The 60,948-nt window shown below is 39.5% G+C and overlaps 7 protein-coding genes across 7 annotated transcripts; all 7 read left to right on the plus strand.

Annotated features, from left to right (window-relative positions):
• Positions 1–7,210: 7,210 nt before the first annotated feature.
• Positions 7,211–15,737, plus strand: LOC106093225 (uncharacterized). The gene is given in 3 exon segments (XM_059367385.1): positions 7,211–7,271; positions 13,205–13,315; positions 13,354–15,737. Coding segments are annotated over 3 exon segments (2,556 nt in total).
• A 13,262-nt stretch (positions 15,738–28,999) lies between these two features.
• Positions 29,000–29,921, plus strand: LOC106093226 (protein SDA1 homolog). Its single transcript, XM_013260247.1, has 2 exons — positions 29,000–29,054; positions 29,134–29,921. The coding sequence occupies exons 1-2, from the start codon at positions 29,000–29,002 to the stop codon at positions 29,919–29,921; spliced, it is 843 nt and encodes a 280-aa protein (XP_013115701.1).
• Positions 29,922–40,221: 10,300 nt separating this feature from the next.
• On the plus strand, positions 40,222–41,373 carry LOC106092904 (uncharacterized). The gene is made up of 3 exons (XM_059367386.1): positions 40,222–40,288; positions 40,352–40,530; positions 40,741–41,373. The coding sequence occupies exons 1-3, from the start codon at positions 40,222–40,224 to the stop codon at positions 41,371–41,373; spliced, it is 879 nt and encodes a 292-aa protein (XP_059223369.1).
• A 1,298-nt stretch (positions 41,374–42,671) lies between these two features.
• Positions 42,672–43,815, plus strand: LOC106092903 (uncharacterized protein DDB_G0284459-like). The gene is made up of 3 exons (XM_059367387.1): positions 42,672–42,738; positions 42,809–43,073; positions 43,170–43,815. Exons 1-3 carry the CDS (start codon positions 42,672–42,674, stop codon positions 43,813–43,815), a joined length of 978 nt encoding a protein of 325 aa, XP_059223370.1.
• A 5,831-nt stretch (positions 43,816–49,646) lies between these two features.
• LOC131997091 (peptidyl-prolyl cis-trans isomerase G-like) lies at positions 49,647–50,746 on the plus strand. Its single transcript, XM_059367388.1, has 4 exons — positions 49,647–49,710; positions 49,773–49,800; positions 49,896–50,070; positions 50,114–50,746. The coding sequence occupies exons 1-4, from the start codon at positions 49,647–49,649 to the stop codon at positions 50,744–50,746; spliced, it is 900 nt and encodes a 299-aa protein (XP_059223371.1).
• A 1,050-nt stretch (positions 50,747–51,796) lies between these two features.
• On the plus strand, positions 51,797–52,885 carry LOC131997092 (merozoite surface protein CMZ-8-like). The gene is made up of 2 exons (XM_059367389.1): positions 51,797–51,860; positions 51,921–52,885. The coding sequence occupies exons 1-2, from the start codon at positions 51,797–51,799 to the stop codon at positions 52,883–52,885; spliced, it is 1,029 nt and encodes a 342-aa protein (XP_059223372.1).
• A 6,491-nt stretch (positions 52,886–59,376) lies between these two features.
• Positions 59,377–60,430, plus strand: LOC131997093 (protein enabled-like). The gene is made up of 2 exons (XM_059367390.1): positions 59,377–59,440; positions 59,520–60,430. Exons 1-2 carry the CDS (start codon positions 59,377–59,379, stop codon positions 60,428–60,430), a joined length of 975 nt encoding a protein of 324 aa, XP_059223373.1.
• The last annotated feature ends 518 nt before the right edge of the window (positions 60,431–60,948 follow it).

A 60,948-nucleotide genomic window follows, 5' to 3' on the forward strand; every position in this document is an offset into this window, starting at 1 on the left:
ACATATCCCCTGATTATGCGTTTTTCATACCATGTCTTTTGAAGTTTTGGCTAACTCCAGAGGCAAAGTAAGAAACATGCTAAACGTATTAACTCGTCAAAAGGTTGGCTTGAATATTGTACACATAAATGCGCAGAGCTTATAGAATAAAATGGATGAACTTTCTCATACTTTCGTTATTACAACAATTGACATCATATGTGTATCTGAGACCTAGTTCCATCCTGAAATAAATGACTCCATTCACACAATTCCCGGTTACAAAATTCTAAGAGCAAATCGGCATTCACACGGTGGAGGTGTTGCCATCTACATAACGAGTCATTTAAACTGTATGCCAATACTTAAATCGCTGCCTGAAAGCAATATAGATCATATACTGGTTGAGGTATCCACACCTAGTAACACTAAAGTTATATTAGTTTGTGTTTATCGTCTACGCAATAATGTTGAATATACTGATATGTTAGAGAACATAAAACCTGTTTCTTTGAACTGCAATGATATTGTCATTACTGGTGAGTTCAATAGTAATATCCTGGTTGAAAATACTCTTACAAATTCCATGGAATCACATAGACTCCCTTTGACTAACACAACTGTTCCTACACATTTTACAAGCACATCTTCAAGTCTTCTCGATCTGTTTTTCGTGAGTCAAAAGTCTAAGGTATTGTTATATGATCAGTTATCTGCTTCTGGATTTTCTCAACGCGATTTAATTCTTTTAACATATGACTGCAATGTTAAAAAACTAAATCAAACAATCGACACTTTTCTGAAATACATTGGACTTTATTTATCAACTACCGACGGTCGATGAACAATTAACATAAAAATCAATATATAACTGTTGTATTCCTAGAAAATCAATAAAAATAAAATACTGCCAACCTCCTTGGTTCAATGAAACCATCAAAAACCTGATTGATAAAAGAAATGCTGCATATAAACGTTGGAAACGTTTTAAAACTCCCTTCTTACATAGTCAATTCAAATCTGCCAGGAAGACTGCTTCAAAATAAATCAAACAAATCACAGCAAAAGCGACCTATCTTCAACATAAATTTCAAACTGCTGTAAACACCAAATGCAAATGGAGGGAAATTTGTAACGTTGGAATCGGAGATAGAGCTGAATATCTAAACAATTCGCATGTTGACTTGAATGAGCTTAACGAACGTTTCGTTAATATTGGAACTGTGGAACCAATTTCGGACATATATGAACAGCTATGCACTTTATCCCTTGAGAATCAATTTACTTTCCGCTGTGTAGATGGGAATGAGGTTTTCGAAAGCATTAGATGAAATTGATCCAAGCTTTCTGAGGCTATTACCACCTGACTTAATACCCTACATAACTTACATTTTCAACTTTATATTGACTGAATCGATTTTGCCTATTCCTAAAGCAAATAGAGAGTACTTCCCCATAGCTTTGCTGCCTTTCTTGACTAAAGCTTTAGAACGCACTATGTCTGATCAACTAAGTAATTTTCTAACTGAGAATGACTCACTATCTGACAGACAATCTAGATACCGGATGAAAAGAAGCTGCTGCCCCGCTCTGTTAGGTGTTAGTGAAAACCTTCGCCAAAACATGGATGACAAAATGGTGTAGTTCTTATTTCTTTTGGACCACAGTAAAGCATCATCATATTCTGATATTAAAACGCCAAAAACTGTTTAATTTTTCTCATATCGCATGTAAACTTATGTTATCATATATGTCACAAAGAGCACAAGCGGTAGTAACTGAAAGTCGTTGTTCCAGTCTACCTGAACTATCCAAATGCGTTCCCCAAGGATCCATTCTTGGCCCTCTACTGTTCTCCATTTATATAAATGATCTTCCGGATATTCTAGCTAACTGTAAAACACATATGTATGCTGATGATCTGCAGCTATATATTGGTACAAAAATAATCGATATTCAAAAATGTGTAACTGATTTGAACTATGATTTGAATCAAGTTTATAACTGGGCAAAAAATAATAAACTTTGCATAAGCCCAACAAAGTCGAAACTATGTACTCATAATTCATAGACGTAAACTAACTATCATGGATAATTTAATTGTACATCTTAATAACACACTTCAATACCACGAGTTGAAACTGCTTGTAACATAAGTTTAACTTTTAACTGCAATTTAACCCGGACTAATCACATCAGTAAAACTCTTGGGTGGGTAGTCCGCCTCTCTACACCATTTCAAATTCGCATGCTGCTTGTAAAATCATATCTGATTCCTACTCTCCTATATGACTGCGAAGTTTTCTACAACTGTGATTTTGAAGATAATCGCAGACTTACTGTTGCCTTCAATGACATTAACAGATACATCTTTAATAGAAAACGTCATGATAGTATTTCAAAATTTGCGGTACAGGTTTTTAAGGTATCCTTTAAAAATTATCTAAATATTAGAATTCTGTTTCACAAAATAATCCAAACGAAAGAACCTGGTTATCTCTTCGCTCATCTAAAATTTGCACGATCTAATAGAGGACTGATAAAATATACCACCGAGAATAAACTGAGTGAACTCAGAGAGACAATTCTTCATTGCTACAATACGTCTCTCGAACAACCTTCCTTCGAACATTCAACGCATAAGCAATTTTACAACTTTCAGAAAAGAGCTTTTCTCAACTTTCCAATAATGTTAATAATTAATTTTTTTTTTATTTTTAAATATTATATTATTGTATTATTTATATTTTAAATCTATTTTTTTTTTAATTTTAATATTTTTAATTAGAATATATAATACTTTAATTTTTATAATTGTTTTGTAAACTAGACTTAATTACTGTCTACACATCTATGAAACCAACACTGTCTTATACAAGAGCATATCTTGTTGTGTTGGTATCACAAATAAAATAAATCGTAAATCGTATTCTTGGAATAGAAAGCATTGAATATGATCTCGAGCTGGAAGATGTTCGAAAAACCATGAAATTAAATATTTAATATTATTTATTAGCTGTTGTCCGGCAATTTCTTTTCAGTAATCAATTAAATCCTTCAATTTCTGGTGATTTTCATTCCCATGGTCATTAGCTCGACTCACTCCCCCCTTGGGAGAAATAACGTAAATAAATAATATTATTGTTATTGACTAATTCACATTTTATAACATTTTCCTTTGATTTGCCAAATGACTTGGCACAATTTCAATAATCAATATTTAGAAATTTAGCAAAATTCCTATTTAGTAAATTGCGGAATTTTTCTTGGTAACAAACGCCGACTAATACGGCAAATTTGAATAATTAATGATAAATTCACTCAAAAGAAATGGTTTTGATAAATTTTTGCACATTTGGTTTCGTAGCTGTCGGCAAAGGTTCATGAATAATTTTCGCTGAGCTTGTTGTTGGTGGACATTAAGCTAACAGGAAATAAGATAATACTACAACAACTGGGTGTTAGAAAGCAGCCAAGACAGAACTTGCCAATAATGTCTCGCTATAAATTGACCTTTTGCCAGACACACTTTCTAGCCAATCAACTGATGTAGCGAACGCTCGGGGTCACATTTTGTTCGTATTCATGTGAAAAATATGACAAACTTTCACCTTAGGCCCTTATTAAGCTGGCAAAGGAGCAGATGTTTCCTAGAGTCTGTTGCCCTAAACGGATCTTTTCCTCTTAGTCTCTTAATTTGCTTCATTGAGAGTATTGTCTTTCTTATTTAATTTGCATTTGTTCTCTCACTTTGTTTATTTTTTCCATTATCAAATCTTTAACAGATGGGAAAAGATGAAAGGTTTTGTATTTTCTTTAGATAAAGAGACCAAAATGAACCCTACACTGGAAGAAATTTGTGATATTGAAATGAAAATCGATAACTTAACAAAATATTAGACCTTTTACTAAGGTATCAAGGCCTAAAATAACCCATGTATACTATTAAACTTCTCAATAGGTCATGTCTGGAGAGATGTTCTTATGAGAGCTATATCAGGTTATGAACCGAAATGGAGCTTTTTGATGTTAGAGGTCATTATGCAGACCATAGGTCACATTTTCAACCAGATCGGAAATAGACAAATAAAGGTGGTTCTAAAGGAAATCTAAAGAAAATGCCCTTACTTGACCACGGTATCGGTCACCACTTTTAAAATACATACAAAAAAATTATTAAATTATCATTACTCTACTACTTCTCTTAGGTATGCTTTTAAGCAGCTTCATACCATTTAAGTCACCCAAACCTGATGGAATATTTCCCCCGTTACAACAAAAGGAGGCGGACTATCTGGAGCCCCATCGGCCTGCATTTTCATAGAGTGCCTAGTTGTTGCATATACTCCGAAAGCCCGGCAGGAGGCAAGGGTAGTATTTTTTCCCAAGCCCCGGCAAGGCAAGTTCGAAGCGACACCAAAAACCTACAGGCCAATACGTCCTTCCTATTCAAAACCATGGAACGCATTGTGGATGACATGGTAAGAGTAGGACATCCAGCGAACTGTTTAAATACAAACAGCATGCCTATGTCAAGAAAAGGTCGATGAAGACTGCCCTGCACGCAGTTTTGTATAAAATAAAAGAATCCTTCGATGCCAAGACGAACACACTGGCGGTATGCATTGACATTGAGGGGCCTTTAATGTGCGGACCGACACACTAATCCAATCCTTACTACTCACTAACTGAGTAGGGGTTTGAAACTGTTTGCTACGCAAACCATGTTTTAATACTTCTAAGGGGTAAAGATTCGAACCAGCTATACAGAAGGGCCGAAAGGGTCCTGCAGGTGTCATACGACTGAACTAGACCTAAGCGTTTTAATGTTAACCCAGAAAAGATCGAAATCCACTTGTTCACGAGGAAGACAAAGATGTGCAAATTTAACGCACCACGTTTCCTCAATGGAACGATTTGGATATCAGACAATGTCAAATACTTAGGAGTGATCTTGAATAGAAAACTGAATTGAAAGTGTCATATTCAGGAGCGTAGCAAGAAGGCTCAACATCTGTGAGCCTTCTCGGTACTCTCTATTTCGAGCCTCCGTCCCGTCTACATAGGAGAGAACAGAGAAGGCTCACAGATGTTGAGCCTTCTTGGTACTCTTCTATGTAGATGGGCCGGAGGCTCGAAATATGGCCTGAATCCAAGCAAAGTCCGCTGTATCTGCAGGAGCGTGATTATTGTAGAAGGAGAAATAGTGTAACGTTAAAATAATACAACAGGTTCAGAGGAAATTATGTCTTGGGGCGGAGTGTTGAGGACCAAACTCACTAGGACACTGGAGAATATTTTAGAAATCCGACCCATAGACATACAGATAAAGTGTGAGGCAGCCACGAAACTTAAAGCGATGGTAGAATGGATAGAGGAGAGGAGCAGGTCATACCATGGCGGTATAAACGAGGCGACAATAGGAAACTTGAAATAAGTGCTGCAAGCGGCACAATCTTGGATTGACATAACCCTAGTAGTGGCATCTGGTAGATCATGTTACACGGGTAGATCAAAGCTAGAGGACAGAGTGGGCCTGGGGGTCTACATTGAGAACCCAGGGACTGATATCTATTTTAGACTGCCTGACCATAATACGGTCCTGCCGGCGGACAGTAAAATGGCCATAAGGGCAATAACAACCAGGGCGGTAATGTCAGTGTAAAAGAGAGATTAACGTCTTCTCTGAGAATGACACGATCCGCATCGTTTGGGTGCCAGTCCACAGCGGAGTAAGAAGGGCAGCCGATTTGGCCATAAGACTGCCGTCAACAAACTTGGTTAACCCGTCAACAAACTTGGTTAACCCGAGTCAAGAGCGTGGGCTACAACCGCACTGGGGAACAGCGAAATGGTTGCCAGGACGATGAAAAAACGGTGCTATTACTGAAAGAAAGCAAGCAGGACTTAACGGGATATATAGGACTACGAGCTCACTTATGCAAAATCGGTGCCGCAAGTGATAGCCTGTGTAGGGCATGTGGTGAAGATGAGGAAACTTTAGAGCATGTCCTATGTCATTGACCGGCTTTCGCGGCTAACATGTTTATTGGGCGATATCAATACATGGATGCTATATCTTATTCTGAACGGATGAATAAGAAAATAATCCATACCAAATTTCGGGAAAATCCGTGCCAAATTGTATTGTATTATAGTCATAAGAAAGTACTATGTGCTATATTTCGCAAGGATAGTTTAAAAATGTACTTCATCGCAGAAAAATTTACCACATGTACAGAATTCGACAGAATTCCATACATGTAGACATCCATGTCGAAAGATGCCTTTATCTCACGGTATGTCACATAACAATCTTCCATTAAAAGTTCAAGCATGGCTTCAAAAATCTCCAGTACAACAGCCGTTTTACGGCAATATTCTCGGAATTCGTCTTTGAGCGAGCGTCGGTCACGATTGAATTCGTTAAACCAGTTTTGCACAGTGCTATAGGATAGTGCTTCACCGTCATGCAAAGATTTAAGTTCATCAATGCACTCTTGTAGTGATAATCCACGACGAAAGTTGTGAAAAATGATTGTACGAAAATGTTCTCGAAGCACTGTATGATAGTCGTACGTCAAAACTTTCGGTGTACGATTATGCTAGAAAATGTCAAAAAATTCGGTTCTGCATTTTAACATTCTGCAATTTAACACTTTTACTGTACAACATTTTGCAAATGTCGTAGCGTTCCATATCCTTTAGAGAACTGCCAAAACTTCATGCTGCTTTAAAGGATGCATTAATTTTTGTGAATACCGCTGTTAAGTTTTTTACATATAGAACATAGGACGCGGAAAAAATAAGCATTTTCAAACATTCAAATCAGCTGCTTTACGCGTGAAGTCTAGTGGAATTTAGACGTTCACGAATTTATATCATATTTAGTGTACGCCATGGTATGGTGTAACAAATGCAAAATTTTTGCACTCTCTATTGGCAACACCACTTCACACGAACACTATATCCGGTGGTGGGGTTACATTTTCTTGGTCAAACGAACATCAAATTACGATTTCAGTACGAAAAATGCTATACTTTTTTGGGCATTAGAAACCATCATAAGTTTTGTCTAGGCCAGAAACATAGATATCAGCCCTCGTAATAAATTAAAATTTGATTTGTATTTCTTTCAATCTCAACAGATTTCGTCTCTAGGGTCAAAAAACTTCCTGTAGCAAATTTGAAGCTGATCCGATGAAAATTGCGTTCTGTGCTTGGTGTAAAAATGAATATGGACAGGCTGATGGAAATGGTTGAATCAAATCAGCAAGTCATTATAATTAAAGGTAAGTCTGTCCTCTCTCTTTCTCAGCGTTCCAAACAAATGCACAAAGTTATAATGCCCTCTACTACAATGGTAGTGTAGGGTAAAAATACAACAAGTAAAAGCATACTAAGTTCGAATCTTATATACCCTCCACCTTAGATCGCATTTGCCGAGTTCTTTTCCCGATATCTCTTTTTAGGCAAACAAACGATTAAAGAAAAGAATTGCTATAATATTGGAGCTAGTTTAAGTTATGGTCCGATTCGGACCATAATTGATTTAAATGTTGGACGCGATAGTAGAAGTAATTGCGTAAAATTTCAGCCAATTTGAGTAAGAATTGCGGTTTATATGGAAGCTGTATCAGGCTATAGATCAATTTGGACCCTATTTGACATATATGTTGAAGGTCATGTTGCACAAAATTTTAGCCAAATGGGATAATTATTACGCCCTCTGGAGGCTCAAGAAGTCAAAATCCCAGATCGGTTTAATTAAATAAATAAGATTTGAACCATATTTGACACAGTTGTTAGAAGTCACAACAAACACGTCATGCCAAATTTCAGCCAAAACGGATTAGAATTGCGTCCTTTAGTGGATCAGGCAGTCAAGATCCAAGATCGGTTTATATGACAGCTATATCAGGTTATGGACAAATTTAAACCATACTTAACACAGTTGTTGGAAGTCATAACAAAACACCTCATGCTAAATTTGAGCCAAATCGGATAAGAATTGCGCCATCTAGCGGCTCAAGACGTCAAGACCCAAGATCGGTTTATATGACACCTATATCAGGCTATGGACCGATTTAAAGCATACGTGGCATAGTTGTTGGAAGACATAACTTAACACGTCGTGCCAAATCGAATAGGAATTGCGCACTTTAGACGCTCAAGAAGTCAAGATCCCCAGATAGGTTTGTATGACAGCTATATCAGGTTATGGACCGATTTCAAACATAGTCAGCATAGTTGTTGGAAGTCATAATAAAAAACCTCATGCTAAATTTCAGCCGAATCGGATAAGAATTGTGCCCTCTAGCGGCTGAAGAAGTCAAGACCCCAGAACGGTTTACATGGCAGCTATATCAAAACGTGGACCGATATGGCCCATTTATAATCCCAACCGACCTACACTAAAAAGAAATATTTGTGCAAAATTTCAAGCGGCTAGCTTTACTCCTTCGAAAGTTAGCGTGCTTTCGGCACAGACATGGACGGACATGGCTAGATCGACTTAAAATGTCATGACAATCAAGAATATATATACTTTATGGGGTCTAAGACGAATATTTCGAGGAGTTACAAACAGAATGACGAAATTAGTATACCCTCCATCTTATGGTGGAGGGTATAAAAAGAAATATCTGAAAATTATATAAAGAAATAAGTAGGAACGTGATAAGTTCGGACAGGCTGAATCTTATGTGCCCTCCACCATAGATTAATTAAGTTTTTTGCACGATTCATCTTAATAAGCCGATGGGCAATAAATAGACAAGAATTGTTTGCTGTAATGCCAAATCGAGAAATACACTCCAAAAAGAGTAAGCCTAAACTAAAGAAAAATTAACTAAATTATGTTAAAATTTTACATGATTTGGCGCCAAAGATTTTTTTCTCCCCATCAGTTTACTGAAATCATTATTTTAGGTATATTCAGATTAAATCACAAATATAGTTAAAATCTACAAAATGTTGGAACATCTATATTTTAGGTAAGATTAAAGGACACCGAAATTCAATGTATGCAAAAAATGCAGTCTTACGCTTTAAAAATAACGAATTTTATTATTATTATTTTTATATATTTATATTTTTATTTTATATATGGTTTATAAAAACACAAACCGTTGAGATGAATGCTAGATCGGTATAAAAAGTAGTATAGCGAATGTTATACTTACTTATGAATATCCATTTTGTATCACCTATAAACGTTGCTGTTGTTCATGGTAGCTTCATCATATGCTACAGCAGTGATGGCCAAATTGAATGAGAGTGTGAGTGTATGTGATAGAAACTAAAAGTGCACAGCAAAAAATTCTCTATTCAGCATTCGCCGACCAAACGGACAGCGACCTGTAAACACATAAGCGGCTTGTGTTTTTATACCCACCACCGAAGGATGGGGGTATATTCATTTTGTCATTCCGTTTGCAGCACATCGAAATATCCATTTCCGACCCTATAAAGTATATATATAGTCTTGATCAGCGCAAAAATCTAAGACGATCTAGACATGTCCGTCCGTCTGTCTGTTGAAATCACGCTACAGTCTTCAAAAATAGAGATATTGTGCTGAAATTTTGCACAGAGTCTTTTTTTGTCCATAAGCAGGTTAAGTTCGAAGATGGGCTATATCGGACTATATCTTGATATAGCCCCCATAAAGACCGATCCGCCGATTTAGGGTATTTGGCCCCTAAAAGCCACAAATATTATTCGATTTTGCTGAAATTTGGGACAGTCACTTGTGCTAAGCCCTTCGACATCCTTCGTTAATTTCGTCCAGATCGGTTCAGATTTGGATATAGCTGCCATATAGACCGATCCTCCGATTTAGTGTCGTAGGCCCATAAAAGCCACATTTATTATCCGATTTTGCTGAAATTTGGGACAGTGAGTTATGTTAGGCTCTTCAACATCCTTCGTCAATTTGGCCCAGATCGGTCTAGATGAGGATATAGCTGCAATATAGACTGATCTCTCGATTTAAGGTTTTTTGCCCATAAAAGGCGCATTTATTATCCGATGTCGCAGAAATTTGTGACAGTGAGTTATATTTGGCCCTTCGATATCCTCCTTCAATTTGGCTCAGATTGGTCCAGATCTGGATATAGCTGTCATATAGACCGATCCTCCGATTTAAGGTCTTAGACCCATAAAAGCGCCTTTTTGTCCGATGTCGCCGAAATTTGGGACATTGAGTTAGGTTAAACCCCTTGACATAGTTCTGCATTATGGCACAGGTCGGTCAAGTTTTGGATATAGCTGCCATATAGACCGATCTCTCGGTTATATATTTCGGGGCCAGAAAAAGCGCAGTGAGTTGTGTTGGGCCCTTCGACATCCTTTTTCAATTTCACTCAGATCGATCAAGATTTGGATATAGCTGCCATATAGACCGATATCTCAATTTAAAATCTTGGCCCCAAAAAAGACGCATTTATAATCCGATTTAACTGAAATTTGACACATTGACTTATGTTAGGCTTTTCGACATCCATGTTGTATATGGTTCAGATCGGTTTATTTTTAGATATAGCTACTTAATAGTCCAATATTTTGTTATATATAATTGAACAATGACTTGTACTTATTAGTATTTGGTCCAAATCGGAACATATTTCGATATAGCTACTATGTGGCATAAGGTATGCATTTTTCACCGGATTTTGACGAAAGGTGGTTTACATATATACCCGATATGGTGGGTATCCAAAGTTCGGCCCGGCCGAACTTAACACATTTTTACTTGTTTCTTATTATGCGTAAGTATATAAAGTCAAGTTTCTAGCGCGCGCTCTCCTTCAATCCCCACCAAACGGAGGTATTACCCGATAATAACAATATAGGGCATAAATTCGAGAACAGGGGTCCAAATCCTACAAATAATAAATGAAAATGAAAAAAATACGTTTTGATGCGGTTGCACAATCTTAACTTTGTACTGCATGCAACCGAAAGGTATTGGTAAGTTTTGTGTGCCAACAATTTGGGGTATATATGAAGACATTATACACCCATGAGATCTAGAAGTTTCAATTATAAATGTAAGTAAATTTTTTTCTGCGTTTTATATAAGATTCAGCAGAGTGTGCTAGTTTAACTGAATTCACCTTTTAAAAATCGAAACAGATTTCCACAACGATATATTGTTTTTTCCACTAATATTTCCTGCTTTTTATACCCTCAACCATAGAATGGGGCATACTAATTTCGTCATTCTGTTTCAAACACCTCGAAATATTCGTCTAAGACCCCATAAAGTATATATATTCTTCATCGTCATGACATATTAGGTCGATCTAGCCATGTCCGCCCATCCGTCTGTCAAAAGCTCACTAACTTTCAAAGGAGTAAAGCTAAGCTGTTTAGATTTTGCACAAATACTTTGCCAATACATTTCTTGAGCTTCTGAAAGGCGTAATTCCTCTCCGATTTGGCTGAAATTTTGCACATATCATTTTGGTATCACACCCAACAACTGTACCACGTATGGTCTATATCAGTCCATAACCTAATATAGCTGCCATATAAACCGATCTTGATTTTTGAATTGTTGAACTTCTAGAGAGCGCAATTCTTATTTGGTTTGGCTGAAATTTTGCACATATCAAATTAGAATGACTTTCAATAACTGCTCCAAGTATGGTCTAAATCTGTTTATAAACTGATATAGCTCCCATATAACCGTTCTTGGGTCTTGACTTCTAGGGCTTCTAAAGGGCGCAATTCTTATCCAAATTGGAAAAAATTTTGCACATGTTGTTTCAGTATGACTTCCAACAACTGTGCCAAGTAACAGTTAATTACCTGATATAGCTGCCCAAGATCGGATTATTTGGCAGCTATGTTAAGTTATGGGCTGATTTAGACCATGTTAGATGTCATACCGAATATGTGCAAAATTTCAGCCAAATCAGTTAAGAATTACGCCCTTTAGAGGAGAATTGCGCAATTCTTATCCAATTCGGCTGAAATTTTGCATAAGTCGTTCTGGTATGACTTCTAACATCTGTGCTAAGTATGGTCCAAATCGGTTCATAACCTGATATAGTTGAAAACCGATCTCCCAATTTGACTTTCTGAGCCTCTCGAGATGCATGACTTTCTGAGCCTCTCGATAATGATATGCCAAATGCAAATTTTGCCCACTAAGGAACAGGGGCAAACTTCTCAATTAGTATACATCCAGCCTATGGGAACTGGAATATCCTTCAATTTAGTTCATTTTAGTCGAATTTTTATCAGTGCATATAGCTTCGAGTGAGATTCTGCATCAGAAATTATTTATTCGGTAAAAATGATTTTTAAGTATTTTCTAGGACTTATGGCCCATGGAGATGAGATTTTCGAATAAAATAGACAATAGAAAGACATTAAAATATGATGATGGGCCACCCATAAACTAATACGAAAAATCTACGGTCTTGTTGTCTACCCAACTAACCCTAAATATACCAAATACATCTCTTTCCTTTCAATTGTAACACTAAGCAAAAACTATTCTCTATTGCCTTTAATTTAAATTTCGTTTCCCTATAATTTCTTGAAAAAGGCAGACTCCTTCTCTGACACGAGACTTTTTCTAATGAGTTCAAGTTTTTGGGGCCAACTACAAATTGACACCTTGCCCAACAAGAAAAAAATTTAATTACCCTTCAAAGCTTAAAAGAGCGGAAATGATATCTCCCAAAAAAAAACAGCAACACCTCTTCCATGAATTAATTCTTTTACTCCGTTCTTGAGTTTTATTTGGAGCTTTCACTTTTTTTCTAAGTGTACGCCTGCCCACTAAGAATATATTACCAAGTGTGATGTGTGACTTTCAGTCTATTAGCAGAGTCACTGCTGACCCGTAAGTAACACGCACAACGCACATCTGTACCGGCGTCTATCCACCACCGGCAGCAGCACAACAAAGAAGAGGCGAAAAAAGTGTGGTTCGCGTGCAGCTACAAAACCTACCGCAAAATAAAAAGCATCGGTTTAGCGCGGTGCTCGAACAGTCTAAATCTTGTTTCGCATGTCAAAACAAGTGTCAGTGTATAGTGTGTGTGAACGGAATTGAATATAAAATCGGGGTGACAACTCCTAAACGCAACTTGGGATAGAAAATAATGTCCATACTGCCCTCGTATTAGAGAGAATTCAAAGTCAATCGAACGAACAAAAGACAAAAAAATAATGAAAAAACCTTTTAACCTTTGCACCTGGACAGTGGTGGCGGCGCTAGTGTTATTCTGCGGAGTTGCCGTGCATGCCGCCGAAGAGTCATCCCCCGATGTGGAGGAGACAACGGAGTCTCCCATTGCCGATATGGCTTTGGTAGGTAAGTAGCTCGAGGAAAAGGAGTTGCCCAATTTTAAGATATTACCTAAAGGGCTTCAAATTCTATTGCAGAACCACCGGTGATGAATGCCAACGCTGAAGCTGCAGTAGAGGCAAGCAAACAAGAAGTGCCACTGATGCCAGAGACTATCCAGCCCCATACAATTGCCGATTTTGTTATACACCCTTTGATTGCCTTGAAAGCTAGGGTTCCCGAGGAGCCCATTGGTGAGGGTAAACAAGCTGCCAGTTCCACTACTCCTGCCCCTTGGCAGATCTTTGGCTTCAATCCTGCCCAGAGTTTGGGCTCCTCGGTTTCCTCCTTGGCCGGCACCGTTTCCGGCTGGCTGGGCAATCGCATTCAATTGCCAAGTCTGATTGAGACGCCGGTAGCTGAGTCATCAACTACCACCACAACTACAACCATTCGACCAGATGTGGTTGTCAGGGTGCAACACAGACCTTCGACCAGGAAACCTCTAATTCAGATCAACGACGAAAGCAGACCCCATCGTTTCGGCAATAACTTCTATGATTCCGAGGAGTATGACGATGATTACGATGACGATTATTTCGAACGCGATGATTTCGATGATGAGGATGATGACCACAGTGATGAAGAAGATGACGATGATCACCGCAATGGAGGTAATGACGAAAGCCGAGAAGATGAAGATGATGAGGAAGATAATGAGCTGGAAGACGAGGATCGACCGGTACGCAAGCGCAGGCCCAATAGGAGGACGAGTAGCAGCAGCAGCAGCTCAAGTTCTAGCAGCAGCAATAACAACAAGAACAAGAAGAAGGCCAACCAAAAGAAGAAGGCATCCAACAACAAGAAACGTAATGAGAAACGCAAGCGACCCCAAGACAGTGAAGAGGAGATCGAAAATGACGATGACAAGAGTGAGGAGGAAGCTGAGTATGACGAGGACGATAACAGCCAAGAATTCTTCTACAACAACAATCATGGATCCACCAAACGTTCGCAGAATCAACAGGGTTTCATTCAATTGGGTCAACAGAATCTCATCAATCAAATTCGCCAACTGACCAGAGGCCAGACGCCCGCTGAAATTGGTGCTGTGATGCGTCGAGGATCATCAACGTCCTCTGGCAGCAAGCGTCGTACGCCAGCCACATTGATTATCAATCGCAATGGCCAAACAGTCTACATGGCTCCCGAACTACTGGAAGCTACCCATGGGGCGGGCAACAAGATTGTTGCACCCATGTACACTACCTCTAGCGTACCTGCCAAGAAGAAGCCCTCCAAAGGCTATCCCCAACCACCCCTAACGGTGCCCCTGAGAAGAAAGGGTCAACCCACCCAATACATTACCATACCATGGAGCCAGTTGGGCATTTCTTCTCCCAGCCAGCTAGTCTCTGTATCAGAGGGTATCCAAACCCAACCTTTGATACTCAACATTCCACAAAGTGCCTTGGAAAGCATGCAAATCTCGAACAAACCCAAAAGACCTCAACAAGCACAACTTCTCACCCCAGATGCGGTGCCTCTACTGGCCGAAGCCTCACTCATGGATGTCTTCAAGCCACCACAAATTCCTCCAGCCCGCACTCCTTCGGGAACAAGAGCTTCCGTTAAAATGACCGCAGCCGTGACTCCAGTGATCATCACCACCACCAAGTCCAAGCAACGCATACGCCCCGGTACCATTGTGGAGAAGGCTCCCGACATGGACGCCATGGGAAATGCTCAAATGGAGATGGAGGAAAGCGCCAGTGAAAGTGAAAACCAATTCATAATGGTGGGCGAAGATGGCGAACCAGGTTTGGGACGTCAGGTCTATCCTGTGTTTGGCGAAAGTCGCCACGTTCAGGCGGGGTTCAATCCCTATTACCATCTCTTCCAGAACCGACCTTTGAGAAGAGGCCGTGAATTGCAGGAAAATGGAGAGCCCATGGCCGAAGGCGAAATGATGGATGGCGCTGCCATGCAATCCGAAACCATGGCAGACAGTCCTATGATAATGATCTCTAGCAGTGAGCCAGCAGTGCAGGAATTGCCTGTGATGCAAAGCCAAGAGTCTGCCATGGAGGGTGCTGTAATGCCAACGCAAGAGACAAAAACTGAACCAGCCATGGAAGCTGCAGTCATGCCGGCTGAACCAGTCATGCTAAATGTAGTCAAGAATGCTGAACCAGCCATGGAAGCTTCAGTGGTGCAAGCAGAACCAGCCATGGAAGCTTCAGTGATGCAGGCTGAATCGGCGATGGTCCAAAGCCACGAACCAGCTAAGGAAATGACCCTCACTGAGGAAGCAGCCAAAGAAATGCCCCTGGTAAAGTCTGGTGACCACACCATCCCAGTTCAAGTGATAAGTTCTGAATCCGAAATGGCTAAAAGTCCTGAAACCATAGCCTCCGAGATCAAACCACAAGAAACCAAAATCGAATAGAAATTCAATTTAAGAGCTAATAATTGTTTATTTTAAGTCGAACTACATTAAGATGCAATAGAAAAACAAATACTTGACCAGAGAAAAAGTATTAAAAAGAATAACCGAAAAAAAAATTACAAAAAAAAAACTTTTTGTTTCAGTAAATAGAGGGAAGTCACTGATAAGGGTATTTTGGAAGTGGGTTTTGTTTGTAGAAAAATCTGATTTTCATCTTGGATGGTTTCTGACAATTTTTTTAAAAGGGGATTTACTAAAAAAAATATTTGACAAATTTTGCAGATCCATTTCTGTGTCTAGGATATCTAGAAACTTTCTCTTTCTCCATGTAGGAAGAGTGCACCTTCTGTTGGTCCACAAGAATTTGCAAGACATTCCAATATATTACGAAACTTGCCTTGGGGCTCTGCACCATTGATAGTACCATTGACCTCTCAACGACGAATTTCTCTTTGCAACTACTACAGTGACCCTCTTGTGAACTTTCACATACGAAAAATCACCAGAGAGGAGAAAAGCCATTAACTATCATAATCTATAGATGATCGCCTGATTAATTCAACTAATCGCTGTTGGGAGATTTCTAGCAAAAAAAAAAAAAACATTGCCACAAACACAAATTCAATATGGCAAAAAATATTCAAAATAATTTGTTAGCCAAAGCCACTAAAAAGATGAAGAAATCCAAAATGGCTAAGAAAAAAAAAACAACAATAAAATATGCAACTAAGTTTGACTAAATTGCCTTTTAGCCGAACCCCTTATTAAGGCCCTGTCCAAACTACGGTTCACACCATTCATCTCTTAGCCATTCTAAGCTGAGTCCAAGAGACCAGGAGAATTTGTTGTTGCGGTCACAACGGTGAATTTTTAATTATTTAAATTAGGTTGAAAACAAACCGCTGATTAATGATGAGCTTCGCATCGATGGGATGGACGGACGGACGGACGTACATACGCACTCACCTAGCTGTCTACCTGCCAACCTACCTGTCGACATATGAACCTATCATGAATCTGGTGTGTTGGGTAAATATTTGCGATAGAAAATTAAAGAATGTTGACCCGTGCAGTGACACCGAAAGAGAAATATGAAAGAAAACACAACAACAACAACGGCAGCAAAAACAAAAATCAACTGCGAAAAGCGGCATCTCGCTTAAAATATTCATAGCCAAATATCTTTTGGCCAAAATAAAAAACCATCAAAAATATATGTGTCAGTATGTATGGCCATTATTTAAGAGAACAAACAACAACAGCAACAACAAAAATTGAAAAACCGTTTTTAGCCTAAAGTCTTGTAAGAGTGATTTGTAATTGTTACTTACCTTCAAGCCATATGAATTTACATTCACAACTTTTGAAGGGGATAAACGAACGAACTCCCAGCAGATATTTACACAAATTAATGCTTGGCCTATAACAGCTAACGCAGAAACCTGAGATGGAATCCTGTTGAGCCTAACATTTGCCATGGTTATGGCATTAATTAACCTGCACCGTTTCTTTGACAGCCGATATTGATGTTAGCCAAAACTTTCTTTAATTTTCCAAAAACTTATGAATGGGAAATCTTATACTCGTATTCGAATGATTGATGTGATAAATCTTTGTCTGGCTTTGTTGGCCTAACAACTCAAAAAGCCTTTACTCATGCGCAGAAACAGAACGTATTCATCAACGAATTTAGCGGCACATGCCATCACAACAAGTTGTAATTAAGTTCTAATTACACCATGTTGATCTATTTTTAATTAATTTTTGATATGTCTGTGGTCAACAAAATTTAATTCCTATTGGCCATATACTAAAAGTGAGATTTTCCCATAAACATTCTATTAAGGAACAGGGGGCAAACTTTTGACATATCAATGAGAGCTGTCCAATTCAAGTTGAAGGCTCAATGATAAGGGACCTGCTTTTTTTTAGACGATTACGAACGACCTGTCGCAGGACGACACCTCTTTGGAGAGAGAAGTTTTAACATGGATTCTATGCATGGTACAGTACCTCGTAATTGTCGCCAGTTTTAGGGGCGAAAACCAACTCTTTTCTCTTTTTTTATATCAACCACCTACACAGACAATATTAAAAATCCTTCTCAATCACGAAATAAGTTGATCCAACTAATTTTTATACCCTCCACCATAAGATGGTGGGTATACTAATTTCGTCATTCTGTTTGTAACTACTCGAAATTTTCGTCTGAGACCCCATAAAGTATATATATTCTTGATCGTCGCGACATTTTATGTCGATCTAGCCATGTCCGTCCGTCTGTCCGTCCGTCCGTCCGTCCGTCTGTCTGTCGAAAGCACGCTAACTTCCGAAGGAGTAAAGCTAGCCGCTTGAAATTTTGCCCAAATACTTCTTATTAGTGTAGGTCGGTTGGTATTGTAAATGGGCCATATCGGTCCATGTTTTGATATAGCTGCCATATAAACCGATCTTGGGTCTTGACTTCTTGAGCCTCTAGAGTGCGCAATTCTTATCCGATCAGAATGAAATTTTGGCACGACGTGTTTTGTTATGATATCCAACAACTGTGCCAAGTATGGTTCAAATCGGTCCATGTTTTGATATAGCCGCTATATAAAACGATCTTGGGTCTTGACTTCTTGACCCTCTAGAGTGCGCAATTCTTATCCGATTGGAATGGAACTTTGCACGACGTGTTTTGTTATGATATTCAACAACTGTGCCAAGTATGGTTCAAATCGACCGATAACCTAATATAGCTGCCATATAAACCGATCTTGGGTCTTGACTTCTTGAGCCTCTAGAGTGCGCAATGCTTATCCGATTGGAATGAAATTTTGCACGACGTGTTTTGTTATGATATCCAACATCTGAGCCAAGTATGATTCAAATCGGTCCATAACCTGATATAGCTGACATATTAACCGATCTGGGATCTTGACTTCTTGAGCCTCTAGAGGTCGCAATTATTATCCGATTTGTCTGAAATTATGTACTACGGATCTTCTCATGACCATCAACAAACGTGTTCCTTATGATCTGAATCGGTCTATAGCCCGATACAGCTCCCATATAAATCGATCTCTCTATTTTACTTCTTGAGCCCCCAAAGGGTGCAATTCTTATTCGAATTGGCTGACATTTTACATAGGTCTCCAACATGTAATAATATAATAATAGCAGAGCAAATCTTTCCTTTTATCCTTTTTTACCTAAGAAGAGATGCCGGGAGAAGAACTCGGCAAATGCGATCCATGGTGGAGGGTATGTAAGATTCGGCCCGGCCGAACTTAGCACGCTTTTACTTGTTTTAATTGAAACTGCTTCTATAGCGAAAACGATAACATAATCATCCGTTTTTAAAAAAATTTTCGATTAAAAAAAAACATATTCAATTAAAACAAGTAAAAGCGTGCTAAGTTCGGCCGGGCCGAATCTTACATACCCTCCACCATGGATCGCATTTGCCGAGTTCTTCTCCCGGCATCTCTTCTTAGGTAAAAAAGGATAAAAGAAAAGATTTGCTCTGCTATTATTATATTATTACATGTTGGAGACCTATGTAAAATGTCAGCCAATTCGAATAAGAATTGCGCTCTTTGGGGGCTCAAGAAGTAAAATAGAGAGATCGATTTATATGGGAGCTGTATCGGGCTATAGACCGATTCAGATCATAAAGAACACGTTTGTTGATGGTCATGAGAAGATCCGTAGTACATAATTTCAGACAAATCGGATAATAATTGCGACCTCTAGAGGCTCAAGAAGTCAAGATCCCAGATCGGTTAATATGTCAGCTATATCAGGTTATTGACCGATTTGAATCATACTTGGCACAGATGTTGGATATCATAACAAAACACGTCGTGCAAAATTTCATTCCAATCGGATAAGCATTCCGCACTTTAGAGGCTCAAGAAGTCAAGACCCAAGATCGGTTTATATGGCAGCTATATCAGGTTATGGACCGATTTCAACCATACTTGGCACAGTTGTTGGGTATCATAACAAAACATGTCGTGCGAAATTCCATTCCAATCGGATAAGAATTGCGCCCTCTAGAGGCTCAAGAAGTCAAGACCCCAGATCGGTTTATATGGCAGCTATATCAGGTTATAGACCGATTTGAACCATACTTGGCACAGTTGTTGTATATCATAACAAAACACGTCGTGCAAAATTTCATTTCTATCGGATAAGAATTGCGCACTCTAGAGGCTCAAGAAGTCAAGACCCAAGATCGGTTTATATGGCAGCTATATCAAAACATGGACCGATATGGCCCATTTACAATACCAACCGACCTACACAAATAAGAAGTATTTGGGCAAAATTTCAAGCGGCTAGCTTTACTCCTTCGGAAGTTAGCGTGCTTTCGACAGACAGACGGACGGACGGACATGGCTAGATCGACATAAAATGTCGCGACGATCAAGAATATATATACTTTATGGGGTCTCAGACGAAAATTTCGAGTAGTTACAAACAGAATGACGAAATTAGTATACCCCCCATCTTATGGTGGAGGGTATAAAAATGATTGAAGTTTTGAATTAATTTTTTTATTCATCGAATTAAAAAGAATTGATTGAAATTTTCAATTAATATTTTTAATTGCACCGATTATAAAATGATTGACATTTTTTTATGAAAACCACAAAAATTTCCATCATAATCGCGATAAAAAAAATTTCAAGCGCAATTAAAAAATTAATTGAATCAAATAATTTGTAAATTGAAAATGACAAATATTTTAATCACGACCGCAAATAAAAACAAGTAAAAGCGTGCCAAGTTCGGCCGGGCCGAATCTTGTATACCCTCCTCCATGGATCGCATTTGTCGAGTTCTTTCCCGGTATATCTTATTAGACAAACAAAGGATAAAAGAAAAGAATTGCTATGCTAATGGATTTGAATATTGGGGACCACAATAGAAGTCTTTGAGTAAAAATTCTGTCAAATCGAATATTAATTGGGCCTTTTAGGGGCTCAAGAAGAAAAATAGGGAGATCGGTTTATAGGGCAGCTGTATCAGGCTAAAGACTGATTCAGACCATATTTGACACCTATGTTGAAGATCATGCCGTTGTACAAAATTTAAACCAAATCGGCTAATAATTACGCCCTCTTGAGGCTCAGGATGTCAAGATTCCAGATCGATTTGAATGGCATCTATATCAGGCTATGGACCGATTTGAACCATATTTGGCACAGTTGTTTGAAGTCATAACAAAACACCTCACCCAAAATTTCAGCCAAATCGGATAGGAATTACGCTCTCTAGCGGGTCAAGAAGTCAAAACCCAAGATCGGTTTATATGGCATGGACATATGCCAAGTACGGTCCGAATCGGTCTATAACCCGATTTAGCTTTCATAAACTGATCTTCCAATTTGACTTCTTCAGTTTTTGCAAGCCACAATTTTTGTCCGATTTGCCTCAAATTGAGCATGTAGTGTTTTGTTATGACTTTTGAAAACTGTGTTAAGTACGGTCAAAATCGGTCTACAACCTGATATAGCCACCGCTTGAAATTTTTCAAGAGGTGTTTTGTTACGACTTCCACCAAAGACGATCCAAATTAGTCTATAACCTGATATAGCTCCCATGTAAACCGGTCTATCGATCATGCTTGTTCGGTTCGTAGAAGCTTTAATTTTTGCTGGTTTGACAAAAGTTTGGTATGTAGAAAAAAAATTATGCCATTTGTTGTAAACATTTTTAGCAGAATCTATGGTGGTGGGTTCCCAAAATACGGCGCGGCCGAACTTAGTTGAGTTGGGATTGTAAATGGGCTATATCGGTCCACGTTTTGATATAGCTGCCATATAAATCGATCTGGGATCTTGACTTCTTGAACCTCTAAAGGTCACAATTATTATCCGATTTAGCTGAAATTTTGCATGAGGTGTTTTGTTATGACTTTCAACAATTGTGCTAAGAATAGTTCAAATCGATCCATAACCTGATATAGCTACCATATAAACCGATCTTGGATCTTGACTTCTTGAGCCACGAGAGGGCGCAATTATTATCCGATTTATTTGAAATTTTGTACAACGGCTTCTTTCATGACCTTTAATATACGTGTCGAAAATGGCTTGAATCGGTTTATAGCCTAATGCAGCTCCCCTATAAACCGATCTCCCTCTTTTACTTCTTCAGCCCCTAAAGTTCGCAATTCTTACTAGATTTGGCTGAAATTTTACCCAATGGCTGCTACTATGGTCTCCAATATTCAGTTCAATTGTGGTCCGAAATGAGCCATAACTTGATATTGTTCCAATAACATAGTAATTACTTTCTTTTATCCTTTGTTTGCCTTAAAAGAGATACCGTGGCAAGAGCTCGACAAATGCGATCCATGGTGGAGGGTATATAAGATTCAGCCCGTCCAAACTTAGCACGGTTTTACTTGTTATACCTTACACCACCACTGTGGTACAGGGTATTATAGATTTGTGCATTTGTTTGCAGCGCTAAGAAGGAGAAGAGCTAGACCCATTTATAAGTATACCGATCACTTTCTGATTCGATTTAGCCATGTCTGTCTGTCCGTCTGTGAGTCCATGTATTCTTGTAGTCAAATTGCAGGTCGTATTTGTTGTCCGATCATCTCGAAATTTTGCACATATCACTTTTTTGGCTCAAGGACGAACGCTGTTGATTTTAGTAAAAATCGGTTCACATTTAGATATAGCTTCCATATATATATATATCGCCCGATTTGCAATTAAATGGCCGAAGAAGCTACAATTTTCAACCGATCTGCACAAAATTTGGCACGGATTGTTTTGTAACTGATCTTAACATATCTGCAAAATTTCATCGGACCATATTTGGATATAGCTGCTATATAGACCGATTTTCCGATAAACTGTCAAATGCCCATAAAAACTATATTTTTCATCCGATTTTGCTGAAATTTGAAACAGTGTGTAATTTAAGGCTTCTCGACATCTGACCCAAATATGGTTCAGGTCGAACTATTGGGTTGCCCAAAAAGTAGTTGCGGATTTTTCATGTAGTCGGCAATGACAAATTTTTTCACAGGTTGTGACTCTGTAATTGCATTCTTTCTTCTGTCAGTTATCAGCTGTTACTTTTAGCTTGCTTTAGAAAAAAAGTGTAAAAAAAAGTATATTTGAATAAAGTTCATTCTAAGTTTTATTAAAAATGCATTAACTTTCTTTTAAAAAATCCGCAATTACTTTTTGGGCAACCCAATATATTTTGCTATAGCTACCATATAGACCGATCTCCCGATAAAGGGTCTGAAGCCCATTAAAGCTTTATTTTTTATCCGATTTTGCTGAAATAATGGACAAATCGGACTATATTTAGATATAGCTGTCAAATAGACCGATCTGCCGATAAAGGGTCTGAAGCCCATAAAAGATTTATTATTTATCCGATTTCGCTGAAATTTTAAACTGTGAGTAGGTTAATACCTCCCAACGTCCGACCTAAATATGGTTCGGACTATATTTTTAAGATAGCTGCCAAATAGACAGATCTGCCGATAAGGGGACTGAAGCCCATAAAAGCCTTATTTTTTACCCGATTTCTCTGAAATTTAAAACAGTGAGTTTTTCTGAGCCTCACGATATCCGACTGGATATATCTGCCAAAAAGACCAATAATATGTTCTACAAAATTAGATGCTTAAGTTATCCAATTTTCACCGGATTGTGACAATATGGGGTTTATATATATACCCGAGCTGGTGGGTATCCAAAGTTCGGCCCGGCCGAACTTAATACATTTTTACTTGTTTTTTGTTTAAAATATGTAAATTGGAGGATCCCATGAATTAGAACAAGTAAAAGCGTGCTAAGTTCGGCCGGGCCGAATCTTATATACCCTCCACCATGGATAGCATTTGTCGAGTTCTTTTCCCGGCATCTCTTCTTGAGCGAAAAAGGATATAAGAAAAGATTTGATCTGCTATTAGAGCGATATCAAGATATGGTCCGGTTTGGACAACAATTAAATTATATGTTGGAGACCTGTGTAAAATGTCAGCCAATTCGAATAAGTATTGCGTCTTTTGGGGGCTCAAGAAGTAAAATAGAGAGATCGATTTATATGGGAGCAGTATCGGGCTATAGACCGATTCAGACCATAATAAACACGTATGTTGATGATCATGAGAGAATGCGTCGTACAAAATTTCAGGCAAATCGGATAATAATTGCGACCTCTAGAGGCTCAAGAAGTCAAGTCCCCAGATCTGTTTATATGACAGCTATATCAGGTTATTAACCGATTTGAACCATAGTTGGCACAAATGTTGGGTATCATTCTTCTTATTAGTGTAGGTCGGTTGGTATTGTAAATGGGCCATATCGGTCCATGTTTTAATAAAGCTGCCATATAAAACGATCTTGGGTCTTGACTTCTTGAGCCTCTAGAGTGCGCAATTCTTATCCGATTGGAATTAAATTTTGAACGACGTGTTTTGTTATGACATCCAACAACTGTGCCGAGTATGGTTCAAATTGGTCTATAACCTGATATAGCTGCCATATAAACCGATCTTGGGTCTTGACTTCTTGAGCCTTTACAGTGCGCAATTCTTATCCGATTGGAATGAAATTTTGCACGACGTGTTTTGTTATGATATCCAACAACTATGCCAAGCATGGTTCAAATCGGCTCATAACCTGATATAGCTGCCATATAAATCGATCTGGGGTCTTGACTTCTTGAGCCTCTAGAGGGCGCAATTCTCACCCGATTTGACTGAAATTTTGCACGTGGTGTTTTTGTAGCACTTTCAACAGCTGTATGGTTCAAATCTAGGTATGGTTCAAATCGGTTTATAACCTGATATAGCTGTCATATAAACCGATCTTGGGTCTGGACTTCTTCAGCTTTTAGAGGGCATAATTTCTATCCGATTTGGCTGTAAATTTGCACGTGGTGTTTTGGTGTTACTTCCAACCACTGTGATAAGAACGGTTAAAATCGGTCAATAACGTGGTATAGCTGCCATATAAACCGATCTTGGATCTTGACTTCTTGAGCGCAATTCTTATCCGATTTGGCTGAAATTTCATGAGGTTTTTTGTTATGACTTCCAATAACTGTGCGAAGTTTGGCGGAAATCGGTATATAACCTGATACTGCCGCCTACATAAACCGATCTGGGATCTTGACTTCTTGAGCCTCTAGAGGGCGCAATTCTCATCCGATTTGGAAGAAATTTTGTACAACGGCTTCTCTCATGACCTTCAATATACATGTGAAGTATGGTCTAAATCGATCTATGGCTTGATACAGCTCCCATATAAACTGATCTTCCGATTTTGCCCCTACAAGGTGCAATTCTTATCCGAATGACCTGAAATGTTACACAATGACTTCTACAATGTTCAGCATTCAATTCAATTATGGTCCGAATCGGACTATAACATGATATAGCTCCAATAGCATAACAGTTCTTATTCAATATTCTTTGTTTGCCTAAAAAGAGATACCGCGCATAGAATTCGACAAATGCGATCCATGGAGGAGGGTATATAAGATTCGGCCCGGCCGAACTGAGCACGCTCTTACTTGTTTTATCTTTGATTAAATAAAAACACACTGCGCTTATTTCGTTTACAGTTCAGAAATAAAACCTACCTTAAACTTTGGGCATGTATAACAGATTTGGTTTGCTACATTTTATAATTTTCCATAAAACAAATACTAGGGGCTATCTTATGGTTTGAAAACGCCTAAATATACAAATTTCGTATTAAACATTTACGCCTCATTTGGTAGCAAAAATTCGAGCGAAACGAGACTGATCTAACCGTATTTGGCCGGAATGCAAAATAGGCCATCGAAGATGCTCAGCCTTATTAACATTTGTATTGGCTACCGAAAAGCGACCTAAAAACTAGAATAAAACTTTCGACTTCAAACAACCAAAGTCAGATGATATTAAGGCGTATTCAAATTTTATTTCGAGAAGACCTAGATATTAAACTGAAAGAGATTAATCCATTGACCATCACAATTTGGTTAATAAAAAGAACACATTAAAAGATATTCACTCTACAATACCCTGAGAGATCTGATAGATATAAATTTCTATTTCTTTTATATACCCAAGTGATTTTCGAGTATAAACTAATGTTCTTGATAGAAATGTTTAAATAAATGTATTTTTTAATTGTTTTTATATGTCTTGTTTTTTCCTTTACTATGCCTAGTGGTTATTTGCAAAGAAATTATTTCTCTTAATTACTGACAGCTATGAAACAGCTTCATTTTTTTGCTCCTTCTTTGATATGAATCAATGACCGCATAGAATGACTTTTGCTTCTGCATAACTTATTGTCATTATCAATAAAACTATAAATATTATTTTAATTTTACACTTGAGGCCAAATTTCTTATTGGATTCGGTTTGAATGCCAACAATTGCTCCAAGCCTATAAGAAAAGGTTCGAACTCGACAAGAAAAGTCTTGCCTCTTTTTTTCATCGCCCATCAGCCATGGGCTAAGCCTTAACCAAAGAATGTAACCAAGAATCACATCATATTTAAAATAAGGTTAAAGACCTTTTCATCTCTTTTGAACTGTTCTATGCGCAGACGCATACTGCTTGACCGCTGCCTCTGGCGATTTGGCAATTATGTCAAGTATAACAGAACATATGAGTATTAGGGAACACTTGGCTAAAAAGAGGCACCAAAGAAAAGTCAACGATTGACTTCCATATCAAATTCATAATCGACATCACGGGAGCCCATACGATGATCGTATGATCAGCATGGTATAACAATGCTCCACGTTTGCAGGTAGTCAAAAGTCGGGCTGTCAAATCAACTACACCTATATTATAAGTATTATTTGGGTGATATCCCTTTTCTAAATCTGTGACGATATTGAAGTGGTGAGTTTGAACTTTCGATTAATCTTTCGATATGCATTTATTTGAGAGGTTCCAGACAAGTAAAAACGTGCCAAATTTATCCGAGCCGAATCTTGGGTACCCTCCACCATGTATTCTGCTAAAAATTTTGACATAGTTAATATCTCAATTAGTTACAAGAAATCAAATAAGGTAATGATTAACTCTTCTTGGTGCCTTGAGGAATCAAACGGGAGACCGATTTTGTGAGGGCTATATCTATTGATAGATTTATCTAGGCTACATTTTATATGATATGTGAGCATAAGTAAACTCCACCTGTCACATGTATTCTAGAGACTCAGCGTCTAGAGATTCACAATTCTAATTCTTGAAATTGGTTTTTATACACCGAAAAAAATAAAAATCGGTTTCACTCACAAAATTAATTGAATCAATTAATTTTTTAATTGCAACATCTTCAACCACGAAAATTATAATATAAATCACAGTTTTTGAAAAAGGTGATTGAAAAAATTTTCAATTAAAACACTTGCATATTCAAATATAAAAATGATTGAAAATTTTTGAAATTTACAATTAATTTTTTTATTGATCCAATTAAAAAAATGATTGAAAATTTTTGATATTTTCAATTAATTATTTAAATGATCCAATTAAAAAATTATTGAATTGTTCAAAATATCCAATTAATTTTTTAATTGAATCAATTAAAAATTTAATTGAAAATATTCAAATGTTATATTAAAACTTTTGCGAAAAGCAGGCTGTATAGGGCACTCCCTCGATTTCGATGAAACATGGAACACGAATTTTAAGTTTATGTTTGGGTCTATGATCACTACTTAGAAACAAAAAACCTCCGGGGGTTTTAATTTTATAAATTCAGCTGCATTTAATAAATTGCCGAACAATTTGAGTGACAAAACGAAAAAGCTTTGTGGTCTTGACTATAATTGTTAAATTGAACAAGTAAAAGTGAGCTAAGTTCGGCCGGGCCTAATCTTATATACCCTCCACCATGGACCGAATTTATCGAGTTCTTGCCACGATATCTCTTTTTAGGCAAACAAAGGATAAAAGAAAAGAATTCTTATGTTATTGGAACAATATCAAGTAAAGGTTCATTTCGGACCATAATTGAACTGAATATTGGAGACCATAGTAGAAGTCATTGTGTAAAATTTCGGCCAAATCTGGTAAGAATTGTGAAAGAGTAAAATAGGGAGATGGGTTTATATAGGGGCTGCATTAGGCTATAAACCGATTCATACCATATTCGACACGTATGTTAAAGGTCATAAGAGAAGCCGTTGCACAAAATTTCAGCCAAATCGGTTTAAGAATTCAAGACCCCAGATCGGTTTATATGACAGCTATATCAGGTTATGGACCGATTTCAACCATACTTAGCACACTTGTTGGAAGTCATAATAACACACCTCATGCAAAATTTCAACCAAATCAGATAAGAATTATGCCCTCTAGCGGCTCAAGAATCAAGATCCAAGATCGGTTTATATGGCAGCTATACCAAAACGTGGACCGATATAGCCCATTTACAATTCCAATTGACCTAAGACTAATAAGAAGTATTTGTGCAAAATTTCAAGCGGCTAGCTTTACTCCTTCGAAAGTTAGCGTGCTTTCGACAGACAGACGGACGGACGGACGGACATGGCTAGTTCCAATTAAAATGTCATGACGATCAAGAATATACTTTATGGGGTCTTAGACGAATATTTCGAGGAGTTACAAACAGAATGACGAAATTAGTATACCCTCATCCTATGGTGGAGGGTGTAAAAAGTGCAAAAAAAAAACATCTTTTGGTATGAAAATAAGAACAAAATTTCTCCCGTGAAACAAACATTTCAGCGACTATTCCGAAAGCGGAATAGAATACCAACCCTTAGCTGCGAAACCCGGGGAATGATATAGGAAATGCTCCAACGTTTCATCATCTTCTCCACATGCCATACATATGCTATCACTTGGCGCACGGATTTTGAAAGTTCAAGCAGCCCCCATTTAATATCTCTGCTAATTCGCGTTTTTCCCAGTGCTCATCATTATCAATCGTGCCTCGTACATTTCACTCAACAAATGCAAACGAAATCCACCAACCAAATCGAGATGAAAAGAAAGTCAAGTGTAAAGATTCACGCTCATTAGATATTCGCCCGTTAGCATGTTCTAAGCTGAGCGCTAGAAAAGCCAGCGGTTTGGCTTTTGTTATCATCAGCGAATTCTTATAAAAACCGACAATAGTTCTAATCGTTCATTCAGAAGATATTCGCTTACAATTAGAGAAGAGCCACACAGACAGGGGAGCAGATTGCGTAGAAATATTTCGAGAAATAAGGACTTGTGTCGCATTGAATAGAAGAGAAGAAGACAAAGAAAATGAAACTAAGTTTAATTCTGCTGCTGGTCTCAGGACTGGCCATAGCATTGGCAGGTGCGTAATGAGCAAATGAACTTTTGAGGTGGCTTCAATTCACAACTCAACTCTTCTTTTTATTATTATTTATGCTTAGATCCCGCTAGGCCTCAAAGGGGTATGATACATCAGATTAACGCTGGTGTAGCGGGACCCAATCCATATATTTTCTTGACCGTGCCCCGAGGTCGTTCGCAATCGTTGGTGCAAGGTTTCGAGGTCATTGACAGTGACAACAACAATGACGATGATGATGCCGACGATGAAGAGCCACTTAACCTGAAACAAAGGAATTCCAAACATACCATCAATGATGAGCTAGACCATGACGAAGAAGAAGACATGGACATGGCTAACAGCATGGAGGAGCAAATGGACGAAAATGAGGACGAGGATGCAGATGATATGACAGTCGATGTCATGAAGGACTTCGCTATGAGCGATAAATCCAAGAAGAACCAAAGACTAACATCGTCGGTGAAGAATGCCAAGACCACTCCCATGATGGTGTCCCGGGAAACTGCAGGAGCCATCATGGTGCCCGATGAAATCATCGAAATCGAAGGTCAAAGCGTGATCGATGAAAAGACCGGCAAACCTGCCCTACTGCTCCCACGCTCCGTTCTAGACTCTATTCCCGATGGCAGTGTGGTGGCTCTCATGGAGCGTCCTGATGAAGGGCGGTCCTCCGAAGAGGAGCGTGCGAATCGTGTGGTAGTGCGCCGTCGTCGCAAGGGCTCCCGTCGCAATGTGAAACGCCGCCGTGGTAATGGCCGTCGTCGCAGACGCGGCAACAGGCGTCGCCCCAACAAGCGCGTTCGCGTTATGCGCGTTGGAGGAAATCGTCGTCGTGGCAATCGCCGCCGCGTCGGTTACCAAGGTTAAAGGGGTCTAGTGGGGAAAAACTCCCCACAGCTCCTTGGATTTCTCTAGTATTACTTAGTTCTTAGTCCTTTCTAGTTCTATGTCGCTCATATCTTGCTTGTGACCCCCACCCCCCCCCCTGCAAACGCTCTTTTGGCCAATACGCATAAGCTTACGCAATAACAAAGATATATTAAAAACCAAAACAAATACAAAAACAAGCTGTGTTGATGAATATTTTCGATTCCGCTTCATTGCTGGACATAGTTGAGGAGAAAGTTCGCTGAGGTCAGGCCGCACAGTTTGAGGTTACCAATCATTAACTAGGGCTAGCCACGCGGTGAGTCGCGCTAATCGCAACTTTCTTCTGCAGAATTTTGCCATATTTTTGGAAGTTATATTGGCTTTCGATTCATTCACTCATTTCGCCAAATGATTTTTCCCCAATCGGTTTCATAATCTGCAGATGAGTCTTTTTTTTCGCAAAATTTGGCATTTTTTCCAGAATTGGCTGAGTTATGTTAATGATGGTGGCATTGATTACATGAGAGGCCATATAAACACCATCGTCGCTAGTTTCCAGCGCATTTGGTAAGCGTTGATGTCAAGTGTGTATGGTGGAGTTGTATCACCACAGTCAGTCAGAATTAGCATTTTTTTGAATTTCATTTGTGGCTAAAATGAAATTAATGTGGCTTTTGGTTGTGGCCCTATGCGGCCTGCTAGCAATGGCGCCCTCAGCTGACGCAGGTGAATTTCCATATTTTAAAAAACACTGTTTTATTGATTGTTATTGACCCATAACTTTACAACCACCCCCCACCCTAAGAGAGTGCACTTGATGGCAACATTGAAATTAAAGAGGATCATGCCCTTGAATCAAAACTTCTGAAAGAAGTCGATTCTAAGGATGATGCCATGGCAGAGGTAGAAGATGAGCAGGATAATCAAGCTAAAGTGAAATCGGATATGGAAATGGAAATAACCGAAAAAGACATAGCAGCCCTTAATGATCCGGGCATGGTAAGCTTTTAAAATAAAATTCGTTGGGCCCAACAAAATCTGTATTTCTTTTTCTCATACGCAAGCAACGTCTGGCCCGCTATCTCAGATCTTACCATAACCGAAATTTGCAACGCAGCAATAACAACCACATTCAAGAGTTCAGTGACGAGGATGACGATGAACCGCCTCCCCAAGAACGTGCGGTGCGTCGAAGAATACGCATTCGTCGTCGAAATACCAAAAACAAAATCAAGAATGTCAGCACTGAGGATGTGAAACGCCGAAAGTCTTCACGCCGCAAGCCCAGCAGAAAGAGCACCATAAATCGTCAAAAGAATCAGAAATTTAGATCAAGGAAATCCAAAAGGAATCGCCGCAATCGTTATGGCAGCATGAAGGGAAAGAGACGCCGCCATGGGGTAAGATCTGGCCATAGAAGACGCAATTCCAATAGAAGAAGGCGCGTCAAGGGCACACGAAAGCCCCAACCTGAAGCTGTTGAGGAGCCTGTGGCTGCCGACACTGATAAGGAGAAAGAACCCAGCGCCAATCCTTGAGTTCGAGTTCGGAAAACTCTAATTAGTTTTTAGTTATTTATTCATTTAGTTTTTTAATTATTTATTAAAAACACAATCTTATGAAAACTGCTGAATTTTTTCTTTAGAGTTTCAAAATGAATATGAATGATCCGATGGGCAGAATGTTTTATGGGACACCAGCTCTTATAATTAATTTTCGGTTCAGATTTAGATATAGCTCCCATATATATATTTCATCCGATATGACATTTTAAGCTCTAGTATCCATAATTTTGGTTCGTTCTTTACAAAATTTTGAACAGGACGGTCTATTTAATGTTCCAACATGTGTGCATAATTTTATCAAAATAGATTCAGTTTTAGATAAAGCTCCCATATATATCTTTCATCCGATATGACGTTTTTAGGCTCTAGTAGCCATAATTTTGATGCGATCTTTACAAAATTTTGCATAAGACGTTGTCCAACATGTGTGCATAATTTTATCAAAATCGGTTCAGTTTTAGATATACCACAAACAAGTTATGCCTTTTTAGAATTCAAAATCTATGAAAACCCGATTTTCTCTACATTAACCGTTATAAAATCATTTTGTTAAATGACCTAACAAACAAAACCGTTTTCCATGGACTCGGGCAAAACTGAATTGGTACATGAAAACCCCTGAATAGTTTTGGCGTGCTATCACAGTATATTTATTCAAAAACCTAACAAGTATAAAGATATTAAGTTCGGCCAGGTCATTTTGGGGGCTATACCCAAAAATCTTCTTATATATAAAAATCAATTTGTGATTGTTTGTAGGTTTGTTTGTTTGTTCTTAGAGACTCAGAAACGGCTGAACCGATTTTCTTCAAATTTTCACATTTTTTCCATATTTGAAGGGGGGGCGGACCCTACCCTTACCCTAATTTTCAGAATCGCCAGATCTCGGAGATGGGTAGTGCGATTTAAGCGAAATTTTGTGTGCTCTCTTACAGCACCCTAAAAATAAAAATTTGGTATCATAATTTGGGATGGGGTACCTAGTAGGGCCGCCCCACCCTAAAATCTACCAAACATATATTTAGACCAATCACGACAATATGGGACTCAAATGAAAGGTATTTGGGATAAGAAAACGTATCTGATATTCAATTGTCGAACCAAGTGCTAGGGGGACCACCCCCAACCCCCAAAACACCCCTAAATCGGGCATATTTACCAACCATGGCAATATGGGACTTAAATTAAAGGTATTTGCGGGTAGAATACCAATCTAATATCCAAATTTGGGACCACGTTTCTGGGGGTACACCCCAAAACACCCACCAAACAGAACTTATATACTGGTCATGGGAATATGGGGCTTAAATAAAAGGAATTTGAGTGAATAGGGGACCAAGTGTTTGGGGGGCCGTCTCTCCTCAAAAACATTCCCCAAAGCGGACATATTTAAGACCATAGCAATATGAGGCTCAAATGAAAGGCCTTTGGGAGTAAAGCACGAATCTGATATCAATATTTGGGAAAAGTGTCTATGCGGCCACCCCACCAACACAACACCACCCAAATAGGAAGTATTGGCTGACTCTTGCAATATGAAGCTCAAATAAGAGGGTTTTTTAGAGAAGAATACCAATCCGATATATATTTTCAAGGCCAACTCACTGAGTGGCCGCCCATCCCCCAAAACACCCCCAAGCCGATCAAGTTTGCCGACTATGGAAATATGGGGTCAAATTAAAGGTATTTGGGAGGAGACCACGTATCTGATATCAACATTAGGGTCCAAATGTCTAGGGGACATCCCACCACCATAATAACCCCCAAGTAGGACGTATTTGCTCACCAAGATAATTTGGGTCTTAAAGAGATTGGAACTAAATACTTATAGTTTCTAGAGCCAATACCTCAAACCGGAAATATTTGCTGATATTTGCAATAAGGAGTTTAAATGAGATTAGAAAACGAATTTGATATCCAATTTTGAGGCCAATGGCAATATGGGGTTCAAATAAATGATATATAGATATATGAGAAAAGAGCACGTTGCTGATATATATTTTTCGGGCTTAGTGTTTGGGGGACCACCCCAAACACTAAAACATCCCTAAGTCGGGCATATTTACTGACCATGTCAATGTGGAGCTTAAATGAAAGGTATTGGGGTGTAGAGCAAGAATTGATACCCACTTTCGATACCCCACTGACCATCGCAATATGGGGCTCAAATAAAGGTATTTGGGAGTAGAATGCGAATTTGATATCCAAATGAAGGACAATGTATTTAGGACATCGCATTTTCCCCAAAACACCCTCCAAAGGGTAAAAATTTTTCGACCATGCCAATATGTGGCTCACATAGAGACCAATAGAGATCATATGGGATTCAGATAAAGGCACTTATATTGTTAAACTGTTAGTCAAGCGATATTATATTTTCGTAGCACGGTATTTCACTAAAAGCTCTGTAATTGTCAAAAATCAATATTCAAAAGAAAATTTTGCTCCATATAAAGTTAAAGAAGGCGCAGCGATGCGGGCCGGGTTCAACTAGTCCTATATAAACCACAATCAACACGGACTATATAAACCATAATCGACTCGAAGGCCTGAACACAGCTCACTGTGTTATACGTCATACTTCATATACTGCAGATGCGTCGTTTATTTACCTGAGAGTTTAAATTGGGAGATCTGTCTATGTAGGGGCTATATTAAGATATAGACCGTTTAAAGCCATATTCGGCACGGATTTCATAAACATAAATCATTTTGTCATATTTCAGTTACATCGGATAATAAATGCAGCTTTTATGAGCCTAAGCCGTCAATCGGAAGATCGGTCTATATGAGGCTATAGTAACTTTTGGACTATGTTCAGGATGTCGGAGATTTTAACACAAATCATTATACCAAATTTAAGTAAATAATAAATGCGGCTTTTATGAGTCTATGACCTTAAATAGGGAGATCGGCGCTATATTAATATGCATGCTGATCTGAACCAAATTCAAACTTGAATAAAAACCTGAATACGTGAAAAGTTTCCGATCAATATCTACGTTTTTAAAGACTGTAGCGTGATTTCAACAGATAGACGGACGAACATACGGAAAGGCATAGCTTGATCATTTTGGATTTTTAAGAGAACCAAGAATATATAACCTTTATAGGGACGGAAATGAATATTCAAAGTATGGTTCGAATCGGTTCATATCCTGGTATAGCTGCCATATAAACAGATCTGGGGTCTTGACTTCTTGAGCCTCTACAGGGAGCAATTCCTATCCAATTTTGCTGAAATTTTACATGACGTGTTTTGTTATGACTTCCAACAACTATATTAAAAATGGTTCAAATCGGTCCATAACCTGACATAGCTGATATATAAACTGATCTGGGGTCTTAATTTTTGCAGGAGGTGTTTTGTTATGACTTTCAATAACTGTGCTAAGAATAGTTCAAATCGGTCCAAAACTTAATAAAGCTGCCATATAAACCGATATGGGATATTGACTTCTTTAGCCTCTAAAGTGCGCAAGTATTATGCGATTTGGCTGAAACTTTGTACAGCTTCTCTTATGACCTTTAACAAACGTGTCGAATATGATATGAATCGGCTTGTAGCCTAATACAGCTACCATATAAACCGATCTCCCTATTTTACTTCTTCAGTCCCTAAAGTGCGCAATTCTTACTAGATATTCAATTCAATTAGGGTCCGAAATGAACCATAACTTGATATTGTTTCAATGACATAGCAATTCTTTTCTTTTATGCTTTGTTTGCCTAAAAAGAAATACCGTGGAAAGAGCTCGACAAATGCGATCCATGGTGGAGGGTATATAAGATTCGGGCAGGCCGAACTTAGCACGCTTTTACTTGTTTTGTTTCCTTGATGTTTTTACGAATTGCATGTCTCTGTTTGTGTAACATTTTTTTTAATTATTGAACAGGTAAATGTTATGTCAAAATTCTTAATAATTATGATTTATGGTATACTTGTTACACGTGCGATTTGAATATGTCCCAAACTTATTGACACGTAGGTTGCATATTTACACATCCGATTTCAATAGGAAATTACTTCCGAAATCATGCTCTTACTTGTTGTATTTTATATGGAGAACATCATGCAGTGGTACAAATATAGCAAGGATTTGGATAGAGGAATAGCTTTTTGTTTAGACCTCCCATTCGCGAATGGGTCAAATCTATTACTTAATTATTATATCGAAGTACTATTCCATTTGAAGGGTTTTTAGAGGGTATGCGATCCCAAGACTTAGCGACAAATTTTAATATCGAATTTTATTTATAGATAAAAGTTTAATTGGACGAACGGAAGGACGGACGGACAGACATGGCTAGATCGACTTAAAATGACATGATGACCAAGAATATATACACTTTATGGGGTATCAGACGCATATTTTAAGACGTTACAAACAGAATGGCGAAATTAGTATACCCCCATCCTATGGTGGAGGGTATAAAAATGAATTTGTTTTTTGTTAGTTTATTTGTTTGTGTGTGTTCCGTATAGACTCAAAAACAGCAGAACCGATTTTCTTGAAATTTTTACTGATGGTGCATAATGATCCCGTGGTGAAAAAAAGGTAGACCCTCCCCCTTACCCTAATTTCAAAAATGCCAGATCTCGCAGATGGATGATGCGATTTAAGCGAAATTTTGTGTGTTCTCTTACAATAAACCAAAACAAAAATTTGGTATCCAAATTTCGGATGGAGTGCCTGGGGGTCCACCCCTCGCCTAAAAACATACCAAATATGTATGTTAACAAATAACTACAATATGAAACTGAAATGAAGGGTATTTAAGATTAGAAAACCTATATGATATCGAATTGTCGGATCATTTGTTTGGGGGACCACCCTAGTCCCCAAAACACCCCTATATCGGACATATATACCGACAATGCCAACATGCGAGTAGAATACGAATCTGATATCCAAATCTGGGACCAAGTGTATGGGAGGCCGTCCCTCCCCAAAAACACCCCCAAAGAGGACAAATTTACGACCATAGAAATATGGGGCTCAAATGAAAGTCTTTGAACGCAAAGCACGAATATGATATCAATATTCATGAAAAAAGTGTGTTTGGAACCATCCCTCCCCCATAACACCACCCAAGTAAGACGTATTTACTGAGCATTACAATATCGAGCTCAAATAAGATGTATTTTAGAGTAGAAGACGAATCTGAATCCCGATCCCCAAAGCACCCCAAAACCGGACATATTTACCGACTATTGCAATATAGGGCTCAAATGAAAGGTATTTGGGATTAGTGCACGATATTCATACCCTGAGGACCTTCCCACTCCCAAAATCCCCATGAGAATAACGGGCTCAAATAAAGTCTTTGACGAGTGGAGCACATCTAACGTCCCACCTTAAATGACCCTTAAAACCCCGAGCAAGTTCAAAGACCAATAAATATCAACTGGAACTGGGGCAAACTTCTCACATATTAAAGAGTACAGTCCGATTAAAGTTTAAGCTCAATGACAAGGGTCCTCCTTTTTATAGCCGAGTCAAAACGGCATGCCGCAGTGCGACACCTCTTTGAAGAGAAGTTTTTACATAGCATAGTACCTCACAAATGTCACTAGCATTAGGAGGGGAAAAACACCGCTGAACATGGTTTCTGATGGTCGCACCAGGATTTGATCTCAGGTGATAAGCGTCATAGGCAGACGTGCAAACCTCTGCGCTACGGATCATATGGAGTTCAGATAAAGTCATTTATGTAGTCATACAGTTACTCAAGCGATATATATTTTCGTAGCATAGTATTTCACTAAAAGCTCTTTAATTGTCGAAAATAAATATTCAAAGGATAATTTTGTTCCCTATTCCCTAAGAAGGCGCAGCGAAGCGGGCCCGATTCAGCTAGTATACTATATTATAAAAACAAAGAAGTTGATTAGTTGTATTAAATCTTTATGAACCATTTATTTAAATCATATTTGCCTATTCCCTATTATATTTGTTAAACAATGAATTCTTATTGTAGAGATTTTGAGATATACTTTAATGCTAGTTTCCTTATTTATATTAACATTGGTGAGTACTTTGGTAATGGTCGAATATTTCCGGTGATACGTTTGTACTTTTCAGTTCAAAACACTTATTCGTCTGTAATAAAAGATAAAAATATTTGCACCTTTTCAAATAAAATCACCTTTTAATCTACTGACAAGCGAGTTAAATCACCATTAGTATTTAAGTTAAACTGGTGAAGATTTGTCCTATTTAAATACCTAATTGTAGTATCATATCCTTTTGATGTTTGCAGGGGCAGCATCCACTTCCATTTTGTTTTGATATGTGAAAATATATTAGTCATTTTGTTTTGTCTGGCATATAAAAAAGAAAATTAGAATATTTATCTTATTTTCATTATTTTAAACTTAATTTTGCAATAAATATATGAATAAATAAATAAAAATAAATTTGTTTTAAGTAGCCTGCGGATTTCTTAAATACCCTCAAAGAGGTGTCGATAAAGTCAGTTTACATTATGAATAATATTATACGTCAGTCTCACTGGTCAGTTTACTTGTAGGATAGTATTAAATTTGGCCCCAGGAAATCAAAATAAAACACCTCATGCAAAATTTCAGCCAAATCGGATAAGAATTGCGCCCTGCAGTAGCTCAAGAAGTCAATATCCAACATCGGTTTATATGGCTGCTATATCAAAACATGGACATGGACGAATAATCTGTAGGGTCGCCAGTCATTTATGGAATTTAGAGAAAAAGGTTGCCAAGGCAATGTGATATCTCCCTCACTGTTTAACATACCTATTCTTCATTCTACCCCTCCACACGGCATAGAGATCGTGTCATATGCGGACAATTGTACGATCATAGCATCTGGCCCCTAGTCATTATTGAAACCTGCCATAAGTTAAACGTCTTCCTCAACGAACTTGCCGCTAATTTCGCTGCTAGAGATTTGAAGACATCTGCCACCAAATCTCCAGCCACATTGTTCACTACAAATACGCGTAAGGTGAATAATGACCTGAATGTGAAAGAAACACTTGCTCTCACATTTGAAAGCTCTTACACATTTTCCCCGCATGTTACAGCAATTTGCGAAAAGGTCAAAAGTAGAAACAAGGTCCTCAAGTTATTTGCCGGCAGAACTGACCACATACCAAGCAATTGGTCGCTTAGTGGTATGTTATGCAGCTCCAGCGTGGTCTCGTCAGCTCTGTGACACGCAGTGGTATAATATTTAGATCTGTCAGAAGCTGCTTTACGAACTGAGGCGGGCTATCTCCTTAATTCTCACATGCACCACCTCCACCAGCAGACAAACATCCTCCGTGCGAAGACATAACTACGTGCTATCCAAGCAATACCTTCTGGGCTGTTATCGCAGGGACCATCCAAGCCATCACATTGTGGATAGGTATCTACCTTACGATGGATCTACATGATCTAAAGCAAGAAGTTCAGCGCTACTAAAGATAACCTCTAGATTAAGCGGCAAATCAAGCAACATTCATGCAGGACACAGTAGCAGCTGCTACGAATAGGTACCGTCTGAATGAGGTCCTTGGAGAACGACCGCCTCCCATTGCACGTGAAAAATTAGACCTCCTCCAGATAACCACATTAGTTCTAGCGCAATTACGATTGGGCAGATGCCGCCGCCTCAACTCCTACAGAACAAGGATTGATGGCAACTTGAAGGATGTGTGTCCCGATTGTGACCTGGGATCACACTACACACGTCTCCTGTTTAACTGCCCAGCCAGAACTACTCGACTCAGATCACTTTGGATGCACTCCACCTTAGTCGCAGTGTTCCTGGATCTGAATAATAAGTTCTGCAACAGAACTAAGCAGACGGAATATAGAACACAAAGCTTACTGTTAACATCATTTATTTGGGTACTTCCCCTAAATCGAACATGAAGGTCATAGAGGGTCATTAAAAGGCCCCAAAGGAAAAAATTTATCAAATTGGCTGTATCACACCTACGTTGAAATTAGAGAATAAGAATCATTGGTTTTGTAGAACAACCAACAGGTTAAAGTTAAGGCCACAAAGCCACAATCCTGTTCAATCGCCTCAGGTTGTAGGCCATCTCCCAATCATTTCTTTATGTTTTGACGAATTTTAATGAAATTCTAATTTGCATAACGACATAATAAGCCGACCAAGAGATATGGCAGAACTCTAATAGAGAGCCATCAATCAAACCATTAGTGAGATGATGGTTTGCCAAAAGCGCGGGGTCAGCAACGGTATTTGCAAAGTGTCCAGACCAACAACCCTACAATAGGCCGGGTCAGAAAATATTTGAAACAAAAATGTGTTTTCGCACCTTGGGCTGACTAGCAGCTGAGCTTAATGATGGACGGTTTGTTGGTATCGTAGCAATTTTTGCTTTTGTTGTAGGAGAGGAAAGCATCGCAACGAATATCATCATCATCATCGTCATCTTTATCATGGGCTTAAATGTAATTTTGCAAACTGATAACGTTTTGTTTACACGATCTCTTTGATTTATTATCCGGGGTTAATGATTCAATGATCAGCACTGCGTGCAACTTTGACCTGCCTAGGGGTACCTGGAATAGACTCAGACTTCAGACTTCTGATTGTTGGAGTTTTTGGTGAAATGGTATATAAAGAAAGACTGTAGAACTGTTCTTTCATCAGTCTCAGTCAGTGTATCTCAATGTTTGATTAGTATTGCAAACATTTCCAAAGTTGCAAAGAGCATCAGTCTCGAAACAGGATATGATTTATCAGCGGCTCTTCTTGGGGCTGCTGCTGCTATGCGCAGTACTTGCTCTAAATCCTGCAAGTATGTCATTGTGCAATAAGGAAATTTGAAAATATTGATTTGTAAACACCTCGATCTTTTCAGGCGCCAAAGGGGCGAATTCTCGCTACAAGTTATATGGAAATAGACGCAGCGTAGGACGCTACGGGAACGATGTGGCCGAGGGTCGCCAAAATATGGACATGTTTTGGTCGAAATTGGGCAAGACGACAACCACAACTACGACAGCAGCACCAACTACTACCACTATAACAACTCCACCTGTAACACCTCCACCACCACCTCCTCCACCACCACCACCACCACCGCCTCCACCGCCACCACCACCACCGCCTCCACCACCACCAACGCCACCACCACCACCGCCACCGCCACCACCACCAACGACGCCACCTCCACCACCGCCTCCACCACCACCGCCACCTCCTCCGCCAGAGCGAAGAAGTGTTATCAACGGTGACGACAACCGCGAGCTAGAAGACGATGATAATGAAAATTTCCTTATGCATGCACCTATGCGCGAACATGAATTCACACACCATAATGAGGGTCAGCAGAGCGACGATGAGGAGGATGATGACGATAACGAAGTCAGTGCGACAGCCTCTAGCATGAGCGAAGATGGTGATAACGAAGATGATGACAATGATTCGGAGGAACGTCAATTGAGAGGTCCCGCAGGTATAGGTCGAGCTGCCAATTCCCGTCGACGTCGTGGTCAGCGTCGTCGTGGTAAGGGTGGAAAACGCCGCCGCCGTATGGGCATTAAAAAACGTTTATCGAAGCGACGTGGTCTAAAAAGGAGTAGTAAACGCCGCCAGATGACTAAGGCTCAAATGCGTCGCCGTCGAGAGAAGATGCGAGCGTACAGGAAACGCCTTCGTCAAAATCAAGCTTTCAGACGCAACAAAAGCGCATTTCGTCGACAAAATTACCGGCGCAAAGGTCAAAATCGAGTGAGTCGCAAATCGGCCAAGCAGATCATGCGACGCCGTCGTCAGAAAAGATTACGCCGCAAGCGCAGTAAATTAAACAATAGACGCCGTCTGCGAAAGTTCAAAAGGCGATCCCGTGGCCGTAAACGCGTTGTTCGTGTAAATGCCTGATTATGAACCCAAGAAGCATTGAAATAGGAAATCCCATGATATGAAAATAAAAAAGATAAAGAAAATATGCACCCAGTATTGACTCATTTTTTAAAAAATTTTAATTTTAAGCAACATGAAAAGTCCCCCTCCAAATAGGTGTGCCATAATCGGTACAAACATAAGAGGAGATATTCCCAAAGCATTCATCAATCTGGACTTGGACAGGTACAGATGTTCAAAAAAAGTCGATGTTGCCTTTTCCATATTTGAATGCTTATTTCAAATGAGCAAAATTTTACGAAAACTTGTTGGCCGTCTCAAGGGGCTTCAAAGTTCGAATTAAAGGATTATTTGTGAGGGACGGAACCTTTGTTAATTTTAAAGGTTACTTTACTTAATACTTACACACACTTACTGTAACCAACACATTCATGTACTTTTGAATACATCCACCCTTTTCTATTAAACAAAGAAGATGGCCCTCTGATTGGTCCAGCGTAATAGCAGCGGTATAGTAATTATGGGGTTAATAAGTGTGTTAGAACCAAATCATGGTTTTTAGAGAATAATCTACAGTCTAGAGTTTCCACCGAAAAGCCACAATTCTGTTCAATTAGCCCCAGGTTTTAGGTCATCTCCCAGTCATTTGATTATATTTTGACGAATTTTAGTGAGATTCGAATTTGCATGAAAACGGAAAATATATGGCAAAAGTCTAAAAGCCATCAATCCACCTATTAATGAGACGATGGTTCGCCAAAAGAGCGGGTTTGCAATGGCAACGGTAAAGTACCCTGACCGAAGAAGTCAACCATACAAGCGACCCGGTCAGAAAATAATTCAACCAAAAACATGTGGTTTCACACCACGGACTGACTAGCAGCGTGCTAAGTGATAGCCATTTTGGCGGTATTGTATCAATTTCATTTACCAGCATTGTTGTAGGAGATGAAGAAAGCATCAAAGCGGAGATCATCATCATCATCATCATCATAGCCTTCATCTTCATCATGGGCTTGAATGTAATTTTGCAAACTGTTAAGCCATCTCTTTGATTCATTAACCGGTGTTGATGATTGAATGACCAGCTCTGCGTGCAACTTTGACCTGCCTAGGGGTACCTGAAGGAAAATTAATCATTGCAAAAATGTTTGCCAATTCTGAAAGCTGATTGATGACGAATTGGGTGAAATGGTATAAAAAGAAAGGTGGCAGAACTGTTCTACCATCAGTCTTAGTCTGTGTATCTCCATGTTTAATTAGTATTGCAAAAATTTCTAGCGTTGCATCATCTAGCATCAGTCTCGAAACAGGATATGAACTATCAGCGTCTCTTCTTGGGGCTGCTGCTGCTATGCGCAGTGGCTGCTCTGAGTCCTGCAAGTAAGTAATAGCGACACAACGTTCTCTTTTACTCAAATTTATTTGTTTTCAAACTCCTCGATGTTTGCAGGTGCCAATGGGGCGAATTCTCGCTACAGGTTATATGGAAATAGACGCGTCGTAGGACGCCACGAGAACGATGTAGCCGAGGGTCGCCAAAACATGGACACGTTTTGGGCAAAATTTGGCAAAACAACTACCACAACTACGACAGCAGCACCAACCACTACCACTATAACAACTCCACCTGTAACAACTCCACCACCGCCACCACCACCACCTCCACCACCACCTCCGCCACCTCCCCCACCACCACCTCCTCCACCACCACCAACGCCACCACCACCACCGCCTCCACCACCACCGCCAACGACGCCACCTCCACCACCGCCTCCACCACCACCGCCACCTCCTCCGCCAGAGCGAAGAAGTGTTTTAGACGGTGATGACAACCATGAGTTGGAAGGCGATGATGATGAAAATTTCCTTATGCATGCACCCATGCGCGAACCCGAATACACACACCATAATGATGGTCAGCAAAGCGACGATGAGGAGGATGATGACGATAACGAAGTTAGTGCGACAGCAGCTAGCCTGAGCGAAGATGATGACAACGATTCGGATGAACGTCAATTCAGAGGTCCCGCAAATTTAGGCCGGGCTGCCAATTCCCGTCGACGCCGTGGTCAACGTCGTCGTGGTATGGGTGTAAAACGCCGCCGTCGTACTGGCATTAAAAAACGTTTATCGAAACGACGCGCTCTAAAGCGGAATAGTAAACGCCGCCAGATGACTAAGGTTCAATTGCGTCGCCGTCGCGAGAGGATGCGCGCCTACAGGAAACGCCTTCGACAAAAACGTGCTTCCAGGCGCAATAATGGCTCATTTCGCCGGCAACGTAACCGCCGCAGAGGTCATAACCGACTCAGTCGCAAATCATCGAAACAGAGTAGGCGACGCCGTCGTCAGAAGAGATTACGTCGCAGGCTCAGCCGTTTGAGCAATAGACGTCGTTTGCGGAAATTCAAAAAGCGATCCCGTGGACGTAAACGCATTATTCGCGTTAATGTCTGATTGATTATAAACTCCAGATGCTTTGATATAGGAAATAGTATGAAAGGGAAATAAAGCAAAATTAATGATAATATGTACACAGTTTTGACTTATTACTCACTTCAAATGGCATCAGGCCATGTAAGCAGTATTTTATAGTAAACTTATCAGTACCACTTTGCAATGGAACTGCAAACGCTATATCTGGCTTGAACTGATCAGAGCGAAAACAAAGCAAAGCCAAAATAATCGGTCATGTCAAGAAAGTAAGGTAATCGAATGAAATATATGATCTGAAGTCTCACAAATATACCAGTGTGAACTTAGCAACACTTTGTTAGCTACCTTGAGGGATTCTTGGATTTTATGAGAGTCAATGTTGGTATGAAAGTAAGAAATTGGATGAAAATCGTACTAAAAATTTGCGAAATTTACAAATAACTACCACATACCTTCCACTTCAAAAATTAGTGAACGAATCAAGGTATGGTGCTAACAGTTTAATGTGATTGTGTAATTGATAAAAAGGACATTTAAACGATGGATGAAACATGAAAAGATTATCCTTATTTAGATTAGGTTGAAAAGAGTGTGCAAATATAAATCAGTGCCACGCCACTGTAGACATACACCTACGCCGGTAATGGACTTGTTGTGCCCTCTTTACACTAACAAGTAAAAAGGCGTTAAGTTCAGTCGGGCCTACTTTGGATACCCACCACCTCGGGTATATACGTTAACCACCTTTCGTCAAAATCCGGTGAAATATTCATACCCTATGCCCCATAGCAGCTACATCGAAATATGTTCCGACTTGGACCAAATACTTATAGGTACAAGTCATTGTTCAATTGGTTAAAGTCTTGGCAGCTATATCCTAATCCGGACTGGTTTGGGCCGAAGAGCCTTACACAACTCACTGTCCCAAATTTCGGCTAACTTGGACAATAAATGCGCCCTTTATGGGCTCAAAACCTTAAATCGAGAGATCGATCTATATGGCAGCTATATTCAAATCTGGACCGTTCTGGTCCAAATTAAAGAAGAATGTCTAGGTGCAAAACTTATCTCACTGTCCCAAATTTCGGTGAAATCGATTCGGCCAAAGCCTTAAATCGAGAGATCGGTTTATATGGCAGCTATATCCAAATCTGGACTGATCTGGGCCAAATAGAAGAGGAATATCGAAAGGCCTAACACAACTCACTTTTCCAAATTTTGGAAAAATCGGACAATAAATGCGCCTTTTATGGGCGCAAGACCTTTAATCGAGAGGTCGGTCTATATGGCAGCTATATCCAAATCTGGAAAGATCTAGGCCAAAAAAAGAAAAATATCAAGTGACCTAACTCAACTCACTGTCCAAAATTTCAGCAAAATCGGATAATAAATGTGGCTTTATGGGCCTAAGATCCTAAATCGGCGTATCAGTCTATATGTCAGCTATATCCACATCTGTACCGATCTGGGCCAAATTGAAGAAGGACTTCCAAGGACCTAACAAAACTCATTGTCCCAAATTTCGCCAAAATTCGATGATAAATCGAGATATAGTCAGATATAGCCCATCTTCGAACTTAACCTGCTTACACAAAACAAGTAAGAGTTCGTCCGAGCCAACTGATTCAACTAAATAGCACAAGGGTGTAAAGACTGTTATCATTCTCCTGCAAATTTTGGTACGCGAATATATATTATGTTCACCATAACAATGTGTGCTCTCACACATCGGGCACATCGTCACAAAAAAAAAGCGTGGTCAATGATATTCTTCGCCAGAAAATTCTGCTATAGCGTTCAATAACCATGTTTTGAAGGTGCCTCAATCGGAGTGGAAAAGTGATTCGACAATTGGCTTGAGCGCATGCGCAAGTATATAACTCATGCTATATACCATTATAATGCCCACCACCGAAGGATGGGGGTATACTCATTTTTTCATTCCGTTCGTCATTTCCGTCGAAATATCCATTTCCGACCCTATAAAGTACATATATTCTTGATCAGCGTAAAAATCTAAGACGATCTAGACATGTAGGTCCTTCTGTCTGTTGAAATCACGTTACAGTCTTTAAAAATATAGATATTGAGCTGAAACTTTGCACAGATTCTTTTCTTGTCCATAAATAGGTGAAGTTCGAAGATGGTCTATATCGGACTATGTCTTGAGCCCCCATATAAACCGATCCGCAGATTTAGGGTGCTATGCCCATAAAAGCCACATTTATTACCGGCCGAACTTAATACGTTTTTATACCCACCACCGTAGGACATTACTTGTAATTGTTGTGTTGGTTTAATATTCTCAATGTTTTTTGTTTAAATCGGGTTGCAAAATTGAATACAAATTATATCTATGAAAGTCGCATCATAAGGTTAGGTTAGGTTAGGTTTAAGTGGCAGTCTGCCATAAGACTCACTTAGACGTTTCCGTCCATTGTGATACCACAGGAACAGAAGAAGAAAGATGCCTTCTAGTTCCTACCGTTGAACCAACCAGATCGCTTTAAAAAGCCTAATAACTTGCGAATGTTCACATCCGCTAAATCATACAGGTTCTAAAGAAATGAGAACATATAGTGGAACTCCTTCTGACTGCTAGTGCGGGACACACACACTGAAGGTGTTCCATAGTCTCTTCTTCTTCGATGTCCTCAGTTTCTGCAACAGTCGTTGCTGGCAACCTTCAGTCTGTCAGCATGTTTTCCGATTAGACAGTAACCTGTCATGAAGGACACAATGACTGAGACGTCTGTTCTAGCCAATGACAGCAAAGCAGTAGACCTCTTCAAGTCTAGATTAGGCCACATAGTTTTGGAATCCTCACAGCCCCCTCTTTGTGACCACCTATCATTCGTTGTCCTTCGGGCCTGGTCCTGAAAACTTAGCTTACATGTCGCTAGAGGCATACCCCCAGATTCCAGAATCGCTGGAATGTGTAAGGTAGTTCCCAGTCTCGCAAGCTTATCCGCTTTACAATTCCCTGGGATATCTTTGTGGGCATGCACCCAGAACAGGTGAATTTTGAACTGTTCAGCCTTCTCGTTAAGAGATCTGCGACAGTCGAGGGCGGGTTTTGTATTCGGAAATACGTTATGCAGGGAGTTAATGGCTGCCTGGCTGTCTGAGCAGACATTTATTCAATTCGCCGTAATGACATTATATCAGTGCCATTCCACCACTTCCCTAATTGCAAGGATCTCTGCTTGATACACACTGCAGCAGTCAAGTAACCTTTTCGATATGACCAGTTCTAGATCTTTAGAGTATACCCCAAAGCCCACCTGACCGTTTAGTTTGGAACCATCCGTATAGAAGTCTATGTAACTTCTGTTACCAGGGATATCGTAGTTCCAATCGGTTCTATCAGGAATAGTGGTACAATAGTTTTTTTTTTTCAAAAAGTCTCATCATAAAGTCAACATGGAAAAAATTTACCAAAGGAACTATAACAAGAAAACCCACCAATAATTCTGCAGAGTGTGCCGAAAACCCTATTAAAGCACCTAACCCAAATAGTTCTAAATGGTGTATGGAGCATGTAACACTCAATCAAGGATATGTCAATTTAAAACTACAAAAATTTTCAATTCATGCATAACTACCCCCAATTCATATTCCATGGAAGCGTTTAATCTTAGTATATTCAATGTTGTTCTACTTTACCAGCTAAGATGTAGAAATAAAATAAACTTTGTTACTTTGGAGTTACATAAAATGCTAATCTATTAGAATAACTTGCAAAAAGTGCTCAATTTATGATTTTTTCAATTGATAGATTGCAGTCTCCCCGCCCAGCTACGTTAATGGTTTTGGAGAGCATAAACTCTCAGTTTCCAAATTTCGGATAAAAAGAAACTATTGGCTCCAAACGTGCAGTCGGAGAATTGGTTCATATGACAAGTCTAAGCACATCTAACCTATTTTCAATACCCAATAACCTGTAACAGTTAAAAGTGTTTGCGGAAAATTTTGAAAGATGCATCCTTATTTGTTCGATTGCGATCGTGACTTCGACAGAGGAATGAGCTAAAGAGGAATGAATGACTAAATCGAATTTGAATTTCAAGACTGTTATTTAAGGCTTATTGTCTGTTACATCTCAATATTGCAAGGAGGCCGTCGTAGCTTAGAGATAAACATGTCCGCCTATGACCCTGAACGCCTAGATTCCAATCCTGTCAAGAACATCAGAAAAAAATTTTCAGAAAAGGATTTATCTTATCATTGAGCTTAAAATTGGATCTGACAGCACTCATCGATATGTGAGAAATTTGCCCCTGTTCCTTAATGTTCATGGGGAAAATGGCATTTGCAGTTGGATACTCCGAGGTGTTAAAACTAAAGTCAATGCGCCTCCAATCTTTGACAAAAAATTTGACAAAAATGAGGGTTTTGCCCCAATTCCTATCAGAGATAGCTCTTTGTAGAAAAGGCTGAAGGACTAACAAATGTCGCCAGCCTAAGTAAGCTGTGTGTTTAATTTTGCTAGAATTCAGCGTCGTCGCAAATGCAAATTTCCCCATGAACATTCCATAGGGGAACATGTGCAAACTTCTCACATATCAATGATTGCTTTTCCATTCAAGTTCAAGTACTCAATGACAAGGGTCCTCCGTTTTCTAGCCTAATACGAACGGCGTGTGCAGCAGTGCAACACCTCTTTGAAGAGAAGTATTTACAATGTATAATAACTCACAAATGTCGCCAGCATTAGGAGGGAATAATCGTCGCAGAAATTTGTTTTCAGATTTTCTCGTCAGGATTCAAACGCTCAGGCGTTCGACGTCATAGGCGGACATGCTAGCTTTGTAATAAAAGCACCCTTTGCCTCTTATTATCACAAGTATTAAGAGAATTTCTATATATGTACATACGCACTGCATTACCTGTGCTAGATGTAGGACACGATTCCTGATGTTGAATATTTTGGTTGGAATGAAGTGAATGTGTCCATGTTTGCTTTGAAAGATCTTAAACTTCGACGCAGTACAGAGACGTCCATTCAAAAGTTTTAAATGATCCCACACTGATTCCTTTTGTTTCAGGCTCTAGCATTCACTCGAATTCCTGTAGAAAAGTTGGCACTTAATTTTCAATCACTTTTCTGAAGTTACTTCTACCTTTCTTCTTTGTTGGATGCAAGAGCATGCGAAGTTTGAAAAGTACGCACATTACAGAATAATTCCAGCCGTTTGACTGATGGACTAACATTGAGTTGGACATATTTAAATATTGATTTTTGACATTAGGCACGGCACTGCCTAATGTTCGTAGATTAGAAATGATCAATTCTAGCTAGATTTTAATAAATCGTCATATTTACAACGAATGTAACTCATATTTACCGCTACAATGCCCCCAGGCTGGTTTTTGTATAATTAATTCATGGAACTTGGTAAAAAGAAAAGCGAAAGAGAAACGCTTTCTTTAGCGGTTTGTAAATGTTTGTAAATGCGATGGATAGCAGGCAGAATGTCTTCAATTTGTGGCTTCTTTCAGCGAATGGCTTTCGCAAAGCTCAAGGCAGATGGATCATCTTCGGTGAAATGGCAATGTAACAGTTGTAATCACCACTTGTTACTGGGGCGATGAAGAATTCCGTTGGCTGATTAATGATTGAAAAGATGGCCTATTGTATAGGCTTTCTTTTTGACAGGCCTATTTGCGGAAAATTAATTATGGGTTCGGCAGGCCTGAATACGGCAGATTTCGTCGATGGAAACATGTGTATATATAGATTGGCGAAAGAAGTGTTCTAGCATCAGTCGTTTCCAGACTGTAATGAACAGTTCGAAGTGGAACGATAGAAGCATTGTTCTGTCTTAGGGAAAATCTCGGAAAACTTCACTATGGACGGCAAACGACTGTTGTTTGCTCTATTGCTCTGCGCAGTCGTTGTCCTCCATTCTGCAGGTAAGAGCTACGAGAATTTGCAAGTAGCAAGTTGCAAAGTTTTTGGTTTGTCCAATTTTCAGCTGCCAATGAGGGTCATCATCGTATAAGGTTTGGAATCCTGGGCCAACAGTCGAGAGCTGTAAGACGACAGGAGAATGATTTCGTCCAAGGTCGCTTCAATCAAGAATTTTTGACCAAAATAGGCAAAGGAACAACAACGACCACCACATTGGCGCCACCACCACCACCACCTCCTCCACCACCACCGCCTCCTCCACCGCCGCCTCCACCACCGCCACCACCACCTCCGCCACCTCCACCACCACCACCTCCTCCACCACCGCCACCAACACCACCACCACCACCTCCGCCGCCACCACCACCTCCTCCACCACCACCAACAACTCCACCCCCACCACCTCCTCCTCCACCACCACCACCACCAGAAGGTGAAGGTCGGAGATACGATGAAGACGACCCCCTGGCATTTGGCGACGATAGTGAAGAAAATGATGTTTTGCGTAGTGATCTTTTACACAGATTCCATGAAGATGATGAAGACACGGACCTGGATGATGACCGCGAATCCCATGTGGGTCGTAGCAATAACGATCTGGAAACAGATTACGAAGACGAGATAGCCGCTCGAGCAGGTCCTAAATCAACATTAAGTCGTCGTCGTCGCCTCAAAGAGAAACGTCGTCGTCGTCTGGCAAACAAACGTCGCCGCCGTTCAGGCTACAAGAAACGCGCCGCAAAACGACGAGCACTTAAACGTCTCCGCAAATACAGGCAAAAAACTAAGGGTCATAAACGCCGAGTAAGTAAGAACTCACGAGCCAGTAGATCACGCTTGCGCCAAAGGAGATACCGACGACGCACCGTTGGGGGATATCGAAAGAATGGCAATCGCCGTCGTGTCTACCGTCGCAGTACACGAAAATCCCGCAAAGCCGCCCGCCGACGTCGTCGTGCTAGGAAAATGAAACGCAGACGTAATACCATGAGAAGCAAAAGACGATTGCGTCGTTTTAGACGAAGGAGGCGCAATTAGTCGCAGCGAAGCAAACAGGCACTAATGATACTTACCGACGAAATTTAGACGAAAATAAAGCACATAGAATATGAAAAAATATATACAAAGCTTAAATTATTCTCATGGGTAGCAAAAGGGGCCAATGAATGATGATTGAGTATAGGCTGGATTTAAGGTGATCCATCCCAAAGGATGACCCCAATCCAGGCAGTCAAATTCAAAATCAGGCATTGGCGTTTTTGTAGACTGATAAAGCATAAAATAAAATATTCAAAAATGTTCTGCAACATTAGATCCCTTTTATCCATCAGGACACAAGAGCGGTTTATATTGCGGAACAAAGGCCCAATTTCGTTCTACATAACTTATAAATGAGTGCCGATTCGCTTTGTGGATTTGATCTCTCGACTACTCCAACTGATTGGCGAGTATTTGTAAGGGGCTAGCTAACCACAACTCAAACTTTGCTATGCACCTTAGACTCCTACAATTTATTTTGATTTTAAATGCCATCCCAACATAGCCCCTTGCAAAAACTGTATTTTTTACGCCACTGACATGTTCCAGTAATGAACATAACTCATTTCCAGTATAACATCAAAAGCCTAAGGCTGCTGATATTATGATTTATGTATGGAATAGCTTTCTCATATTTACTTCTATCGTTTAGCAAAGCGAACAAAGGAAAAATCAAAACAAAATTCTGGACTTTGAAAAATTGCAAAGATTGCAGAACGTCTTCATTGCATTCCCTCTTTCACCGAACACCTTTCTTTTCGTCACAAAGACAAATTGCGAAAAAAAAAGATAATTTTTTGCTAAGATCGGATTGGTTGGTTGGTTGTTATATGAGCGATTAGTTTTGTCGGCTGGCTGACTGACTAATGATGGAATAGTTTGACTATTGTTAAACTTTGACATGCCGCAAGCAATTTTGCGGAAACCAATTTTTGGGTCAGCGGAGTTCGATATGTGCTATGATCTCGTATATATAGTTTCGTCATAGAAGTGTTCTAACATCAGTCGCCTCCATACTGTAGGGTACGATCGGATCTTGGAAGGCCAAAAATGGACAGCAAACGACTGTTCTCGGCTTTATTGCTTTGCGCAGTACTGGTCCTGCAGTCGGCAGGTGAGAAATATTTTCAATCAATCTAATCTGGGCATTACTGTACAAGTTGCCTTTTTCCAGCCACGAATGAGGGCAATCGATACAGACTCTTTGACAGACATCGACAATCTGTGGGGCGGCATGAATATGTGTTGCCTCAGGGCCGGGGTCAAGAGTTTTGGGATTTGTTGGGAAAAACTACAACGACAACAACTACAACTACTGAATCGCCAACCACATCGCCTGTAGTTTCTCCGCCGCCACCACCACCACCTCCTGTTACACCACCAGTTGTAACACCACCGCCATCTCCTCCGCCACCACCACCACCGCCACCACCACCGCCCCCAACACCTCCACCGCCGCCACCTCCTCCAACAACTCCACCACCTCCACCGCCACCTCCTCCTCCACCACCACCACCAGAGCGTAAAACAGATCGTGCATTCGGGGACTCCCAAAGCGAGGTACGCAACTTCAATGAGGAATATCCAAACAGGGTTCGGCTTCGTCAAAATTTCCGACAGCATAACATTCGAAAGCCACACAATGCCGAAGACGATGAAGATGAGGCCGTAGAACAAGGACGCCAGAGCAATGTTTCCTCTGGTAATTCGAATGATCGCAAGGATCCAAAACGAGATGGCAGCGGCAGTTCGTTAAGCTCCGATAGCAAACGTCGCCTCAGAGCAAAACGTCGCCTCAGAGCAAAACGCCGTCGTCGTGCCGGCCTTAAGAAACGTTCCACAAAAAGACGCGCATTCAAGCGCAGCCGTAGAAACAGAAAAAAAACTAGGGCCCAAAAACGCCGGCTGGGTCAGAGTACACGCGCCAGTAGACAACGCATGCGTCTAAAGAAATACAGAAGACGAAATGTTGTCGGACATAGAATGAGAGGACTGCGACGTCGTACCGTTATGCGTAATTCACGACAATCCCTTAGACATTTCCAACGACGACGCCGTAAGAAGCAAATGAAACGTAGACTCCATCGTCTTGCTAATAGAAGACGCCTGCGCCGTTTTAGAAGAAAGGGTCGCAATTAGATGTAGAAAACCATAGAATCTAACCGAAACCGTTGAAAAATAAAACAAAAAAGAAAATTATTAGAAAATACAAACTCTCATAACTTTTTTGAAATATGCGATCACTTTCATTAAAACTACATTTACACTAGAATCCGAATCCGCTTGATTTGATCGAATCTCCTTAACCCGTTTACACTATGTATGAAATAATTTGGAGTTCGAATTGACAGCAGCATTGTTTTTTTCAGCATTTTCATTATATTCAGTTTTTTATTGTGGTACGCGGTTTTATTAAATTTAACTCCAACATTTAGTAATTTCAATAAGAAAATGTCAGATGTAAACACCGATAATAACCGGTACTCACTGCAATTCCAGTGCATTGGAATCGTTCATATTACAAAACCACTCTCGAAGAAGATTTGCTGCAAAACTCCTCAAATAAATAGACTAGCTTTCACTAGTTGCGAAACAAGAGTTTTCCGAAATCTCGACTCAAATTTTGTTTTACGATAAGCGTAAACCTGATATAAGATAATAATGCCAGTCTTATATCTACTTACTGAAACAATTTCTAGTCTTAAACCTCTACCCTATGATGAGGTATATATTGGTTGCCCAAAATAATTGCGGATTTTTTAAAAGAAAGTAAATGCATTTTTAATAAAACTTAGAATGAACTGAATGCAATTACAGAGTCACAAGCAGTGAAAAAATTTGTCAACGCCGACTATATGAAAAATCCGCAATTACTTTTTGGGCAACCCAATATTAAATTTGACCTTTCTTTTGTAAAACAAACGATATATTGATCTTAGGCGCAAGCTTGTCGAAAGCAAACTTTCGAACCAAGTTTTGCACAAATATATAGTTTTGATGTTTGTTATTGTGGATCAGACAATTGTTCGAAATTTGGAGTATTCGGTCTTTAAGCTGATTTACCTGCCATACAAATCGAGTCACTGATTTTACTACCTTCAGGATGCAATTTTATACGAATTAAAAAAATTCATGTGTACCTACCTCTGTTATGATTTGCAATTTCCCTAATTTTAGTTCTTACTTACAAAACGTAATACATTTTTATTTATTTTTACTTTAGACGATGTAATAATACGAAGATTACGAATCTGGCATACAACATCAGATCGAGTGTAGGGGGTCACCCCACACTCCAAAAGAGCCCCAAATGGGCATATGACTATATGAGACTCGGTTTGTTCTGTAGAATCCAAAAGTGATGAAAAGTATCCGGCAGTAGATTACAAATATGTCAAAAAATTAGGTCCATGTAATGGCAGGTCGCCCACCCCCAAATACCCTCAAAATGGGCATATCAGACGGCCATGGCCATATTGGATTCAAATGAAAGATATTTGGGAGTAGATTAAAAATATGACAATAAAATTTGCGTTCAGGTCAAGTTGGCGCTTTTCCTACTAAAAATACGTCGAATAGGTTAATTGACCAATTATAGCAAAATGGGACTTAAATGAAAGGTATTTGAGAGTAGAAAACGAATTTGATATCCAATTAGGGGGTACGCCCTAAATCACCCCTTAAACTGAACTTTATTTCCCACTATAGCAATATGGAGCTCAAATTAACGGTATTTGGGAGTAAAGAACGTATTTGATATCTTTTTTTAGGGCAAAGTGCCGGTGGCCGCCCCAGCTCCAAAACACCCACCAAACGGTTCATACCGTTGGGGCTCAAAGTAAAGGGATTTGGGGTTGAACACGAATTTGATATCCATATTTAGGTCGAAATGTCTCCCCTAAAAAGCAGCATTACCCTAATTTCAAAAATACCAGATCTGGGAGAGTGGTAATGAGTTCGTTCGACCAATCATGCAAATAAAAACCCACCCCAAAATACCTCCCTATTACATAAAAGCTATTTGGGGTGGAAATTTATTGACCGTCAATCACAACTTATTCACCGATCATGCCATTATGGGACACACATGAAATGTTTCAGAAAGTAGAGCACGAATCTTATATTTACTCTAATGGCAAAGACCACCCCCGAAATTTCCCCTAAACCCTAAATATTTACCAATACGGTAATATGGGACTCAAAAGACAGGCATTTGGAAGTAGAATAAAAATTTACATGGAAACTGAGCAGGAGCAAACTTCCCACACATCAATGAGTGCATTCCGATTCAAGTTGAGTTTATCAACGATAAGAAACCCTTTTTATAGCCGAGTCCGAACGGCGTGCCTCAGTGCGACACCTCTTTGGGGAGAATTTTTTGCATGACCATGCATGGCATGGTACCTCACAAATGTCGCCAGCACTAAGAGGGATAACCACTGCTTTAAATTTTGTCGGAAGTTCCGCCAGGATTCAAACACAGGCGTTCAGCGTCATAAGGGGCATAGGCTACAGTAGCACGAATTCGATATCCACATTCAGGGCGAAGTATCCCCATCCTAAAAAGATATTAGAGCTAATATGCCACAGTAGGAGCCACAATTTTGGTGCGATCTCTCCCAAATTTGGCACGAAGTGTTTTTTGTGACGTCCCAATATGTGTGCAAAATTTCATCTTAATCGGTTCAGATTTAGATATAGCTCCCATATATAACTTTCGTCCGATTCGATCTATTAAGGCTGTAGGCACAATTTTGGTCCGATCTTTACAAACTTTGGCAAGAAGTGCTTTTTGTGACGTCCCAATATGTGTGCAAAATTTAATCATAATCGGATCAGATTTATATATAGCTCCCATATATATCTTTCATCCGATATGGCCTTTTAAGGTTGTAGAAGCCACAATTTTGGTCCGATCTCTTCAAAATTTGTCATGAGATGGTTTAATTGACATCCCAACACGTGTGTAAAATTTCATCAAAATCGATTTAGATAAAACCCCATATATATCTTTCGATTTTTAAGGCTGTAGATGCCACAATTTTCGTACCATCGTATGAAAATCGTATAAGGTTCTATTCGATATTTCAAAAGGTATGCAAAATTAAAGTCTGACTAAATTTGGATATAAGTGCTATCTAATAAAAGTATTACGTATACTCGGTGGTGTAGATTATTATATAGTCGGCTCCGCCTTACTGGTTGTTAATACTTTTTTAATACTTTGTTTGGAGGAGAAATCGAGTGGTCGGAGTGGGGACGGGCAAAATTGCTCGACTCCGACTCCACAGTCCGTCCTACTTTGCCCGACTTAAGTCTTTTTGTTATTACTTGTTTTACTTAAGGCAGGTTAAATTCAAATATGGGTTATATTTTGATGAAGCCCCCATATAGACCCGAATATAGGTCTTGGACGAATACTTAAAAGACACATATATTAGCCGTGTTCACTGAAATTAGGATTAGCGCATTGTAAAAGAACCATGCTCAATTTTTAAGGGCCAAAAACACTCACTAACTGAAAATTTAAAAATCCAAAGATTTTTTGCCCAAGTAACCATTGATCATAAAGGAAATCAAACTTCCAGGTCTAAACGACTAAATTTGGTTTAAGGTCTAGAACTGATCAAACTTCCAATTTTATGAAAAACAAGCTATTAATCGATTCAGTCCATATTTAGCCGTATGTTGAAGGTCATGAGAGAAGCCGCTTAACAAAATTTCAGCCAAATCGGATGAGAATTGCGACCTCTAGAGGCTCAAGAAGTCAAGATCGCAGATTGGTTTATACGGCATCTATATCAGGTTGTGTACCGATTTGCGCCATACTAAGCATAGTTATTAAAAGTCATAACAATACACTTCATGCAAAATTTCAGCAAAATCGGATGAGAATTGCGCGATCTATTGGCTCAAGAAGTCAAGATCCCAGATCGGTTTATATGACAACTATACCAGATTGTGAACCGATTTGAATCATACTTAACACAGTTGTTGGAAGTGATACCAAAACACCACGTGCAAAATTTCAGTCAAATTGGACGAGAATTGCGCTCTCTACAGGCTCAAGAAGTCAAAACCCAAGATCGGTTTATATGGCAACTATATCAAAACATGGACCTTTTTGGCCCATTTAGAGTCCCAACTGACCTACGCTAATAAAAAGTATTTGTGCGAAATTTCAAGCGGCTGGCTTAGCTTTACTCCTTCGAAAGTTAGCGTGCTTTCGACAGACAGACCGACGGACGGACAGACGGACGGACAGACGGACGGATCAAGAATATATATACTTAACGGGGTCTCAGACGCATATTTCGAGGTATTACAAACAGAATGACGAAATTAGTATACCCCCATCCTGAAGGAATATATAAAAATCCTAAGGTTCGATTTGGTTTTAGGTCCATAGTTTCTTGGGCACAAATTCTTGTAAAATGTCGTAAATGACGATTTTCACTATAGCTAAAAATTGACCTACCCTTCTACACATGTATTGCCGAACATCGTCTAGATCGGATCATTTGGTTAAAGATGTTTACCGTTTGAGCTTCGTGAGTTCCTCAAAGGCCTTTTTCAGCAGATTACGCTGATATTTGATGCAATCCTTCGGCCGACCTACAATAAATACAAAAAACTAACCAATTCAGTTTCAGTTCAATGATAAGGGGCCCCTTTTTATAACCGAGTCCGAACGGCATGCCGCAGTGCGACGCCTCTTTGGGGAGAAATTTTTACATGGTTTCTTACAAAATGCTGTCAGCATTAGGTGGGAATAACCACCGTGGAATTTTTTTTTTTATTATTTTTATACCCACCACCGAAGGATGGAGGTATATTAATTTTGTCATTCCGTTTGCAACACATCGAAATATCCATTTCCGACCCTGTAAAGTATATATATTCTTGATCAGCGTAAAAATCTAAGAAGACCTAGACATGTCTGTCCGTCTGTCCGTCTTTCTGTTGAAATCACGCTACAGTCTTTAAAAATAGAGATATTGAGCTGAAATTTTGCACAGATTCTTTTATTGTCCATAAGCAGGTTAAGTTCGAAGATGGGCTATATCGGACTATATCTTGATATAGCCCCCATATAGACCGATCCGCCGATTTAGGGTCTTAGGCCCATAAAAGCCACATTTATTATCCGATTTTGTTGAAATTTGGGGCAGTGAGTTGTGTTAGGCCCTTCGACTTCCTTCGTTAAATTGGCCCAGATCGGTTCAGATTTGAATATAGCTGCCATATAGACCGATCTTCCGGTTAAGGGTCTTAGGCCCGCAAAAGCCACATTTATTATCCGATTTTGATGAAATTCGTGACAGTGAATTATGTAAGGCCCATCGACATCCTTCGTTAATTTGGCTCAAATCGGTCCAGATTTGGATATAGCTGCCATATAGATCGATCCTCCGATTTATGGTGTAAGGCCCATAAAAGCCACATTCATTATCCGATTTTGCTGAAATTTGGGACAGTGAGTTGTGTTAGGCCCTTTGACATATTTCTTCAATTTGGTCCAGATGGGTTCAGATTTAGATATAGCTGCCATATAGACAGATTTCTTGATTTATGGTTTTGGGCCCATAAAATGCTCATTTATTATTTGGAACAGTGAGTTAAGTTAAGCCCCTTGACATACTTTTGCAATATCGCACAGATCGGTCCAGATTTGGATATAGCTGCCATATAGACCGATATCTAGGTTTTAGGTTTAGGGGCGATAAAAGACGCATTTATTGTCCAATTTGGCCGAAATCGGTCCAGATTTGGATATAGCTGCCATGTAGACCGATATCTCGATTTAAAATCTTGGCCCCATAAAAGGCGCATTTATAATCCGATTTCACGATTTTCGAAATTTGACACAGTGACTTATGTTCGGCTTTTCGACATCATGTCGTATATAGTTCAGATCGGTATGAGGTATATGAGTATAAGGTATGAAATTTTCACAGAATTTTGATGAAAGGTGGTTTACATATATACCCGAGTGGTGGGTATCCAAAGTTCGGCCCGGCCGAACTTAACGCCTTTTTACTTGTTTAATATTAAAGTAATGTTATATACATGTTATTTAACCCCTAGTTAGAAAATAGACCACAACGATTAATTATTTAAATTAAAAAAAAACTAAAAGCAGTCCCTAATAAAAATATGTCTTGAGCTTTACAATATGCAAAACTGATTAATTTAATAAGAAGATAAAAGATACAAATATCCATCATATAGGAAACTCTTTAAGAAAACAGCATTTGCATTTCGTGACTTCTTTAAAGATTCTTTTTAACATTTTTTTTTTAGTTTGTTTACATCGTCAAATCCCGTAGAACATAAACTTCTTTGGGATGACTGGGTTAAACCTCTTTTAGCATTCACTTGCTTTGGGAACGATTATGGTTGTCGTTTGCTGATTAATGACTGAGAAGTCAGACTAATGAAGAATTTTGACATGCTAGGGGCCAGTTAAACGAAAATTACATATCGGGAATATGACATATTTTTTAGTGAGGGATAAACTTGTATATATAGATTGATGGAAGAATGTTCTACCATCAGTCGTATGTAGGCTGCAACGAACCAACAAATATTGGTTTTGTTTTATTAACAACCATACTAGAGTATCAGATATGAACAGCAAACGAATTTGGTTTGCCCTATTGCTTTGTACAGTGGTTGTCCTGCAGTTGGCAGGTGAGTTTTATCTCGAATATTTTCAAATGATATGATGAAGTTGAGTTTTGAACATAACGATAATTTATTTATTTTCTAGCTGCTAATGATCGCAATTGGGCTCGACGCCAATATAGACTCTATGAAAGACCGATACAACCTATAGGGCGGCAGGGTTATGGATGGGACGACGAACGTTACAACCGTTTGTTTTTTAATAAAATGAACAAGTTCACAACAACAACTACTACCACTGCCGCGCCGACAACATCGCCTCCACCACCACCGCCTCCACCCCCTCCACCACCACCACCTCCTTCCATTCAACCACCATCGCCGCCTACATCACCACCTCCTCCTCCGCCGCCTCCTCCTCCACCACCTCCACCTCCACCGCCGCCACCAACAACTCCTCCACCGCCGCCACCTCCACCGATTACCGCTAGGTTACAAGGAATAGATTATACTGAATTAGGTGGCGAAAATGATCATCACCTGCAATATGATTTGGGATTTAGATCACAGTATTACGATGACTTTGACGAAGATAATTATTTTGATGTGGGCCAAGGACGCAATAGCAACTATCTGAATGGAGACTGCGATGACTTCCCACCCATCAGAAATGTCAATTCCTTCAGCAATTGGCGCTTACAACGCAGACGTCGTGCCCAAGAGATGCGTCATCGTCAAAGGGAGTACAATCGCAAACGACGAATCGCCCAAAAGGAATTAGCTGCGAAACGTCGTGCAGTAAGACGAGAGCGTCTACAACGCCAACAGACCATGGCACATAAACGCCGACAAGAAGAGAGGAGAAGACGATTAGAGCAAAGGAAACGACGCATTCGACCTGCGAGTAACATAGGTCGAAACAATGTCGGCCTTGGCATAACCAACGTCCATAGCCATTCCAGATATCCTTATGAGATGGGAAGAAGCATGCAAACTATTCCAAAACGTCAACGTTTAAGGCAAATACGTCGACCTCACAATGGAGGAAACCTATAATTTAAAAGATATATTTACCACTAGATGTAGAATAATGTAGACACTAAATATACACTGAATTTAAAACATAACAAAAAAATAGAAACAAACAAGTAAAAGCGTGCTAAGTTCGGCCGGCCCGAATCTTGGGAACCCACCACTATGGATTCTGCTAAAAATTTATACAAAATAAATTTGGTTGTAGGGCATAATTTTATTCTACATACCAAACTTCTGTCAAACCAGCAAAAATTAAAGCTTCTAGAAACCGAACAAGGATGATCGAGAAGTTAAATCGGGAGATCGTTTTATATGGGAACTATATCCAAATCTGAACCGATATGACCCATTTGCAATCCTCAATGACCTACATCAATATTAAGTATCTGTGCAAAATTTCAAGTGGCTAGTTTTAAGCGTTCGACCTCTATCGCGATTTCGACAGACGGACGGACGGACATGGCTATATCTACTCAGAACGTCGATACGATCAAGAATATATATGCAATTTATGGGATCTTAGACTAATATTTCGAGGT

Source organism: Stomoxys calcitrans, chromosome 4, assembly GCF_963082655.1.
Source record: "Stomoxys calcitrans chromosome 4, idStoCalc2.1, whole genome shotgun sequence".
NCBI lineage: Eukaryota > Metazoa > Arthropoda > Insecta > Diptera > Muscidae > Stomoxys > Stomoxys calcitrans.

Coding starts and splice junctions, on each gene's coding strand:
- LOC106093226 (XM_013260247.1), top strand. CDS start 29,000: ATGAAACTAAGTTTAATTCTGCTGCTGGTCTCAGGACTGGCCATAGCA. Junction 29,055..29,133: donor ACTGGCCATAGCATTGGCAG/GTGCGTAATGAG, acceptor ATTTATGCTTAG/ATCCCGCTAGGCCTCAAAGG.
- LOC106092904 (XM_059367386.1), top strand. CDS start 40,222: ATGATTTATCAGCGGCTCTTCTTGGGGCTGCTGCTGCTATGCGCAGTA. Junction 40,289..40,351: donor ACTTGCTCTAAATCCTGCAA/GTATGTCATTGT, acceptor CGATCTTTTCAG/GCGCCAAAGGGGCGAATTCT. Junction 40,531..40,740: donor CCACTATAACAACTCCACCT/GTAACACCTCCA, acceptor GACAACCGCGAG/CTAGAAGACGATGATAATGA.
- LOC106092903 (XM_059367387.1), top strand. CDS start 42,672: ATGAACTATCAGCGTCTCTTCTTGGGGCTGCTGCTGCTATGCGCAGTG. Junction 42,739..42,808: donor GGCTGCTCTGAGTCCTGCAA/GTAAGTAATAGC, acceptor CGATGTTTGCAG/GTGCCAATGGGGCGAATTCT. Junction 43,074..43,169: donor CCTCCTCCACCACCACCAAC/GCCACCACCACC, acceptor AGAGCGAAGAAG/TGTTTTAGACGGTGATGACA.
- LOC131997091 (XM_059367388.1), top strand. CDS start 49,647: ATGGACGGCAAACGACTGTTGTTTGCTCTATTGCTCTGCGCAGTCGTT. Junction 49,711..49,772: donor CGTTGTCCTCCATTCTGCAG/GTAAGAGCTACG, acceptor TCCAATTTTCAG/CTGCCAATGAGGGTCATCAT. Junction 49,801..49,895: donor GAGGGTCATCATCGTATAAG/GTTTGGAATCCT, acceptor TGACCAAAATAG/GCAAAGGAACAACAACGACC.
- LOC131997092 (XM_059367389.1), top strand. CDS start 51,797: ATGGACAGCAAACGACTGTTCTCGGCTTTATTGCTTTGCGCAGTACTG. Junction 51,861..51,920: donor ACTGGTCCTGCAGTCGGCAG/GTGAGAAATATT, acceptor GCCTTTTTCCAG/CCACGAATGAGGGCAATCGA.
- LOC131997093 (XM_059367390.1), top strand. CDS start 59,377: ATGAACAGCAAACGAATTTGGTTTGCCCTATTGCTTTGTACAGTGGTT. Junction 59,441..59,519: donor GGTTGTCCTGCAGTTGGCAG/GTGAGTTTTATC, acceptor TTTATTTTCTAG/CTGCTAATGATCGCAATTGG.